At 43.8% G+C, this 72089-nt stretch overlaps 2 protein-coding genes and 2 pseudogenes across 3 annotated transcripts in view; 3 read left to right on the top strand and 1 right to left on the bottom strand.

The window, feature by feature from the left end:
• The window catches only part of Shisa2 (shisa family member 2), a 4715-nt gene extending 3994 nt beyond the window's left edge, over positions 1–721 (bottom strand). Inside the window, exon 1 of the mRNA XM_036199224.1 lies at positions 372–721. Coding sequence (XP_036055117.1) covers positions 372–705 — 334 coding nt within the window. The 5' untranslated portion in view covers positions 706–721. The remainder of the gene's footprint in view (positions 1–371) is intronic.
• Positions 722–4843: 4122 nt separating this feature from the next.
• LOC118590745 lies at positions 4844–6521 on the top strand (annotated as a pseudogene).
• Positions 6522–33672: 27151 nt separating this feature from the next.
• Cdadc1 (cytidine and dCMP deaminase domain containing 1) lies at positions 33673–65729 on the top strand. 2 transcript variants are annotated; one of them, XM_036199071.1, is made up of 10 exons: positions 33673–33888; positions 35254–35351; positions 38576–38650; positions 40867–41044; positions 44816–45385; positions 49933–49982; positions 54318–54487; positions 57257–57446; positions 61024–61084; positions 65059–65729. In XM_036199071.1, the coding sequence occupies exons 1-10, from the start codon at positions 33807–33809 to the stop codon at positions 65154–65156; spliced, it is 1572 nt and encodes a 523-aa protein (XP_036054964.1). In that variant the 5' UTR covers positions 33673–33806; the 3' UTR covers positions 65157–65729. The 2 variants fall into 2 exon arrangements, with proteins under 2 accessions (XP_036054964.1, XP_036054963.1); XM_036199070.1 differs by having other exon boundaries at positions 54318–54526.
• On the top strand, positions 58784–61017 carry LOC118591051 (annotated as a pseudogene).
• Positions 65730–72089: the final 6360 nt, after the last annotated feature.

Below are 72089 nucleotides of genomic sequence, written 5' to 3'. Positions count from 1 at the left end.
GAAGCTGCCCCCCCTGCGCACCCCCAGTACCGAGAGCTGCCTTCCTTCTGTGGATCCTTGAAGGAGAGCCCTTGGAGCAGGTCAGGCCTTCTCCAGAGGGGGCGCGCCCTTGCCATTTCTTTGGGTATTCCCAAGAAATTAAGCCCCATGGAAACTGGTAACACAGGGAAGGGAAGGGAGGGACCCTGAACAGAAGCATGGAGTTTGGTCTCGAGTTTTGTGCCCCACTTCATACAAAGTTAATGAGTAGAAAAAATTCTTGGACTCTCCTGCTCTCAGGCTCTTTCCTAAAATCTCCAAGCATCCAGGTTCCTGTTGCCCAGGCAAAGCAACCGCCCTCCCCATTTTGCACCTGGGTGCTGACGCCCTACCTGCCGAGCTGTCTGGGCCTTCTCTGTCTGTCCGGCCTGGCTCCCCCACACCCTGCTGGCGGTCGTTGTCACAGCCTCCTTGGTCCAGGCGCGCCTCGGCGCTGGAGCAGCAGTAGCGCAGCGCACAGCTGCCGCAGCAGATGGTGGCGTCGCCGCCGTCGAAGCGCTCCGGGCACTGGAAGCCGATGCGCCAGACGCCCTGCGCGTCCAGCCAGCCGTGGCAGTACTCGCCGCTGGCCCGCGCCCCCGCCGCCAGCAGCGCGGCCAGCAGCAGCTGCAGCAGCGACGCGCGGTGCCCAGAAGAAGTGGTGGGTGAGCCGCGTCCGCCCCACATGGCACTGCCCTGGGCGGAGATGATGTCTCTAGAGGACGTAGATCTCCCCAAGAAGTTGTGGCTCGGCGACGCCAGGGACCTTCCGGTCGGGCCACTCCCCTCTGTCGCGACGCCCAGGCTGCAGAGCCAGGGTCTAAGTCATCCCTCCTTGTTAGAGAGCGGGTCCCCGCTACTCTCGGCCTTCACAGCGGCATCACCGGAGGAACGTTCCGGGAGGCTTGGCGTGCGATCCCACCTTCCCCGTGCATCCCCGAGGGGACGCTCCGCTGCCGACCAGGAGCCAGGCAGCCGCTGGAGCGTACCGGTGTCCGAGTCCCGCGCGAGTGGGGTGCGTCTCCCCTCTATTCACCTCTGGAGCGAGAAGCAGCAAAAGAAGCGGGCAGTGCGCGCAGAGCTCCCGGCGGCAAGTGCAGCGGCCGGCCGCGCTCTAGCTCCTCGGCCCCGGGCTCGATCCTCCTCATGGCTCCGGCCACCGCTCGGGACGCTGCGAGTGTCCTCACCTCCCTTGCAGTCCCGGAGCCCGCCCGGCTGGCGGCGGCCGCGGCTGCTGCTGGGCGCGGGGCCAGCGGGCTGCCCGCTCCGGCTCCGGCTGCAGCTCCCGTCCCGTCTCCTTCTCCCTGTCCCTGGTGCGTCCCGGACAGTGCGCTCCGGTGGGAGCCGCCCACGGAAGTTTCAGTCCCTCGGGCTACGGGAGCGGAGGAGCGCGCGGCCGCCCCACGTTCGCCTTGCACGGCTGCAAGCCAGCTCCGACTGCCGGGCTGCGCGGTGCGCTCCCCTCTTAAGAGGGGCCGGCGGCTCCCCTGCGCGCATGCGTGCTGCGAGGGCTTCCCTCCGCCTTGGGACGCCAGGGGACTCCCGAAGCCCTTCACTTTCCTACACCGAAGGTGTGGCGGTGTCCAGGCAGCGTCCAGGCAGCGGTGCGAGGGAACTGAACAGACCTGTGGGAAAACGCATTTTAAGTGAGCCACGTCTTGGAAGCACGATTACAGCAAGGATAACAGATGCAAAAGTTGAGTGCGAATCTTCGATCTCCGACATTCAGAGTTACTCTGACAACCCTCCAAAGGATAATTACTAATTACTTTCCATGTTACAGACGACGCAGTCGTCACTCAGACTTGGCTTGCCCAGCTTCCAGCCTCCAGGCTCAGGAAGGACACAAATAGGATCTGAGCTGTGTGCGTGGCCCCCTGGTGCCACTGCACCACTGAATGAAGGGGTCAGCAGGGCCATCAATGATGTGGTCACTGTCTAAATGAGCTATGCCACTTTATTTGGCCTCCCCTCCCCCCATAGCTGGGTGTGGTGATTGGTGAAGTCCAGCAGAAAGGTGCCCCCGCGAAACATTTGACCTCGTCGGTGGCTTAGACAGACAGCTGCAGCCAGGAAGAAGGCAAGGATCCAGACGCCAGAGATTCTGAGAAGGAAGGAATAGCTCCACTCTTGCAGAAGCTGAACAGGTGCTCGTGCTATTGAAGTAGCGAGGAGTATTTTTAAAGAAACTACTGCGCCTTTCTCAGTCAGAGTCAGTCCATAAATTCTAGACCCAGCCCCTCAAGTAGGGGCCCTCACATGTTGCTGGGCTCTGTTTCTTCGCTCAGTTAACCAGCTGTGGCTAACATCAATGTCCCATTCAGGTCTACAGCTATCGAATACAAAGCAATTTTATCCATCGCAAAGACATTTTGGGTTAAACCACGATAGGGGTCTTCATGCAAGCTCTCACATCAGACACTGAGAATTAGCCTTTCTGTAGCCGCCCTGAAAATGTTCACAGAGAAAATTGTACAGCTCGTGCCTGTACCCACAAAACATATTATTCTTGTCGTTTAAGATAAATGCATGGACCCCAGGGCTCGTGCCTGGGAAGCAAGCGCTCTACCACTGAGCTCCACCCCAGTCCTGAAATCCCATATTTTAAATGAACCAAACGCCAACCTTCTATAATCTAAGAAATGAGCAAAACTTCAACATGGAGGGGCCATTCATTTCCTAAATACATTCTGTGCGGCATCCTGGAGATTTACCTTGAAGCCAGACACCTTGGCCATTTCCCTCGAGCAGGGTGGTCTCCCACCCACATACTAACCGGGTCCAACCCTGCTTAGCAGGAGAGATCAGATGACACTGGTTACAATCAGGATGATTCGACCATAAACTCAGCAGACCCTAAAGTTAAGAGAGAAGTTGGACTGAAATATAATCAAACAAGTAAAAATAATACAAGTATGATGGTATCTACAAGCAGCAATATACTGGACCAATTTGTGTGTGAGAGATGGGTATGTACATGTATGTCCTCATATATGGGCATGGGTATGGTGGCCAGGGGTTGATGTCAGGCCTCTTTCTCAATTACTCTCCATTTTGAGACATGGTATCTTACTGAACCTGGAGCTCACCAATTGAGCTAGACTGCTTTTGGCTTATAAACAGCAGAGATTTGGCTGTCTGTGCTCCACCCCCAACCCAACCCACCCCCACACTCTGTAATGGGATCACAGGCCAATGCCACCACACTTAGCTTGTTTTGTAAGTGTTGGGGATTCGAACTCAGGTCCTCATGCTTATATAGAACCCACTTTACTGACTGATCTGTCTCCCTGCCCCTTTACAGGGCCAGTTGAAACACACAATCTGACACTGGGTTGAGAGGAAAGGCCCCACAAAACATCAGAGGACTGCTATTTAAATTTAGGCCTGGAGAAGCCAAGGTTTGTTAGAGGGAGTTAGTCTCTTCGTCAATATTGTTGGCTACCATCTACTGGGAACTTGCTATATTCTAAGCACCATGTCAAGAGTTTCACATCTGCAGCTTCATTTAATCCTCACAACCACCCTATAAGGAAGATATTACTTTGCTCATTTTATTGGTGAGGATAAATTTCCCAGCCCACATGGACAGAAAACGTCAATTTTTCTGGACTCACTCATTTCTTGCTTGACTCCAAAGCCCATTTACCAACCTGCTGTCACCACAGCGTGGAACATGAATTGCTAAATGGTCTTTTAATAAAAACCTAGAGCCTGATATTGAGGTGAGTGCTGAAAGATCAGAGAGACAAAGGAACAAGCCACCTAGTACCTCTAGGACTCCTCAGCCCAAACAGCTTTCCTCAGCAGAAAGACTTTCTTTCCTGTCTCCTCACGCCTTATATACCTTTCTCTGCCCACCCATATCATTTCCTGTCTCAACTTTCCTAGTGCTGGCATTAAAGGCGTGTGACTCCCAAGTACTGGGATTAAAGGTGTGTGCCACCACTGCCTGGCTCTGTTTCTCCCCTAGACTGAATCAATCTCATGTAGTCCAGGGTGGCTTTGAACTCACTGAGATCAAGACGGATCTCTGCCTCCTAGGTGCTAGGATTAAAGGTATGGCCACTACTGCCTGGCCTCTTTGTTTAATCTAGTGATTTGTATTGTTCTCTGATCTTCAGCCAAATCTACTAGGGTACATAGTATATTACCACAACAGTGTCCATTTCTCATGTCATGTATACATTGATTCACCTGGTATTCTGAGAGTTAAATACTTTTCTAAAATTTATTTTGTTTTTTAATTGTGTGTATAAGGGTTTGTCTATGAGTGGGTATGTACACATGTGAGTTCAGGAACCAGAAGAGGGAATTGGATCCACTGAAGATGAAATTACAGGCCATCATGAGCTGGCCCTTGTGAGTGCTGGAAAACTAACTCCAACCCTCTATAAATGGGTTAACACTTTAGGTATTTTCCTTAATTGCTGTTTGATATAAGATATTTGTACTTAGTTCAGAGAGAACTTGTTCCATACTTCCCCTTTCTCTCCCATTTAAGTGAGTCTCTAAAACCCATAGTTTGTCCAGAATTCATGGAGAAATTGCTGGACATTTCACATTAAATTGGTCAGATAGTTTGGTGGTATCATGGTTTAAGTACAATGTTGCTGGGGTTTTTTTTCCAAATAGCCAACAGTCTATAATTGGTAAATTTGGAAGTATGGGTGTTGTGGGATGTCTTTCTGTATGCTGTGAATATGTGTTGCTATGATTGGTTAATAAGAAGCTGCTCTGGCCTATGGTGAGTCAGGATATAGCCAGGCAAGAAATCCAAGAGAGAGACAGGAAAAAGAAAGGCAGAGGCAGAGGAGACACCATAATGCCGTCCAGGGAGGAGCATGTAATGGCACACAGGTAAAGCCACAGAACACATAGCAACATATAGATTAACAGAAATGGGCTGAGTTAAGTTGTAAGAACTAGCAAGCAAGAAGCCTGCCTTAGGCCATACAATTGGTGATTAATATAAACCTCTGTATGTTTATTTGGGTCTGAGTGGCTGTAGGGCCAGGAGAGACACAGGAAAACTTCCAGCTGCATATGGAACTTTGAGGAGATTCATTCTCTTTTTTAAATTATCATGCAACTCTTTGTTTCTCTTTATTTTTAACCCAGTGCTGGGGGTTGGACCCAAAGCCTTGTCCATTCTAAGCAGATGCTCTGCTATTGAGCTACATCCTCTTAAAATTAAAGGGAGACTCGTTTCATTGTGACTTGATGTGATGATTGTCTTCAGTGTTCAAAGGTCCCACTCAGTCTATCTCATCCTGTGGTTTGTTTTTATTTTTACTGTGTACCTAACATGCTGTATGGAAACTTTAAAACTAACTTATCAATTGCTTTTCTATTGTGGGGGCTATAAAAGAACTTAAAATGATCTTGCTCTTTCCAGAGGAAACACAAAGAAATTCCGTCACTCTCCTTAACAGGCTGCAAACTTACTCTCTATTATTCTCTTCTGAGACACCAAAACTATCTATTATTGCATCTAACTAATAGCAATAATACTTTATTATAATCAAAACCAAAATTCAGACAGTCTGACCAAGACATATTTAAAACATGCAAAAGTGTGATCTCTTGCTTTAAAAACCAGAGTTCTATAGAATACTCTCAGGTTATGTTTCCTTTCTGTGTGTGCATATACATATGAATTTATATGAATAAAATAGTTGATTTTTTTTAAAAGAAACCTCCAGTCTTTGTCACAGGTGTAAGGTCATAGGCACAGCCACCCTAGAGAAGTCAATACACCGGTTGTCCAAAGCTGGATTTGTCGCAAAACCTATGTGACCCCACAGAGTCCCTTGGAGAAACCGCTTCTCAACCAGAAACTGATGCTGATGGGAGACTATGGGCTATGGGCTCCAGAACAAATGTGAGGAGTGGAAGATCAAACTGACCCTGGCCAAGCAGCCTATGAGTTACTGGTGCTGGACTAAAAGGAACCATGACATCTTTTTTTTTTTAGGCAATGCTCTGTTAAGACGACTTATTTGCATTGGGGTGCTAGATGATAGCAAGATGAAGCTGGATTACATCCTGGACCTGAAGATAGAGGAATTTCATCAAAAGGTTGCTGCAGACCCAGGTTAGATTTGGACCTGGCCAAATCTATTCACCATGCCCATGTGTTCATCTGCCAGCATCATATCAGGGTCTGCAAGCAGGTTGGTGAATATCCTGTCCTTCTTTGTCCATCTGGACTCCCAGAAACACATTGACTTCTCCAGCTCCATTCTCCTTATGGTGGCCACTCAGGCGGTGGGAAGAGGAAGACCACCAAGAAAGGCCAGGGTAGTACTAGAGCAAGTGATGATGAGGAAGAGAATTAAATGAACACCTTCCTGGACTGGAGGATTGTCTAGTTTTCCAGCTGACTAATAAAACAGAGTCAACACTTGAAAAGAGAAAGAAAAGAAACTTCTGACATTTCACTAGGACCTGTTGAAGATCATATATCTAAAGAAATGACTGGGGATGGGCTGTAGCTTAGTGAGAGAGTACTTGCCTAGCAAGTACAAGCCCTGGGTTTGAGCACCAGCCCTCCAAAGCTAATTAATTCATTATGACTAGTCCTAACTTTGTTACCTGGAGTTGATATGAATCCTACGGAGGTAATTGTGTTTCTGTTGGCTGTAGTCGTAAAGGCTGCAAGCTCCACCGTGCTTTTCTGTGAGTTTTAGCAAGACCAGAAGTCTCTCACCTTCTGCACACACAGCAGCAGTCTCTTAAAGGAGAACAATTTCATGTTCATTCCTTCCCTTTTCTTAATAATGAACAGGAGCAATGTTGCAAATTTCACATTTGTTTCATTAAATGTTCCTTTAAGCTCAACTATTGGTGTTACCCAATGCAAACTGAAATCTAAACAATTATGTTAATTTACATTTTATTTTTTTGGTTACTTTAAATCTATATCTTGCTCCATAATTTTATCTAACCCCTATTGGGATGTTTACTGTTTTATATTTTTTTCTTTGGAAATAAGGAGTTAGAAGTCATCCAGGACTTTTGTATACACGAAGGCAAAATCACCTAGTATATAAAAAATGATTGCAGTGGGGCTGCTCAGTGGGCAAAGCAGTTGTTACGGAAACATGAAGACCAGAGTTTCTCTTTAAAGTCTACTGCTGCTGTAGACTATAACCCCAGCAGGTCTGTCTATTGGCTACCCACAATGTAGCAGGCTTTTTTGGACCATCAGCCCCCAAAGCATGACACAGAGACTTATTATTAATTATGAAAGCTCAGCCTTAGCTTAGGCTTGTTTCTAACTAGCTCTTATAACTTAAATTAACCCATTTCTTTTCATCTATGTGCTGTCACGTGGCTTGTGGCTTTTACCTCTCCTCCTGCATGTCCTGCTTCCTGTGTCCAGCTGATGACCCCCCTTTTCTTCTTCCCTGAGACCTCTCTGTCCCCAGAAGTCCCACCTAACCTCTTCCTGACTAGCTATTGGCCATTCGGCTCTTTATTAAACCATTCACAGTGACATGTCTTCACACAGTGTGAAGGAATGTTCCACAACACCACAATCCTAGAATTTAGAAAACAGACTGGACAGAATTTGCAGCCTATGGGTTCAAGGAGAAACCCTATCTCCACATATAAAGTAGAAAGTGATCAAGGAAGACATCCAGCATCAACTTCAGGCCTACACACACACACACACACACACACACACACACACACACACACACAACTTCCAACAAAGATTTGCAAATCAATATAATGAGTCCAATGTCCATAACATAAACAGTCCACAACTCAAGAATGAAAAAGAAAACAACCCAATTTACAAAAGGTTTGAACAGCTCTCTCATCAAGAAAGGGCCAATCACATGAAAGAATATTCATTCTTTGTCAGTAGTCACTGGTTGCCATAATCAAAACGTCAAGATATTACATTACTCCTAGAATGGAAATAATATTGATGACAAGAAGAAATATAGTACTTGTGAGCATATGGTAAAACTGATATCTGTAAACATTGCTAGTGGAATGAAATATGGCTTAGCCATTGTACAAAGCAGTTTGACAGATCCTAAAAAAAATTAAGTTCAGAATGACCATGTGGCCCTACCATTCCATTGATTCATACATATATGCAATATACACACACACACACACACACACACACACACACACACACACATATTTTTTTTCAAAGAGTTGAAAGCATATGTCCATACATAAACTTCCACGTTAATATTCAAACACCACTGTTCACAATAGCCTACAGGTGGAAATAACTGGCTGCTAACTGGAGAATGGATAGAAAAATGTACTAAATCCATACAATTACATTAAGATTTTACCTACAAAAGAAATGAAGCCTAGGTGTATGCCTCAACATGGATGGACCTTGAAAACATTGTGTGGAGAAAAAGACAGATGCAAAGAACATGCATTATATGAGTCTATTTACAGCAGAGATTCTCAACCTGTGGGTTCAAACAACCCTTTCACAAAGGTTGCCTAAGGCCATTGGGACACAGATATTTACATTACGATTCATAACTAGCAAAATTACAGTTATGAAGTAGCAATGAAATGATTTTATGCTTGGGGGATCACCACATGAGGAACTGTACTAAAGGATCATAGTATTAAGAAGGTTGTGAACTTTGACTTACAAGAAATGTCTAGAAAAGGCAAATCCAAAGAGACAGAAAACAGGCTAGTGGTTATCGGATGCCGGGGGACAGAAGAGTGGCTGCATGATGGCCATGGAGTTGTAGGTTGAAATGTCCTGGAACAGAGGGTGGTAATGGGTACACACATTGGGAACGCACTGAATGTCATTGCTGGCACGCTTTATATTTACATATTTTGCTACTCTGAGGCCATGTGGGATAAAGTCTCCCCTGTACTCTCACAACAGAAAATAGTCCTGTGCCCTCAGATATGTGGGAGGTTTTTCTTCCAATACCAAGCAAGCAGCCCACCAACAACTGACCTGTCAAGTATCCCACCTCTGAGTCTCCCAGATTCCACAGGTGAGAGCTCAGAGCCCACACAGATATCTATGTTGGTTTAATTAATAAATTAGGTTCAACAAGAGATATACAATAACTAATGATAAGATGAGTGTCGTATATTGAAGCTGACAGCATCACTACTCTTGGGCTTTAGGGCCATTACTAAATACAAGAACAATTTACTTGAATGCAGCATAGAGATACCATAACAATCAGGCTGGTATCTGAGGTAGGCATGAAATGGCTGATGGCACATGCCAGAGTGTACTTTATGAAGCTAACGACAGGAAATGATTCCAGTTCTGGGCTGGGCAGAGTGGGACAGCCTAAGATTGTATTGTTCTACTCAGAAGAGCATGTAACTTAAAATATGAGTTGTTTCTGGACTTCTCCACTTAATAGTTTTAGACTGTAGTTGACCCCCAGTTAACTGAACTGCTATATACAGTTGAACAGAGAGGCAGGATTATTTCATACAGCTAAACAAGGAGGCGGGGTTATTAGATACAGTTGAACAAGGAGGCGGGGTTATTAGATACAGATAAACAAGGAGGCAGGGTTTATGGTGTACACCTGGACCAAGGAGACAGGTTTAGCTAATCTCTATCGAGAGCAATCTCTGTAGGGAGCAGTCTTCAGACCATAGATATCCAGGGGACACATTACTGTATATACTGTCAACACTCACATTTCAACCAGAGGAAGGCTTTACCATCCCACTGGGCCTTACTAAATCCCTCTATGGGATGGGGAGGTGGGGGGAGTCTTTGGCATTTTCCCATGGTTCTGAGGTTATGGCGTCCTCATGGCCTGCTCATTTCAACAGAATGCATCCCTTTAGGACTTCACTCACGGCTTCCTCTGCTCTCCACAGAAACTGTTCCCTTCGTGTGACCCAATAAAAGAGAAGAGCCAGCTCTGTAGATAGTTGTCGGCAGTTCTATGGGAAAGGTGACCCCTGTGCTCTACCTTTGGCTCCCTAGACACTGATACGGGTGCTCTCATGGTTAGCGCTGGCTGTAAGCACAAGCCCTGCTCTGGAGGAGGCATTCCTGAAACCTAGTGTCACAGCCAGGAACCCCCATTCACTTGGTGGTCACCAGATATTAGAGAAACACTTGCCCGTACTGTGATAGGACTTCAGCAGAGAGCAATTTCTGAGTGAGCTGGGCCTAGTCCCAGCAGCAAGAAGTGAAGAAATGTCTAATGTCGTGGTGTGGTAAGAGACTGTGGTCTCACATCCAGGATGAGAAACTGGATTGAACAAAGATAACTTCATTGCCGTTCACTGAAATAATACAGAAGGCGGTTTTGGACCATTAGTCTCCTTGGGATTTCTAATTAGCGAGATCATTTTCTCTGACCATGTCAAAGAAGAGGAAGAGGAGGAAAGGGGGAGAGGGGAAGAAGAAGAAAAGTCCCTCTTATTGTAGGTATTTAGATTTGATATAAATAATAATTCCTTTATCAAGCTGCCTCTCGAGATAAAAGAGCCATTGTGCAGCCTGTGGTGGCAGGAAGTCATGGAGGGATTTGCCTTGCCTGGGAGCAGGAGTAATTATCTTCATCCAAGTTCCCTAACATCTCTTCCCCACCCCTGAGTCTCAACCTGAGTTTTGTACCTTTTGGATTAATCTGTGATTTTCTTTGGCTTTTGCAAGAAGTCAGTCTCTCAGGAAACAATTGAATTAAACTTTGTTTGTTTAAAGAGCTCTTATGTAGTAATCCGTATCTGTCCCTGGGATAGGCTGTAGTCATTGGTAGAGCACTGACCCAGGATGCACAAGGCCCTGGATTCTGTGCCCAGGACAGAAAGAAAAAAAAAAAATGGGGGAAAGCAGGGAGCCTGTGCTGGAAAAGCAGGAGAGACTTTCCTGTGTGGTGCAGCATTCTATGGAGCAGGAATTGTTTACTGAAATCCACCTCCGCTAAACACGCGCAACCCAATGGCATCTGAAGGAAGACTCCTTGGGGATTTCAGACCTTTTGCAGCTTTATAGTGTCCAAGACGTGTCTTGCTTTGTAGTGTGAATTCTTCCGTTATATAACAGTTACCTGGAGACTCTCCAGCTTGCTAGCTTTCAGTACCTAATTAGAAAGAAGGGTTTAAAAACGTTCTTATGTTAGAAAATACACTTGAACAGATACGCGGCTCAGCTAATAGCCCTGATTAGGCATCTGGCATATCTTGGGCACCATGCTGGAGTCTTTGACATCATCAGAGTGACTCCTGTAATAAGGAAGCTTTGAGAGGTTTTGAATTCATCCCCCTTCCTAGAATTTCCTAATAAGTTACAAAGAAATTTCCAGTTCCTACAAAATGTTACACAAGTAATTGTGACATCATAAGCATTGTAGGATTCCTTCACCCCTGTTCATTTGCAATGGGCATGAGCATCTTCTACTACCGCCCAGATGAGATGACACCATAGGTGATAAATAAGTCATTGGCACTCTTACTGTCCATCACTCGTTGGTACACACAGTTTGATCTTAAGGTACACACACACACAAACATATATATATTTGTTGTAAAGATATACACACAAATGTGTGTGTGTGTGTGTCTTTGTTGTAAAGATACACACACATATATCTTTAGTTATTTTATGCCTGGAAGTGGATCAATTTATACTGGAAACATGAGGTCACAAAGCAAACACTGAGGGTAATTGTAAATCAGGAAAAGGCAGACTGAGAGATTTATTATTGTGTACAAAGAAAATCATGGAATGTGATATGAAGGAGTGGTCTGGAGGTACAGCTCAGTGGGTAGAGAGCTTGTCTAACATGCAAGATTTGATCCCCAGCCTGCAAAGCAAAACCAAACTAAACAAGCCTTACCTTGCAGGTGCTAAGTGATCTTAAGGTGTAATTATTGCAGTTGATAGGACCAGACTAGTTCCATACTCACTGGTATCCCCTGGGTCACACCAAAAAATATATAGCAAGAATGTCTAGGTAAAATAGTAAACATGACACAGTTATGCTTACAACACTAAGCAAGCTTGCAAACTTTCTCAAACAAACAAACATTTTTTAAAAGATTTATTTATTTGTTATGTATACAGCATGTATGACTGCAGGCCAGAAGAGGGCGCCAGATCTCATTACAGATGGTTGGGAGCCACCATGTGGTTGCCGGGAATTGAACTCAAGACATTTGGAAGAGCAGCCAGTGCTCTTAACCTCTGAGCCATCTCTCCAGCCCCCACAAACAAACATTTTTATATATGACAAACTGTGACCTCTATCATATACATCCTAATGGCGTTTTAGTGAAAGTTTTGGCAACACATGCATATTTACTGTTTTATTACTATTTTTGGTTCACACTAGGAATGAAAAAACAAAACAAAACAGAACCTGAGAATCCAAGCAAGGGTCCTATCACTGAGCATCATCACAGCCCTGCCACTAGTGCTTCTGAGACACGGCAGAAAGGGAGAAGGAAAGGGAAGCCTTCTGCCAGGGCCACAAGAGACCTGGTGCATTCTGTCAGGGTGTTAGTTCACCTGTAGAAATCACAGAATTCTGACACACAGTCAAAAGTCGTCCAGAATCACTTTCCGACATAGACAATTTACATTTATAGACTGGGTCAAGCAAATTGGACAGTTTAAGTGAGCATTGAGTGAGCAGAACATAAACATGTTGGGGCCAATAAATGGTCATATTTATGGACTGTAGTAAAACCTCTGTCTTTCTCCACTTGGAGAAATCTTGCCGGCTGGATTGAACACAGCAGTCAGGGCAAAACTGAAATAGAACTTCCAGACTCCTTGTTACAGTCCAGATACATTTGAGCATTCGATACTGAGTGGGAGAGAGTGGATGAAGGTGCTAAGAACAAAACCATAAACAACTTAAAGAAAACAACCCAGAGAGCAAACCACTGCCCATTTATGCATTTCCAAAATACAAGTTCAATTGAATTTTTTAGAAAATACTATTCGCTGGGCAATGGTGACAAAACACCTTTAATCCCAGTGCTTGGGAGGCAGAGGCCAGCCTGGTCTACAAAGCAAGTTTCAGGACAGTACACAGAAATGCTGTCTTGAAAATCCAGAGAGAGGTGGGGGAATGTTATCCATGTGCGGCATGATAGGAAGAAAAAAAAATCAGACTCTGAAATAATAATCTTTTAAAAAGTGAAAACCAGCTCTACCGCGCAGAACTCACTTCCATTGAGTCATCACGACAGGTCCTGGCTGTAGACCTGGCGGTGAAGCAGAAGATCTGGCCTTGATTTACTTTAAAACCCAACCTACGTTGGGTGTGGTGGTGTGCACCTGTAGTCCCAAGAAGCTCAGTGGGACAGGAAGACTGCCTGAGCTCAAGAGTGAGAGGCCAGCCTGGGCACCATGGTGAGACTCTATCTCAAATGCAAAAAGGCCAATCAGAGCATCTGCTCAGATTCTGCCTCTCCCATCACGACATGACCCTGCACTTGTGGAGCTCCAGTCCAAGAGGCAGAGTGCAAGGACACAGGCTGACATCACAGGGAAGTCACAAGAACAGCAGCAAGGCCTCTAAGGTGGGAGGTTCTTTCTGAAAGATTCTCTTCAGCTTTCCACAGTTGTGAGTGAGCATCACCTCTCTGTGAAAACAGATTTGTCATTGATTTTCATGTCTTCAAATCAGGGGAGACTCGGAGACTTGAATTCGGATAATCCATGCACACCTACCTGTATACTTCCTTCATCCATGGTAATTGTATGTTCTGCTTTTCGCTCAGCTTCAGATCCCAGCCAAGTTCTTCTCACTACTGTCCCCTGCCCTGAAGAAGTGGGTCCAGGAGCTCTGACTTTACCAAACAGTAAAATCGTGCTGGGTCTGAGTGACCAAAGCAAAGGGGGATTTTTTTTTCTTTCTTCCTTACACAGAATTTCAGACCCAAGAAAAAGCTGCAAGAATAAGAATGAGCACAAAAGACTCCTGACCGCCTCTCTTCCAGTTCACCAACTAACCGTTCGTGGTAGTCTGGCTCCTGTTCACACTGTGACATAGAAATGGTTTAACCCTGCCCCTTCGATTCGGCACTCCAGCATTACTGGTTGCACATGTTTGACAGGCTGGAACCAAAGCCCATTCTTCAGTATCAGTGGCTGATTTATGATTTTTCTCTGTTTTCAACAAATTATTAAATCTAAATCATGTGCTGTTAAAACACGGCTTTGGTAGCCCATTCCAAGTGCTAAACTGAAGAATAAAATTCCAGGTCTTTCAGAACAGAGAAAAATATATGAAGGCTATAAAAATTCTCCAGATTTCCCTGTCTGGGCTCTTGCGCGCCCTCTTCTGGCTGAAAGACAACACCCCAGACAGTTAAGTTAGGCAGCAACTGTGTAGGTCTCCAGGGCAGCTCATTTAAACAAATTAGGGCCTGAGATGGACCGAGAGCAGAGGAGGGGCTGAAGCTGCAGCATTCTCCTCTTCTTGTGGGATTCATCGCCTCCACCGGACTTTAGGATGCCAGACTCAGAAACTGCGACCATGTGGCCACGTATTGGGGTGAAAAAAAGTGAAAGTTAGGTTCGAGGCAATGAAAACAATCATCTGATTATCATGATTTTACTTTAAATCCTAAGTAAACCTTCTCCAAACAGGATCTATGCTCTTTGAAGGCAAAAACCTAGTCCACTATATCTCATAAAGGTAATATCAATGTATCATCTATAGACTGCATATTTTCTTGTTGAGTGAATTCAGAATGATCAAATAGTTTATACAGGATTTGTGTGAACTGAGTAGATTTTAGCTGTTCTTGCAGACAGATATTTAAAATGAGTAATTATGGGAGATAAATATACTTTTTTTCACTTTAGAAAACTCTTAACTGAATAGATACATCCCATAACATCATGTTTTATACATTAAATACACATAATACTTTTTTTTCAAGACAGGGTTTCTCCGTATAGTTTTGGTGCCTGTCCTGGAACTCGCTCTGTAGACCAGGCTGGCCTCGAACTCACAGATCTGCCTGGCTCTGCTTTCCGAGTGCTGGGATTAAAGTCATGCGCCACCACCACCTTTAATACTTCTTAAAGAAGCAGCCAAGAAAAAGAATAAAAGAGTAATCAGTGAATGTGTCTGTCTTTCTTGAGCATGCAGAACTTGGCTGGTTGTCTTTAATCCAAAACATAAATGCTAAGGTAATAATGGGAGACAAAGACAAGGGAATCCTGTGGCTGTTTGAATCCTATGAGATGCTGCCATAGTCCCAGGCATTTGAACACTTGGTCCCCAATCGATGGCGCTGTTTGGGAGGAAGTGCGTCCTGTGGGGTGGCTTTGAGAATTTACAGACTCTCCTCACTTCAAGTTTGTTCTCCACTGCATGCTGGCTGTTCAAGACATGAGCCCTCCGCTTCTGGTTCCTACCACCATGCCTTTGCCCCTCTGTCATGGACGCTAATCCTCAAGACTATACGCCCCAATAAAGCCTTGCCTCTGAGTAGCCTTTCTCTCGGGGCTTTATCACAGAGATAAAAAGTAACTAATGCAGATCCAAAATTTGAGGGTAGCCTGAGCTACATTGTCAGAAAGAAAGAGAAATAAATGAAGGAAGGAAAGAAGGGAGGGAGAGAGAAAGGAAAAGGAGAGGTGAAAACATGACTCTCTCTCTCTCTCTCTCTCTCTCTCTCTCTCTCTCTCTCTCTCTCTCTTAGGACTAAGATTTTTAATACCCAAACTTAATCACATAACTCTAAATCTTCACCTTTCACTTTGCTACTATAATCTACTTTGCAGAAATATGGTGTTTGTTTGAAAATCTAATATTCCAGATCCAGCATGACCTATAATAATTATCTACTTTATTTTGTTTGTTTGGTTTTTAATCATCATCCTAAGTAATTCTCTAAATCCCAGCAGCGGAGTCCAAGCCCTTTGGGAATCTGTTCTGGGAGAGTAGCATTGCAGCGCACCTGTGCAAGAGACGAGGCGCACTTGCTGCTTCTGGTGCTCTGGCCCTGAAAGTTGGCACAGTGAAAGATGGAGGTCCTGGACAGCTGAAGCCACAGGCCTGATGGAGCTCTTTAAAGCACACTCGGCTCAAATCCCCAGACACCAGGATCCTTTGATTTTTGCAGTTGTCTCCTGCTTTGACCCAAGAAGCCTTGCTGATGAGTTCGGGGGGGGGGGGGGGGGGGGGGGGGGGCGACGACAATGTACTGTTATAATTAGCTCTGACCAAAGGCAAAAAATGGCAAAAAAAAAAAAAAAAGAATATCAGTCATTTATCAAAGTCCTGCTGTATACCACACATTTTCTACATCCATTGTCTCTTTTATTCCACTAAATGCCACAGTGGCACTTAGAGACACTGGGACTCAGCCCCGGTTGAGTATAACGTTGAAACCTTACCATCCACATTTGGTTTCAGATTTGGAAGTGGTTGGAGCGATATTTCTGGCATTTCTGAACTTGTGTATGATTGGTGGTCATCTGCTTGTATGAGTTTCCATTGTCGCTGGTTCTATAACTTCAGGAATAAAAACATTTGGATTTGTTAATATTGAAATGCAGTATTCATTTTCAAACAAAGACAGGCATTCCACATGAAGTTCAGAGGAAAAATTCTCCTTTACATGTATAGCAGTCAGTCGGGGTCAGTTGAAACCTAAGTTCATTTTTATCATCATGAGACTCTGATTAGTGGGAAGGTCATTAATTTTGCATGAAAGCAGGGATGTTCACTTTAGGGTACATACCCTTGTTATATTTATTTTACTTCTAATTGTGTGTGTCTGCCTGTGAGTATGTGCACATGTGTGCAGTTACCTGAGGAGCCCGGAGCTGTTGGATTCCCTCAGGGGGAGTTACAAGTGGTTGTGAATCACCTCCTATGAGTGCTGAGAACCAAGCTTGTGTCCTCTGGAAGAGCAAGAGGCCCTCTTAACCACTGAGCCATCATTCAGCTCCCACAAATCCTTTTATTAAGCCAGCAAACGCTCATGAAAATTTAAATACTAACAACACAAAGAAGGATGGAAAAGGGTAACAGACTGGGTCCTGCTCTTACACTTGATGGGTTGGTTGTTCTGCACACTAGCATTCTTACCATTACAGTAACACTTTAGAACTGTGTTTATCTTTCATTTATAAGTTCTGTTTAAGTCATCAGTTCCTCACAGGAAAATACTGCGTGGAAGTATTTTATGAGGGCTTTACAGTCATCTTGCTGATCTTGTCACTTAGGCTTTCACAAAGAAGAAATTCTCCCACGTGTTTCTACGGCAAAGCCCATGATAAATCATCCCTAATCCAGACGTAACAAAGACTCAGGGAGGAACGTGGAGCATCTACTTTAAATCAACTCCATTTTGCTTCTATAGCAAAGTCAAAAATGAGCCCTGTTTATGAGTATATTGGCAGCCATCACCCAAGAGAAGCGTAGTGGCGGATAATGGAAAAAGCATTGTTCCCTTTGTACACATCAAGTTTATAACTCCTAACTAGTAAAGGATTTGGGGAGTTTGTTATTGTTGGGTGGGGAAAATCAGATGTAGGGTCTCATGCATGCTAAGCACACACTCTGTCTCTGAGCTACACCCTCACAAATCTTAATGATAAAAAATGTATGGTAATATAAGTTGTGTACAAAATATCACTGATTCTTTACTCATCTGTGTATTCAGAAGCTTTCCGAGATGACCTCGGAGTCTCCTGATCCAGGCCGTCAGATCCATTAGAATCTGTGTGACTTTAGCTAACAGAGTGCAACACCAATAACATGATATGTGAGTCCCCAGCCCAGTGATGAAGAGGACAGTTCCTTCCTCTGTCTTTACACTTGTATTAGTTACATCTCTGTGGCTGAGATGAAACACCCAGACCGAGACAACTTACTTGGGCTTACAGTTCCAGAGGCATAGGAGTCTACCAGCATAGAGAAAGCCTGTTGGGAGCAGAAAGCTCAGAGATTGCATCTTCCAATTCAAGCTGAAACAGAATGAGTAAACTGAAGAAGGGCAAAGCTGTAAGCTCTCAAGGCCTGGGCCTGGTGATGTCCTTCAGCAAGGCCACACCTCCTATGTTGCTGGATCCTAAGGCCCCCCCAGGGGCGGGGAGTTGTAAGAAGGTGTGGCGTCAAGACACAGACACCAGGAGTTAGTCAAAGGCAAACAGCAAACTCGTTTATTCAATAACAAAGAAGGCCTTATATACCCTCCTCTCAGCACCCAAGCTGTGTCTCAATCTGATGGCATTCTGTGGTCATCCCTTATTTGCTGAGCATGATCAGGAACTCTGACAGCACCTGTTGCTAGGCCCTCAGGCAGACTCCAGGTTGGCTCATAAGAAAGTGCATGCCTTGGCAACTGGTTTGAGCCAATTTCTTCTACCCTACGGGCCTGTCCTACTACATTCCTAAACCTTCCCAACAGCAACACTAACTATTCAAATACTGGAGCCTACAGGGGACATTTCTCATGTAAACCACCATTATACCCTCCCATGCCACAGAGCAAGCTAAGTTCTCTGCTAGAGGATGGGTGATCACAGAGAGATGACAGCAGGGTCTCCATGCTATAGGGCAGAGCAGCCTATACCAGCTAGTCCCAGACAGCCATCAAGTGACTATAGCCACAGAACTAGAGCAGCCCAGGAGAGGAACCATGGAATCTGGCCCAGCTCAGCAGAAGCAGAAACACCCAGCCAACCTGTAGGATGGCACAATTTCACAAGTTTATTATCAAACACACCAAGAGGTCTTGTTGCTGGTGACACGTCTTGGGGACAGTGGGTAATGGATAGAGTCAATGATTACATCTTGTAACCATATCAACTTCATTCTTTTCTTTTTAAATCCGTGTTGGGGGTTGGTGAGTGTTGGCTTTGAATTTAATACTTGGCTGTTTAGAATTTGGAGAAACTGTGAATATGTTACATTTCCATTAGGTAAGTATTATTTCCGGTTTGTGATTTTACACACACACACACACACACACACACACACACAAATACATGAGTGCACACATCTGAGGCATGTGCCAGTTCCGTTCAGAGCTCCCTCAGCTTCAGGTCTCTCTTATCCTATAAGTTCCTTTATTATTATTATTATTTTTAATGGTGGTCGGGACAAACTCAGGCCTTGCACATACTGGGCAAGCGATCTACTGCTGAGCTGCCTCAAGGGTCCTAGGACGGTGTCCTGAATCATCCACATCCGTTTTCTTACTCCATCTCTGAAACGAGCTCCAGGGAGAATGGGTAAGTCCCCCATGGCACATGCTTCCTTTCAGGTAGGAAATGAAGATGCTGCCTCTCCTTGAAAACTCCCGTCTTTGTCTTAACTAACTTGCTTCTCGGGAGAAAGGGATTGAAGAGCAGGAAACGCCACGTTCTCGCCACACAGTGGCACACAGATAAAAGCATACTGAAGGAGTGAAGCACTTATCAGGGAAATATATTATGAGGCTCAAGGGAAGGAAATCCCTTAAAACGATCTCCTTTCAGTTGTCCTCCCAAAGCAGGAGAGCACAAGAGTAATAATTCAACTTGTGGATCTTCATTCACCCCCCGACCCCACCCCCCAGGTCCCACCAAACTGACCTCTGCAGAGGCGAGTCAAGTGTAAAAGCAGTGTTTCTCCCACACAGACAAAGGGAAGGCGCTGTGGCTCAGCCGTGCAGCTCTCGCATACATAGTTTTGCTAGGTCTGGGTTTCATCCCCAGAACCGCAAAAAGCTTTCCCCTCACACAGCACCGTAATAAAGCAAACACTTCGGTGAAAGAGAGCAGCATTCTTGCGGGAGTTTCAGGACCACCGGCAACAAGAGCAGAGGCCAGGTCTCACGCGAAACACGTTGCGTCAGAGCTCTGCAATCAGGACTCCGTTGGCTGTCTACTGCAGGTGGGGGTCGTCGTTTGGGGACAAAGCGTCAAAAGGCAGGACCTCTGCATGCAAAGCACACATTTCTTCTTTTTCTTTTTCTTTTTTTTTTTCTTTTTTTCTTTTGGTTTTTTCGAGACAGGGTTTCTCTGTGTAGCTTTGCGCCTTTCCTGGAACTCGCTTTGGAGACCAGGCTGGCCTCGAACTCACAGAGATCTGCCTGCCTCTGCCTCCCGAGTGCTGGGATTAAAGGCGTGTGCCACCAACACCCGGCCCAAAACTCACATTTCATACCCGCTTCATTGAATACAACGGCCCCTGACAATGTCTGTCTGTGTCTGTCTGTCTGTCTGTCTATCTGTCTCTCTCTCTCTCTCTCTCTCTCTCTCTCTCTCTCTCTCTGTGTGTGTGTGTGTGTGTGTGTGTGTGTGTGTGTGTGTGTGTGTGTTAGCTTAGACAGAATCTTCTCTGTAGCCTAACCTGGTCTAAAACTCATTATGTTGCTCAGGCTACCCTCAAACTCGAGGCCATCCTCTTGCCTCAGCTTCTTAAGCCTTGGGTTTACAGTGTGCGCCACCAGACGCAGCAGAGGTGTGTTTTAACGCACCCTTTCTGGATTACGGTGTTTCACAGGCTCTGGGGGTAGGAGAAAGTTTTCCTGCTTTCTCCGAGGTCAAATTAGGTCTTGGTCTCCGACCAAAAAGGCTCCTGCAGAAGCCCTTGAAGTTGGGTTCCCTTGTCTGTGGCTCAGTTTGTGGAAATGGGGTGCAGAGAAGAGACAAAGCCCCCAAGAATGCAGCCAGCCTCCCAGCCCTGGCTGCCCAAAGCCATCTTGTCATCACCACAGGCTCTGAGGCATGGTTGCCCTGACGAGGTCAGAGCACATGTCCTGTGCAAAACATTTCCCTGCAAAGTGCTTTGGCTCCAGCTGTGAAATTGATTAGTGACTTTAAAATCCTTGAAGAGTGTCTACCAGCAGCTGTGCTTGCTATTTTAAAACTGGACGTGTGTGTGTGTGTGTGTGTGTGTGTGTGTGTGTGTGTGTGTGTTGTGTGAAGTTCAACTCTTTACCCCCAATGCTAAGGAGTGGCACACACAGGGAAAGAAATACTCAAAGACCTGTGATGTCATCTGCCTATGTTAGCTTTTTGTGTTGTTCAAATAGGCCGAGCTTTATAAAGTTTATTGTTACAAACTTCCTGTGTCAGTATCGAGACACTAAGCTGCCATGTGTTCACATGAGATGGGAGAAGCTGAAGATGAAATCGGCCGTGCAGCTTCTGGGGATGTGAGCTCTTGGCTGGCTGCTTGGCCTGGGTGAGCATCTGCTCATATTCTGGAACACTGTCAGATACTAGATGAACTAGAAAGTGCCTTGCGGACTAGATATGACTGTTTTATCCTCTAAGTTTAACTCATCCTAAGACTGAATTTTAAAGGCTCATGTAAAACCTGTCAATCATCATTGTCCAAGGACACCAAGCCATCAGAAAAAAAAGTGCAATTCAGGCCCACGCTCTTAGTGTGCCCATAAATTTATCCAGTGGTCACTTGTTGAGCTAGATGTTGATCACCGGGGATAAAAGGAATGTCCTGTAGACGCTGGTCTACAGGAAGAAGCAAAGGGAGATTTAAATGTGATGTGGTGAACATGTAGGAGGCAAAGCCCTTTCCTCCATCTCGGGGTCACAGCCAAGAAGCCCATAAGGAAAGACAGGCTAAAAAAAGAAAAACAACAAATAAACATCAGCAAAGTTTACATGACACGGGGACCTTTAGAAACAAGAGCACAGACCCAGAGACACGTCCATTTTAATGCCTCGATTACATGAAGAGCAGACAGCCCCGCGGAGGTGTGACTGGACAGGGGATAGAAGGTGATGGGAACCGGCTGAGCGGGGCCCCGGCCTGGCTGCTGAGTCTTCTTCACCTCTGTGTGGCTTTCCTTCCTCTTGGATCCTTTGAGGAAAACGTTAGTATCGCAAGACCCTTTGGGATGAGAGTCCTCAGAGGACAAGCGAGAGGTCCGGTATCTACACGACAGCCATCCGAGGGAATCTTGGTTTACACGGACAGGCTTTGCAGGAGAAAGAAGAGAGCCCTCTCTTCTGGGGCATCCCAGTCTCCGGTTGTCCAAACAGGTGAACTGGGACATTTTGCTGAAAGACCCAACAAGGCTGCCATTTGTGGTTTAGTTCCAGCCGGAAGGAGGCCAGAGAAGGGAGCTCCCCTGGAGAGGCCACTTCTCTGCTGGGGGAGAGACAGGAAGGCGTTTCCGGCAGGGAGGAGTCAGCCCAGAAGACAGTCTGACATCAAGCAGAGTGGGGCACCTGGGTAGTCAGTCTCCAGGGTCAACTGGATGACAACTCCACTGAGATCTTCTCACTAGAGATGACCAGAGAAACAGTTCACAGCTCTCCTATTTATTATTTGCACAACAAGCCCTAACTCTCCCCAAACCGCAGCTGAGACTTTTCCAATCGAAGTAGACAAATGCTTCAGAATCCCGCCACCATAAAATTCACTGTTATTAGATCACTGCTTAGAAAATGAATCTAGCCAAACAACTTGCTTTGAAACTTCCAGTATCATTTAGAGAAACACACATATCACACACACACACACACACACACACACACACACTCCAGAAAGAGAATCAGTGGTTTTCGTTATTAGGCATACAAGTTAATAAGTATCACATGTCTCTGATTCTACAGCCCCTTTGAACACATGCTAAGATTCTGAAGAACAAGGATGTTGTCTGTCCAAGAGAGTGCACCGCGGGGAGCAAGTCACATGACAGACAAAAACTTCCCAGTTGACTCAGAAGTTTTATTTCCAGCCAATGCAGAGACAATTGGATATTTACATAATGCAAGAGGACTAGCAAGATCCACCACAGAAGAACTGTATGAACCCTAAGGAAACATACAGGTGTTTAAACTGGAAAAGCTGTAAACACAGCGTTGGAAACAAGTCCACAGACCTCACTCCAGCATCAGTAAACCCTGCTAGACATCAAGCCTCTGCTGCCCCCTGGTGTGTGCAGCTTGACCTGCGTGTTTCAAAGTCTGAATGATTTGAGAAAAAAATTACTGTAATTTTCTTTAACCCAAAGCACTCGCCATCACTGTTAATGCATTTTAATCACCATCATTAGCTGTGAAAGGCTCTGTCAGTCATGTAATTCAGATATCTAAGCATGGGAGCCAAGTAAGGCTGGCATTTGCTGGTGGCTTCGTCACAAAATTGATGCTAGCTGTAAAATGAGCCCAGTTGAAGAGGTAAGAAGAGCTGGAGATCATGACCCTCGAGCAGTTACAGCGAATGGATGTGTGATCTCCCGACATTCTTGAGAAGGGATGGGGATAAGCACTGAATATCCATAAAGAGCAGTAGACCTCAGAAAACCCACAGAAGAGCTAAGCAGAGACCTCAGCTTAGAAGGGAAATACTCAAGGCCAGAGAGGGCACTTTGTGGGAAGCCAAAATGCAGAGTTGAACACAAAAGGAAGAGCAACTCAAGAGAAGGGCATTGGGGGTTCTCCCCGTTAGTTCAGATCTAAGACACACAGTAGAACTTACATGCCTCAGAATATTCCAAAAAGAAAAATCCTGTTCCAGAGAGGTGATTTCTATACCTCTGCACCTACCAGTTGGATTAGAAGCTTCCAGAATTTCAGAGTTAAAAAAAAAATAGCTAGGTTCCAAAGAACATAAGAAGGTTTAAAAGACGAACAGCAGAATTGGGGGAAAATAAGTTCTTGGGTGAATGTGAGTTTGGGTGGGAGGAGGAAACAGAACACAAGGTCCAACAAGTTTGTTGGCTCACTCTGCACTGAAAGCCAAATTATTGCATCCTTAAGTCTGGAGCCAAGCCCTGCTGTGGTGACTGGGGCATCACATCTCAGTAAACGCTTGTTTTTGTATTCACTACTCAATAATTCACTTACCAGCAGGAGGGTCTCTGGGAGGCCAGCTGCTCATGGCTGAGGAGTTCTTTTATGGAGTTCTGTAAGATTTCTTTGCCCTCCAAATCACCTACTGTCCCCTCTCACAACAAAAGGCATTTCCAGCCTTTCCCAGGCTTCGCTTTTCTACAAAGAATCATTATCAAAGTTTGCCCGGCTCTGTTTCAGAGAGTAACCTAGTCATCTGCTCAACAAATTTGCAAGGTTTAACTGCTAATATCTTACTGGTTGAGTTATCATAAGGTAATCCAATGATATTCAAAGGAAAAAGACAATTTCTCCTTACTGAACAATGCCCTTTTTTACCCTACATGGATCCAAAGTTTGGGAATAATAGAAGTTTCAATCCCACAGCTTCCTGGGAGAGAATATTTTATCTTCTGGAGATGCTGGGGATGGAGCCAATAGCCTTGAGAATGCTAAGCAAGTGTTCTGTTTCTGAGACACATTCCCAGCCCAGAGAGTATTTTCAAAATGCCTCTGCTCTCTTGTCACGGGGTAATGAAAACAACAGCCAGGCTTATATTCCCTAAGGATCAAAAGAATGTGAACTCTACCTCGATCTTAAGCTATACACAGGGGCTAAATCAAAACACTCATTACAGCCACAGCACCCATAGAGGGCAGCATGCCCTGTACCTGCGTAGTCCACAAATTTCACTTCTGTGATCCCAATATCCTATTCAGTCTGAAAGTGTTCAGGGTCAAGTGTTCACATGAGCAGGTGGGAATTGCAAACACGTGATGTCCCCAAATCAAGCACTGACTTCTCATAAAGGATCACTCTGGACAGAATATATATGTATATATGTATATATTTCTCTTTAGCGGCATTTTTATAAGTTAAGTTTCTGGGAAACAAGCTTCCATAACATAGTTATCTAAACATGAAGTTGAGCTGTCAAAATTTAAATCACACAAATTTTCTGAACTTCCTTTAGAAGACAGGAAACTGTGATGAAGAAACACATATGTGGACTGAAAGGCCCTAAAAATGCCACACCCATGATGAAGATTCTGCAGCCTGACCAAACTAGAACTCAGTGGTCTTGGAAGGCTGAAAGTTGTAGACTTGGAGCTTAGGCTATCTCCGACTATCACTGACCCCTCCATAGACATTTATTAACCCCCTCTGAGCCAGACTAAACAGCCTTTGACTATTGGGTAAAAATATTGGAATGTATTATGTTGACACTACCCTTCACTAGCCCCAAAGCTAAGAATGCTATCATCCCACAGCACCTGAAGCCTATAGCAGAGATTTCCTGTGTTGCTGTAACCTGCCTCCCTGATGTCCCCACCCACAAATCCAGCAAATGCATTGGTGTATGCCTTTCTTTTAATCTGGCATTATGTAATGCAAATTCATGTAACCACTTCTGAGATGGAACATGTCCTGTGGAGGAGCCTGAGTCCCAATCTGCATTGCTGAGAGATAGTCACTCATATCTATCACAGAAAAAACCTTCATTCCCTTTGGAAACACCTGTTTTACCTATAAGTGAGCAGGACCAGTTTACCCACTCTTGGTTCTGTGTTAAAAATGCCTGTGCATGCATGCTTAAAAAACTAAAATTCACAGTGGAAGTGGCTGTATGCACTGAGATATCTCTCTCTCTCTCTCTCTCTCTCTCTCTCTCTCTCTCTCTCTCACACACACACACACACACACACACACACACACACACACACACACACAATCTGGCTAGTACATGTCAGAATTACCTGCCATACTGCTTAATAGATTTGGGAGTTGAAGGTAGTGAGTCCAAGGGCATTGTGTCCCAGCCACATGCTCAGGTCAGGCCTTTCAAGTTCAAGTCCCACCTTACTTGGCAGCCTTGCCACTTCCTGCATGGTGTGAGGGGCTGGAGCCTTGAATTCTCTCCCCTGCCCCATCCCCTGTGTGTGAGAAGATCCACAGCAAGGGAACCACCCCTGGATGTGTGAGTCCACTCACTCCTGTCCTCCACAGGCCAGTGTATGTTTTAACCTTAATATAGTGAAGCTATGTACAACAAAAGCAGTTATTAAGTAAGAATTGTAGTAAGAATATCCAATCCATTTGCATTTGACAAAATTAGAGACAATACTTAATTATCTATCTTATCTTGGTGAGTTTTTTTTTATCTAATTTACTCCCTACTACAGCTAAGAAAAACTATAATTATAACTTTTTAGTCTTCACCTAATGATAGAGACATCAGACTGCCTGGAGAGTCACCCAAAGTTCCTCTGCAATGTTGGGGCATCCACCTTTGGCCCATAGGCCTAGCGTATCTGACAGACTTGTTTTGGCAACGTTCTGCAGTCACTTTCTTTTGTGTCCTGCTTGTCCAATTTGGAAGCCATTTATCAAGGAATATTTGGTGTTATTTAGCTTATTAATATATATCAGCTGTCTTTGGCTATGAAATTCTTGTGTTCCCATATACTATGAGGCCATTTGGCAAATAGTTTAGCTTCTTAGACCTACTGCTGATCTACTAGGTAACCCCCTGCTAGGCCTAGGAGATAGTCGGGCTGTAGGTGCATAGCTTTGTTTCTTGAGCAAATGAAGCTCAAACCTCCCTTCCCCAGACAGGGAAAATGGCATTCTAGAGCAAATGACTCAGAACAAATGAGATTTTCGCATATCCAGGTGGAGTGAAGGATGAGGCACAATTCCTAGGTAGAGCAGAGTTGTATGGCCAGGAGAGAAAGAACAAGGCAGTTTCTGTAGATGGTAGGCAGAGCCACGTGGCCAGAGAGAAGAGAACAAGAGGAATTTCTCTAGATAGTAGGCAGAACTGCTGCATCATGGGCAAACCTTGAAGACACTTCACCAAATATTCACTGTAGGTACTGTCTAATAATGGGGTAAGTGACAATGTAGACATCCACAGTTCCTTGTGACTGTATGACTGAATTTGTTCACTCTTGACTAAGACTTTAGGTCTGAGAGAGTCTTCCACTTCCTAGGGGTTGTTCATTCTTCTTGGCCACACAGGCTTCCTTCTGTTGTACCTGTTTTGGGAAAACCCCAGAGACCAAGGAGCTGGTTTCCAATGCAAGCACATAAGGGTCCTTTTATTCAGGTTCAGCCCAGGTGTAGAGAGCTTTTATAGGGAAAAACCACAAGCTGGGAATTGGCAACTTGGGATTGGGTAGAAGGTGTATGGGGCAAGGTGATTTTTTTTGAAACTATTGGTCTAGAGTCGAGGCACAAAACCACATTTGAAACCATTGGGTTAGGCTTTTGGCAGGGAATCACAACCCACTGAACAGGATTATCTGGACTGCTCAGCAGGATTATCTAGATATCTTCAAGGCCATAAGCCACAGACAGGATGTCTGCAGGAAGATATTGCTCTGTATCCATTCAAGTAGTCAGGGCACATTCCTGAGCCTGTAAAGTTAAGACTAGCCTTCACACTTCAATTCATGTGGTTGATCACTTCATCTGACTGTGAGGGTCTCTCAGTGCCTGAGGAGTATGTGGCACTGGGAAGATTCATCATCACTTGCTGGACATTCTGTCTCACACTGCATGGCCCAAGTCCAGTCAAGAGAAAATGTTGGGGAATATTATTTTAAAGTGTGTTTCATTTTTTCCTACTGCTTTTATTAACAATTCAAAAATGTGTTTGATTAAATAAAATTAACCTGTGAACAGGAGACTGAATCAGCGAGTAGCTGACAGGAAGTGGTAAGGAATAATCATGTGTAGCAAGGGTTTTTTAAGTGGGGGCTGAGGAAGGATGCTGGGTTTTTTGGAAGATGCCAGCAAAGGGAGAAGGTTAGATACTTGCTATTCAGCTTTTCTGGGAGAGCAGAATTCCACCTCAAACTATGAATTGTGAGTTCTTAAGATTTAGGTAAAGTTTCCCTTAATAGCTTTGAAAGAGTCTGTGCCTGAGGGGATTCTGTTCTCATCAAAGATGGCACAGATGAAACTTTTGTTATGGGACTGGAAAGATGACTCACTTGCTGCTCTTGCAGAAAACAGAGTTCAGTTCCCAGAACCCACAGCAGGCAGTTTGCAACCACCTGAAATTCCAGATCCAGAGGATCTGAAGCCCTCTTCTGGTCCTTATTAGGACCTGCACACATGTACATATATTGTCCACCCACACATAATTAAACCAAAAAAAAACGAGGAGAGAAGACAAATGTTAACATTTAAGATTTAGCATTGTAGCAAGGCAGGGTGAGACACTGTGTGGTGCACAGCTTTAATCCCAGCATACAGAAGGCAGAGGCAGGCAGGTCTCTGTGAGTTCAAGACCAGCCTAGTCTACAGAGTAGACTACACAAAAACCCTATCTTGAAAAACCAAAAGAGAAAAAGAAAGGAAAAGAATCAGCATTGTTGGGTAGAGTAGCATGTGCATTCAGTCCCAGCACTAGGAAGGCAGAGGCAGGAGGATCTCTGAGAGTTCCACATTAGCCTGACACACAGAGTGAGTTCCAGGCTAGTCAGGGCTACATAGTGAGACCCTATCTCTAAAAAAGCAAAGTGAAAAGACAGGGAAAAGAACAAGAAATATTATGCAAAAAAAAATAAATAAACTTTTTCCATTCTTAAAATTTTTTATAAGTCCAAAATGAAGCATCTATAAAAGCACAATAAAATCTGATATTAATAAATTGTATCCCACTGAATAAAACCAATAAAACCAAACATAAATACAATTAAATTTGGAAACTGAAGGTTGAATGAGAAAGAGAGAAATATTCTCAACCACTCCACAGACTAAATGTCACAAGTGTAAAAACATTGACAGAGGAGACACTGGTCAGATATGACCTTCAGTGAACAGTAAAGAAAATGTCACATTAGAGTCACATGACAGGATGCAAGGAGGAAAAAATTTACTTAATCACTCTGTGCTAACACCTGCCAAATGACATACAGTCTGAGTCTAGTCAGAGTGATACATCAGAAAATTCCAACTTGGTGTGGACCACTGTTAATCCCACTGGTCAAGAATAACAAGTGCTGTGGATATCGCTCTGTGTAAATAAAGTTCTGATTGGCCAGTGGCCAGGCAGGAAGTATAGGTGGGACAAGAGAGAAGAGAATGCTGGGAGGTGAAAGGCTGGGGAGAGACACTGCCAGCTGCCGCCATGACAAGATGTAAGGTACTGGTAAGCCACGAGCCACGTGGCAAAGTATAGATAAATAGAAATGGGTTAATTTAAGATAGAAAAAGTAGATAACAAGCAGCCTGCCATGGCCATAGAGTTTATAAGCAATATAAGTTTCTGTGTGTTTTCTTGGTTGGGTCTGAGCAACTGTGGGACTAGCGGGTAAGAGAGATCTACACCACTACCACAATTTAAAGCCAAATTTGAAGCAAGCTTTAATTAAATACTGGCCAAGTGGATGGGCTCTGGCCAGGTCTATGTCTGGGTTTCCAGAAAATGGCCCTGGGCCACATTTTGCAGCGACTTAAAGGCACAATCCATAATTCACCGTATTTCCTGTGAGGTAGGCAAGCATACATTCTGACATACTTCCTGTCTATATACCTCTGGCCTACATCCAATCAGGGGCAAGCATATATCCTGATCTGTTTCCTGTCCCTGAACCTCCCGCCCACATGTGATCAAGTATATCTGGTGCAGATGAGTCAAACAAACTTGTTTGGGGGAGTGAAAACACGAAGCTTGTTATCTCCCATAAACAATAGCCTCCACCATTGCAGGAGCTGTCTGGCCTTAGGCAAGGGGCTTGCAGATCAGAGGCACTTTTGTTTCATGGATTTCTAAGGCACAGTTATTAAAACTTAAAATGTAACTCTGGCTCTCACACTGCATGGCAACCATTGCTGCTTGACAAAGTTCCAGCATTCTGACTCTGCAGATTACAATTCTCCAGCAGCCTTTTAATTTCATTTTTAATGATTCTCACTATGTGTTTCCTTATGCCTTTTCCTGTGGGAAATTTTGTGTGGGCTTTGAAGGGTGAAAATGTATAAAATGGCAGCCTCTTTAAACAAAATAATTCTTTGGAAAAAATCCTCACCACTGTGAGCCATATAGCATAATAACTCTGCCTACTCCCACAGAAGTTAACACCAAGCTGCTAGAAAATTTAGGTAAGTAACATATGCTTGATAAATAAGGTACATTTGATAATCAAGATTTATAAATTCCTAAGGTCTACTCAGGTTCACAGTAATATTTGTCTAGCTCTTCCTTTGCTCACTTTAAGCTTTAGCTATTTGGATAACTAAGCCATACCCTCCCCCCCCAAAAAAAAATGTAGTCTTCTATAATGAAGTGTCTGGTTCACTGAGAAAGTCCTTTTCCCAAGGTTGGGCATTTAGACAAAAGTCCCCCATTCCCTCAGAGGCTTGAAGAAAGTTCCTGTCTGCTACAGAGGCGCTTGTGGCTCTTCCATTAACATGACTGTGGTGCCTAATAACTTGTCACAGTCAATGCTAGCTCCCTCAATCCCTGCTCACAAGACCTCTTTCTAATCCTTTGTGAAATTATGAGTATAAAAGGTGCAGCCTATGGGCTGGCAAGATGGCTCAGCGGTTAAGAACACCAACTGCTCTTCCAGAGGTCCTGAGTTCAATTCCCAGCAACCACATGGTGGCTCACAACCATCTGTAATGAGATCCGGCTCCCTCTTCTGTATACATAGTAAATAAATCTTTTTAAAAAGGTGCAGTCTAGCCAGATGGTGGCCACGCCTTTAGTCCCAGCACTTGGGAGGCAGAGCCAAGTGGATCTCTGTGAGTTCGAGGCCAGCCCAGTCTACAGAGTGAGTTCCAGAAAAGGCACAAAGCTACACAGAGAAACCCTGTCTCAAAAAAAAAAAAAAAAAAAGTGAAAAAGATGCTGAAGTGTAGCTTTTCACAGATGAGGGCTTCTGGCTAGGGTATAGGTGGAGGGAAAGGACTCTATTTTTTAAGGTGTTGGCTGCAGGAGTTTGACCATGCTCCAGTGAATATATGGACAACATAAATTGCACTTGTGGGTTTTCTCTTTCCTTTTTTTTTTTTTGTGTGTGTGTGGGGGGACCTCCAGGGTGGGAGTGGACCTGGTGTGGGGGGGGACCTCCAGGGTGGGGTGGACCTGGTGTGGGGGGACCTCCAGGGTGGGGATGGCCCTGGTGTGGGGGGACCTCCAGGGTGGGGTGGACCTGGTGTGTGGGGGGACCTCCAGGGTGGGGGTGGACCTGGTGTGGGGCGACCTCCAGGGTGGGGGTGGACCTGGTGTGTGTGTGGGGGGGGACCTTCGGGGGGTGGACCTGGTGTGGCAGGGACCTCCAGGGTGGGAGTGGATCTGGTGTGTGTGTGAGGGGACCTCCAGGGGGGGTGGACCTGGTGTGTGGGGGGACCTCCAGGGTGGGGTTTGGACCTGGGAGCACTGGGAGTACTAGGAGGTGAGTGTGATCGTAGTTCAGGATGTGAAAGTCCCAAATAATCAATAAAAATATTACATTGGACAAAATAAACAAAACAAACTCTTCTCTCATACAATACACCCCAGCCACAGGTTCTTCTCCCTCTACCCCTTCCAGCCCACTCCCACCTCCCTTCTCCCCCTAGAAAATAAAACAACTGTTAAAACATTTTGCTTTTTGAGATTATAATTACATAATTTCCCCCTTCCCTTCCCTTCCTCCAAACCTTGTCATATACCCCTACTGGCTCTCTCAAATTTATGGTCTCTCTTTTTATTAATTGTTGTTACATATGTATGTGTACACACAGACAGACACATATTCTTAAATATGTAACTACAGCCTGCTCAGTGTGTATCCTACTTGTTTGTATATGTGCTCACGGCTGACCATCTTGTAGTGGATAACCAACTGGGGAGATTGCCCCCGCTCTCAGTGTTCCTTAGTTACTTGTAGTACTTTGTGCAGGGCTGAGGCCTCCTGAGCTCGCCAGCTACACTCTCCCATCCACAGTAGCCTGTCTACTGGTGCTGCTCTGGCTCGGTTCATGTTCAGGCAAGAAGTTTTATGAGACTCTATGACTGGAGCTTATGACATTTCTAGGTCACACATCTCACAGCAAAATCCCTGTTCCCCTGGCTCTTACAATCTTTCCATCTCTTCCACAAGAATCTCTGAGTCTGGGGCTTTAATTCAAAATAAAACACAGTCAAACAAACAAACAAACAAACAAACAAACAAACCAATAGGCATTTCAAAGAGAGGAAACATGTATGGCCAATCAACATAAGACAGTTAACCTAAGAAGACATTAGAGGAAATCAAGCCATAAGATACATTTATATCAATTAGATTGTCAAACATGATGTCAGACAATACCAAGAAAGGACAGGAATTCAGATCTACATAGACTAGTTCAAACTCACTAGAACACACATCAGCTTGTCTAGTAAACTGGACAGTGGCCTAAGAATTCTCTATGTGAACTACCATGTGGGTGCTGGGAATTGAACTCAGGACTTCTGGAAGAGGAACAGTGCTCTTAACCGCTGAGCCATCTCTCCAGCCCTAAAGAAACTCTTGCACATTCACATGAGACATATGTAAATATGTATAGAAGCATTTTTTTAAATTATTTTTGGTTTGCTGCATCAAGTAACTAGATATGTCCCAGATGTTCCTGTGCTCAAATGTGTGGTGGCATATATCTTTAATCAAATACTATATAGTAGTAAAAAACACTTAACTATGGCTACACCATCAATACTGACGATTCCTACTTGAGTTCTTTCTAAATGATGTACCCCTAAATGCTCAGTTTTTGCCTTCATAACCAGAAAGAAAATTCTGTTTTGCTACTTACATTTCATGTTGAGGTACCAAATACGTTGGTGATAGAAACAGGGCTTTGAGTCACTGGGGAAGGAACACCTAATTTCTTTTCTTAATATGTATGTGTGTGTTGTGTGTGAATGTATGCTACAAGCGGGCAGTGCTCCCAGAGGCCAGAAGAGGCATCAGATCCTTTGAAGCTGGAGTTAGTTACAGGTTGTAGTGAACCACTGGATGGGAACTGAACTCGGGTCCTCTGGAAGAGTAGGAAGTGCTCTTAACCACTGGATTATCTCTCTAGCCCTCCAAGGCTTCATTTTAAGTCACACCTGGGACATTTTAAAAAATTCAATGGAGTCTGGGAAGATGCTTCATTGTGTAAGTGCTTTAGGTAGAAACTTGAGGACCCAAGTTCCTTTTGGATTCCTCAAACCCATATAAAAAAGCAGGCCTGGGTGAAAGCACACAAGCTCTAATGACAACAGTGGGAAATCTGAGATAGGAAGATGGATCTCCGTGGCTTGCCGGCCATTCGAGCCAATCAGTGAGCTCCAGGTTCAGCGAAAGACCCTGTCTCAAACAAACAGATGGAAGGCTGGCCATAAAGGAAGGCACCGGCTTGTACACGTGACAGACAGACAGACAGACAGACAGACACACACACACACACACACACACACACACACACACACACACGTTACAAACCCACAAGAGCTAACAACTCAGATTTTTCAGGGTCCGCTGGCTACTCCGTCCGCCCCTCCCTCCTCAATGTTTGTACGTTCTTGGTAAGAAGCAGAACTAAATGCCCTGGGATCAGTCCATCTCTGATGGCCGGGTTCTGACAGCCCCGCTTGCTCCCTCGCCCACTCCGGTCTCACGTTCGCACGTCTCTGCCCAAGTCCTCCACCCTGGTCCCCGCGGCGGGCCGTAGCACCTAAGGTCTCGGACCAAGCAAACTTCAAGCGCCCTTCTTTCTGCAAAAAAAAAAAAAAAAAAAAAAAAAAAACCACTGAACACAGCCAGATACACAGAACTGCAGGAGACTGACAGCTCAGACAACCACCTCCACCTTGGTCCACCGGGCTCTGACGTCACGTCGGGCGCCAGAAGCGACGGGCATGCTGCGACGTCATCTTGCTGCGCGAAGCGAGCGGTTGTTGACAGGCCGTGGAGGCGGCCGGAGGGGAGTTGCGGTGTTTTCTATCATGCCTGACCGGGCGAGCTGTCCTGGGCCGAGGCCTCTGGGTTGGGGATGAAAGAAGCTGATCAGATGCAGAGTCTGGAGGGCTCGGGGGCCGGGCGGTCAGTCGGCACGCAGACTGGCAGCATGACGGGTGAGTGCTTGGCCCTGCTCCCGTCCGCCTTCTCCGGCCATGCCTGGCGCCCCGCCTGCCGCCGGTCTCCCTCCAGCCGTGTCCTGCCTACACTGTCCCCCGCCTGCCCTGTGTCGTCCTCCAGCTCTGTGTCCTGCCTACACTGTCCCCCGCCTGCCCTGTGTCGTCCTCCAGCTCTGTGTCCTGTCTACACTGTCCCCCGCCTGCCCTGTGTCGTCCTCCAGCTCTGTGTCCTGTCTACACTGTCCCCCGCCTGCCCTGTGTCGTCCTCCAGCTCTGTGTCCTGTCTACACTGTCCCCCACCTGCCCTGTGTCGTCCTCCAGCTCTGTGTCCTGTCTACACTGTCCCCCGCCTGCCCTGTGTCGTCCTCCAGCTCTGTGTCCTGTCTACACTGTCCCCCGCCTGCCCTGTGTCGTCCTCCAGCTCTGTGTCCTGTCTACACTGTCCCCCACCTGCCCTGTGTCGTCCTCCAGCTCTGTGTCCTGTCTACACTGTCCCCCGCCTGCCCTGTGTCGTCCTCCAGCTCTGTGTCCTGTCTACACTGTCCCCCGCCTGCCCTGTGTCGTCCTCCAGCTCTGTGTCCTGTCTACACTGTCCCCCGCCTGCCCTGTGTCGTCCTCCAGCTCTGTGTCCTGCCTACACTGTCCCCGCCCCGCCTGCCCGGTGTTGCCCTCCGGCTGGGCGCCCTGCCTGCGCTGTCTCCTTCCCGCCCTGCTAGCCCTGTGTTCCCCTCTTTCCCCGCGCCCCTCCTGCCCTGTGTCTCCGGCCAAGCACCCTGTCAGCCTCATCAGCTCCCGCCAGGCCAGGCTGTTTCCTCGCCTCCTTTCCAGAGGCACGTCCTGGGGCTGTGCTGTCCTGGCTTCACTGGTCTCTCACCCTGCCCTGCTCTCCTGATTGCAGGATCTAGACTCGTTATCCTGGGGTTGAAGAGCCTGAAATTGCGCTTTTGTTTTGGTTTCCAAAGCATCACCGCACCTGATGCTTCCTTCAAGTTTCTCCTTATGGTTGAAAATCAGGCGTGTTCTAACCATTTCCCTTTTAGCATTGCCTTGTTCCAGCGCAAACAAAACAAACAACAACAAAATAACAAAAACCTTGCTCTACGACGTTAGAGGCGAGGACTTGCCTCAGTTTATTTTCATTTCCAGAGCTTCTGTGCTGATTGTATTATTTTACCCATGGGGTGACCTGGAGGGAAAAAAAGGACCCAGCTTTGCACTGAAAGTTAGGTTGTGGCCGCTTTTGATAATGTAGCTATGATTCTCTTACCTGCTAATCTATTTGCATTTCACAAGAAGGTTTGAGCTCAGCTCCTTTGCCAGCACTAGTGAAATTCTGAAGTGCTTCCTCTCTCTCTTTTGTAGGTCAAATACCAAGGCTTTCTAAAGTCAACCTTTTCACTCTGCTCAGTCTCTGGATGGAGCTCTTCCCAGGAGTAGAAGCCCAAGGGCAAAAGTCTCAGGTATAACTTGTTTCTGTAGATAGTTTTTATCCTTGAAAAAGCAGTAGTCCGAGTTTGATTTCATTGCCCGCTTGTAGGTCTTCAGACTTGGGACTCACAGCATAATAGCTCATCTTTCCAGTATGAAAAGTTAGGCCTAGTGTATGCCTTGATGAATGGTTTTCTTGGGGAGACACTTCACACCTTAAAAATATACATTATAAAAAGTCAGGTTTGCTAGTAATTAAATGCCAAAATTGAAAATCTTTTTATCTTTATTAGCCACATTTGATCTCATCATAATTCTGTTTATACACATATAAATTGAGTCCTTTATTGATGCACAAGTTTTTTTTAATTAGTGAAGTGTAATGTGTAACTTTCTATTAGGAAACTTCCTCATTCTGATAGAGAAAACCGAGATAAGGCTATTAGCATTCCAATTAAAATGCCTCCAGGTAAGTTTCAGGGATGATCAAACTTCCTGCCCCCCCCCCCCCCGTTTAAAGGACAGTGCTGTTTACTTAGGTACCTCTTGCTCACCCTGAGGTGGTCTGCTTTTCTGGCATCCTTTCCTTCATCTAACAGATGCCATGAAAGTTTTTTGTTTGTTGAAGAGAAATAAGTTGGCTTTATTTTAAATACTTTATGTGAAATCTTGTTTAAGAATCTGACTCATTCCTATATCAATTTAAGTCTTAACTAGACATAGAAATAATTACAAGAGTCATCAAAATAAATCCTTCTTTTCTAAAAGCCAGCCAACTTGGAAAGAGGTTTGACCTAGAAAGTTTACTTCTTATATATCCTGATGTTTCCCTGCTACTGTTCACTGTGTTAATGTCTTCCCAGCTGGGCTTCATGCCCATATTTCCACAGCTGTCAAGCCACAGTGTCAGGTAGGCTTCACTTTTATTCCTTAGCCATAGCCTTGGGACCCACAGGCACTGGACTGAGGCACCTGTTAGTTTTATGAGTGCAATGTTATTCATTAAGTGAGAGAAAAGTCACAAGGTACAAGAGGTTTTTTGTTTGTTTGTTTTTATTGTTGTTTTTTGTTTGTTTGTTTTTCAAGACAGGGTCTCTCTGTGTAGTTTTGGTGCCTGTCCTGGATGACCAGGTGTCCTGTCCTCTGTAGACCAGGCTGGCCTCAAACTCACAGAGATCTGCCTGGCTCTGCCTCCCAAGTGCTGGGATTAAAGGTGTGTGCCACCACTGCCCGGCCAGCCCACTGTAAGATTTATCCGGAGAAGGAACAGAGGGGAATGTGCTTTAGGCCTATGGAAGATTCTGCATGGAGAGGAAGAAGGAGAAGAAGCGGGGAGGAGTCTGTGACTCGCTTTTTATGAAGTCCCCCCCACATTCACATATGGGCTTTTGGAGCTATGCCTCACATGGGCATAGATTGTGTGATTACGCTGAGCCGTGCAAATTACACAATCATGTAGTATAGGGATTACACGGGCCAGAAGGCCCCTTGCTTTGCTACTGAACAGCGCGTGTGCGGTCATGTAGCAACAGCACCCTCAAGATTACTCTAGCTTGAGAACTTGGTTATCATTTTTAACATTGTCTAAGTGGAAAATGTGTTTTAAATACCAGAAAAGCAAATTTACAAAATGCATAGATTATCGTTATCACTTCTTGGTGCATCTACTGTCAGGAAAGCAGGTATGTGTATTAGTTTCATCAGTTTGAGTGTCTTCGCTGCTGCAAAAAAGCAAAACCAGTGATAGGGTTGGGGAGGAACAAATGGAAGGGAGCACATGATCCTCCGTTTTTATCTTTTCTGTATAAACATTATTATTGAAACTGAGGGTACCAGTCAACCAGCAGCATTAAAAAATCATACTGCATATGCTTTCTGGAGGTTCTCTTTGTACTAGTTAATATACTTAAATAACTTTTAAGTTTTCCTAGCCCCCTTTCTTATGTGATCCAAGACCACATGCCTAGTGTTAGCACTGCCCACAGGGGGCTGAGCCCTCGCATATCAGCATTAATCGATAAACTACCCTAAAGGCATGCCCATGGGCCTATCTGATAGAGGCAGGCCTTAACGAAGTTCTCTTTTCCTAGATGTCTCTAGTTATGTCAGGATGACAAAAACTAATCACACAGAGTAAGTGACGGAAGCTCCAAGATTTGACATATAGCTGTATGAAATATTTTATGAGTTCTTTATTTATAAAATAAACAGAAGAAAAAACCCTCACTACTTTACCACCTAGAGACTGTTGACTTTTTCCTATTGTTTTATCCTTTTTTCTTTCAGTTGCTTGAGATATTTTATTCTAGATCTTTTTTTTCACCAGATGTAAAAACTACATATGCTGTGGCGTTATGTGCCTGGGAGCAGCAGCTTGATCTAGTATTTAAGAGCAGCCAGAGGTTCATAGCCAGCCTGCCTGGGCTCACATTCCAGGTCACACTATTGCTGGTTTGTGTAGCTTTGAGTAAGGTATCTTCTGTTTGTGCATCAGCTTCCTTTTTAGTACAGTGGAAAAAATCACTAGTACATATAATACACTTTATTTTGTTTTGAGGTCCTGGCAATTGAACTCATAGCCTTGTACATGCAAAGCAAGTGCTCCAAACCCTGAGCACACACTTCCAGCCCCTGTGGAGTTCTTGTGAGCAATGAATGAGTTGAACTTAAAACTCTCTTCATGCCTGTACTGTGATAGACTGTGTTTTGATTAAGGTTTTAATAAATTGTATAAGTCAATTATATTGATGGACATTTACATTGTCACTTTTGCCAAATTTAATATTTAATAGGTTTAATATATTTGTAAATATGACTGGTGTCTGAATTCTTCTATGCTATCAAATACTTAACATTGTCCAGCAATAAAAACAGAATTTTAAAGTGTCCAATCTATGATTGAAAAAGAAATTGTCTATTGAGACTTCTAAAAAGGCTGAGAGGCAGTTCATAAAAAGTTTTGAAGTAGAAGTTAGGTACTATGAAGGTGGCTGACATTTCAGAAGAATTTTCTTTCTTACCAGTTCATGCTTTCCTTGTAGTTTAAATTATGTGGCCTTACATGCTAGCTTGGGTAGAGTCTAAGACTGTACCTGAGCAAAGTGAGACATCAGTGCAGAGCTTCATAAAGGGGAAAATGATCCAGAGAAAACCAGCCCTTAAATACTGAGATGTATTTATCATATTGACTATACATTAGCCATATCAAATAATTCATCATATTAATCATTTCCCCTCTTCATCTGATTTTAATTAGAAAAACGAAGAGGAAAACCGTGGCCCCTTAGGAGATAATGAAGAGTTGGCCAGAGTGTCTTCTGACAAAAAACAGGTGATTTTAAAAGGATGTACACGCTCATAACAACAAAGCAAGAGGAATGGTAAAGTCCTGTCCAGACCTCCCATGCTCAGAGGAGTTTCTAGACGCCTCTTAAAGGCCTCTGTGTACAGGCACGCCTATGCGTCTTTCCTGTTTGAAAAGCTCAAGTGGGAGGACTCTGGCATGTCCCCTGCTTGTTTAATTCTCAAGTGTAACTTCTAATCCCGAGTTACACAGATGTGTTGAGCGATACCCCGGCAGGTTCCTCCACACGTGTGTGTGTGTGTGTGTGTGTGTGTCTCGGTTATTATAGCGAGAATGCAAAGCCTAATTGGTCTTTATCTTGGTCATTTCTAAAGCACTGAGGGTAGAAGTAGTGTCTCCCTCCGGAACAAACAACAGATTGGTTTACTGTTTGCCCTCAAACACCAGGACCCCAGCCTTAATGTTCTTCTCCTAAAAAGCATAGCCACTGTGGGTCCAAGATGCATCACTCCCTGGGGGGCTGGAGGGTGTGGACCACTACAAACGGCTTCTCACTCTTCAGAGTCATTTGTCCCTGACCCAGGAGTCCCATGTTTTCTGCTAGTATCTATGAAACATGGGCAGTCAGACCAAAAGACAACTTTGTCCTCCACCATTCTGCCTGATATTCCTCGTCACTCTACCTTTAGCTTCCAGAGATGTTTATTCATCATATGCAGAAAATAAGTACATGCATTTTGAAAAGACTTATTCTGATGTCTGTCTGTATAAGTTGCCTGATTAATTCTGGGAGTGAGTCTCTTCACTGCCTGGTGTGATTTAGAAATAATTTGCCTCAGAATGCTTAGAAAAACAAAGGGGGAGAAACAGTGTATCACTAAGTAAATATACTGACTGAGTCCTACGCAAAAGGTGGTCCTGTTCTATCATGTTTTAATGCAAACCTCTAAAGTTATAGAGAAACTTGACAAGATGTGTATGAAGTGAGACAAGCCAGGGCCCAGAAGAGCGGCTCACAGGTCAGTGTGCTGTGGCTATGGTAACTAGAAGTCCCAGGCTGGAACACAACTTGGGCTTCCCATTTGGGGTGAAAACTTCCATCTCATTGGTTGCAAACAAGCTTGCTGGAAGGAGAAAATAACATCCACTATTGTAGAGGAAATTCTAAACAGTCTTAGTAAATAAGAAACACAGAGCCAAATACAGAGGAAATAGCCAAAGAGATCAGAGCTTTAGCTTACCACTCCACAGTAGCTTCCCTGAGAGAGCATTTCTTCCTGCCTGACTTGTGTTTTTATTGCTTTTCTGTTCTGCCTTCTCATTGGCTATAAGCCTAGCCACATGACTTCCTCATCACTGCCTGTCTATACAGACCTCCAGGTCTTTATGGTTGGTACTGGGATTAAAGGCTCATGTCACCACGCTTGACTGTGTCCTTGACCATACAGAGACTCTGCCTGCCATGTGATCAGATTAAAGGCGTGTGCTACCACTGCCAGACTTCTGCTTAATGGCTATTTGACCTCTGATCTCCAGCAACTTTATTTATTAACATACAAATAAAATATCACATTTCATCACAAATAAAATATCACCACACACAGTATATTCAAGGAATGTACAGTTAGAAGATACTTGGAGATAAAGAGGGAAAGTTTACATGTTGCCAGTTTGGAGTCAAATGCATGACATTTTAGTTGTCCCCTTACCTTTAGTAGTTGAGCTATCTCTTAGCACAAGTTAAGGCCAGCCTGGGCTATATAATGCAATCCTGACTAAAAAAAGAAAAATCTTGTAATTTGAGAGTTGAGATGATGTCTGCTTTAGTTCTGCCTTTACCGTCTGTGGATCCTTTGGAAGCCTGTGTGAAACCCAGAAGATTCTTTACACCATCGTGAAGCTTGCAATTAAATAGTCTTAGCCTGGATGGTAGGAGAAACCAGTCAGCTGACTTGGGTTGTGGCCTTTATTATGTTAAAATGAGTTCATCTTTCACTGGACCAAAGTAATACTAGTCACACCTGTAATTGATTAATTAATAGAGCCCTAGTTTTGAAATTTTCTCATTTAAAGTCAATATGAAGTTCTCAGAAATTCTTGTGGTCCTAATTATAAATCTATTTTTATGCAGACTGTGTTTAGGTAAGAACTAAGCACAGCTTTCATCTCATTAGAAAAACAAATATTACCCATGAAAGGATAGTAAGAGTTATAATTAATTCATTATTCCGTGTCTTAATTAGGTGAAGAAAACTGGTCTTGTGGTGGTGAAAAACATGAAAATCATTGGTCTCCACTGCTCCAGTGAAGACTTACATACTGGGCAGATTGCTCTCATTAAACACGGGTCCAGGCTGAAAAACTGTGATCTTTATTTTTCAAGAAAACCATGTTCCGCTTGTTTGAAAATGATTGTGAATGGTGAGTACAGATAAGGCAGTGCTGGGAATTCAGCTCATTTATCTGAGAGCAGACATGAGGGAACACACTGCCTAAATAACAGATAATGGGGGAGTGGATATGCGTGTTTGAAGACCGTTTATACATTGTAAGAGTTCAAGAATGAAAACATGGATTCTGAGCTCAGCTCTGCCTACTGATCTGCCAAATGACCCTTGGTAAATTACAGGCTAGTTAGTTTACAAAGGAACCCCCAATTTCAGTGGCTTAAGACTGTCTCTCACCCTAGGGTTGTTAGACACAGGCACTGCTGAGCAGCAGGTGGTTTGGATCACATGGTTGGTGTGTGGGGTTAGGCATCATTCTCCTCCTCCTTTTGTCATCTGGAGCCTCCCTGGAGCCCTCTGCATCCACAGAGGGCGTATCTGCTTCTTCAAAACCCTGCTTGTGGCAGAGCAGCTGGGGATTGTAGCTCACTGGTGGAGGGCTTGCCCGGCACAGGTGAGGCCCTGGTTTTCCCATCACCACAGAACCAAACCACAAGTTCTTTGTTCACATCATTGTGGGAGCGGCAGGCTCTGGCAGGCAGCTGTCTTTCTCCTGGTTTCCCTTTTGTTGCCATGGTAACACCATGACCAAACAAACGTGGGAAGGAGAGGGCTTACTTGGCTCTCAAGGCCACATAAAGTTGATCATTAAAGAAGTCAGGCAGGAACACACTTCAGGAACTGCTTCTGACTTGCTCTCCATGGCTTTCCTGTATAACCCAGGCCCAGGAATGGTACCACCCACAGTGGACTGGGCCCTTACACACCAATCAGTTAGTCCCTAATTTCTCCAGACTCCCTTTTCCAAAATATGGCTAAGTTTGTGTAGAGTTGACAAAAATTAGCCAGCACACTCCCAAAAGTTACTATAAACCTTAGAAGGGTCACACAAAATTTTAATGTGTAGACACCTAACTGCTTCTGATTCTATTTTATAGGTAGGCAAATATGCAGATGATTGTATCCTTTTAAAGGATGTATCTTATATATGGGTACCTAGTAGCTCTAGAAGGAAGAAGACAACAAATATTAATGACTCCCAACCCTTTCCCTGAGGGGTACTTGGTATCAAATAAATGACACAGGCTATAAGTGATGCATGAGCTCAGAATCCTGGATGCTGTGTTGTGAAGGCTGGCACAAACTGGATCTTCATGGCTGTGTTAGTTACTGTTCTGTTTCTGTGATAAAGTACCATGACCAAAAGCAACTTATGGACAAGTTTTCTTGGGCTTGTGAATGGATTAGAGTCCATTCGTGGAAGGGGAGGCATAGCAGCAGGCAGGCATGGCAGCAGGAAGCAGAGAACAGGAAGTGCAGTAAGTCTCCAAACTGCCCACACCCACCCCAGTGAGTTAGCTCCTCCAGCAAGACTGTACCTCCTAGAGGTTCTATAGCCTCCCCCAGACAGTGCCAACAACCAGGCCAGGGGCGCACTTGCAGGCCCAAAGCAGACATTCTCTTTAAAACCGTCACAGTGGGGGGACGTAGAACAGGGTCTTCATGTTGCTAGCCGAGGCAGCAGCACGGACGGTAGTGAGGCATGCAGTAAGCTTCAGCATTTGAATTGGAAAGGTCCTCTTGTGGAGTAGTGGTGGGTGGATTGTGATGATCTGTCAGGGCTTCTGGGAGAGCTTTAGAAGACTGATAGCCTCTTGGCTTTGTGTTATGGAGCAGAACACATAAGAAATAAGAAAAGTCATCTGTTTCATTGGCCCTCAGCCAAGTACATCTCATATTAGTGTTCTGAGTGAATCAGAACTGAAGTAATTGCTACAAATACCAGAAGTATATAAAGGAATTGCTACAAATCACAGTATGAGGGTTACCTTAAGGACCATGTAAGTGGCTGAGTTCAGAGTGAACTGAACTGCCTTCTGCATGTGTCTTGGGTTTTCTATTGCTGTTCAGTGCTTATGAGTACTTCCTGTTTTTGTAGGAAACCCAAGTTCAGATCCCAGCAGCCAAGTTAGCCAGCACACAACTGCTGACTCCAGCCCCAGGAGGCCCAGCCCCCTCTTCTGTGGACACCAGCTCACATGTGCAAACACACAAAATAAAATCTTACCAGTGCACAAGCACGTGAATCAGTAATACAAAAACTTTTATCTTGTTGAGCTGAAATCATGCAAGATACTAGCAAAAAACGTTCTGTTGTAAACTATTCATAATTAACAAACATTTGGTACTTGCATAACAATTTCATTCAACTTTATTTTTTTCGTGTTTGTTATCTAGTTATGTTTCTTTTACAAGTTGCTTGTTTATATCTTTTGTTTCTCTTAAGGTCTTCTTTTTCTTATCAGTATGAACTTTTATTTAATGAGCTAATTGTGTTTTTGTGTAGTAAAAACTACTTACCTTCTGTCATTGAATGAAAAATGTTCCTCGGGTGTGTTGTTTTCTCTTTGATTTATAGGCTTTTTAAAGATTGGTGATGCCCTTCTCTTCACTCCATCTTCACCTGCAAATATTTTTCTGTTAAAAATTCTTTGTGGTCAACAAGAACAGAGTGTGTAAAAAACAGCATCATGAAACTCTTTGTATGCTAATTTAAACTGTTAACAAAACCAAGGTTAAAGAAAATGAAAGCAACACTTTTTAAAACCTAAACTTTTTCATGGGCATCTTGATAACTACAAGTGGTCCCATTATGTCTTCCCCTGTCTTGGTTAACTGGATGAGGAGTCACATTATTTAGTCCCCCATTTTGATTGTCTGTTTTTAGTTGAAAGAATGTTGCATTAAAGCATGACATTTTCCTCTCTCTTTAGAATATGGCTTTTCAGAAGAATTCTGAATCTGAGACAAGAACTTTTATAGTGCATAAATTATTATTTATAATGATTTATTAACAAAACTCTAGGCCTTACCAAGTATTGACTGTAACATTTCTAGAAACAACCATGGCAACATGGAAGAGTTTGGTGTTTAACGCTCATGATGAATTTTCTTAGCAAAGCTGGGAGATCTACAAATGCCACCCGAGGGGTTGGCAAACACTCTCCTGAAAAAGCCAGAGAGTAAATAGTGCAGGTTTTATAGGCAGTATTATTGGTGAAATTATTAAAGCCACTCCACGTAGTTAAAAGGGAGGTTTATTTTATGGGGTAACTTACAAATGAAGGGGTAGGTTGCAGGGTCTGGGAAAGGTATAGCGCAGTCCAGCCGGTGTTCTCTGGAGAACTCTGCTCAGTCTACCTCCAGCGTCCAGAGTCCCGAAACCAAGAGAAGCCTCCTCCCTCAGCCCCGCCTTGTGGGCATGACCATTACCGAAGCCTCAATGGGGGTTGGAACTTCCAGGCCAAGGCTAGGATGGCTATCCACTACACAGTATAGTTTCTACTGTGGTAGTCAACTCTGCCATTGAGGGTACTCAGTACATATGTAAATGAAGGGGTTTGTCTTTGAATAAATATGAACACTGAAATTTTAATTTCTCATAATCTCGTATAATATAGAATATTCTCTTATAGAGCCCATATTTAACCTATCAGCTGAAAAAAGACTAGCCATAGACCCATTTTGGCCTGTGGGCATTTCTTTGCCAACTCTCACATTATGTAAGTGACAGTTAAGATGTTTGTTTTGGGGCTGGAGAGATGGTTCAGCCATTAAAGGCTAGGCTCACAACCAAAAATATAAGATGTTTGTTTTGGTAATGGTGGGCTGGATTTAGATAGAAAGCCTCTATTCAGCTTATATCAAAACAATGACTTTTTTTTTTATATTTTTATATTTTTAGCTGGAGTTAACCGAATTTCTTACTGGCCTTCTGACCCAGAAATAAGTTTGCTCACCGAAGCTTCTAGTTCTGAAGATGCAAAGCTAGATGCCAAAGCAGCAGAAAGATTGAAGTCGAACAGCCGGGCCCATGTGTGTGTCCTGCTCCAGCCATTGGTGTGCTACATGGTGCAGTTTGTAGAGGAAACCTCTTATAAATGTGACTTTATTCAAAAAACTGCCAGAGCACTGCCTGGTGCTGACACTGATTTTTATTCTGAATGTAAACAAGAAAGAATAAAAGAATATGAAATGTTATTTTTGGTTTCAAATGAAGAAATGCATAAGCAGATACTAATGACGATAGGTCTGGAGAACTTGTGTGAAAACCCCTATTTTAGCAATCTAAGGCAAAACATGAAAGACCTGATCCTGCTTCTGGCCACAGTAGCTTCCAGTGTGCCCAACTTGAAACACTTCGGATTCTACTGTAGCAACCCAGAACAGATCAATGAAATTCACAATCAAAGTTTGCCACAGGAAGTTGCACGGCACTGCATGGTGCAGGCCAGGTTATTGGCATATCGAACTGGTGAGTTCAATGCTTAGTTCATAAATGGGGGCTGAATGGTTGGGTTACAATGACACTAAGTGAAGTGGCTTCATATTGTTTATGGTAGATTCCTTGACTCTTAGATTCTAAAGTACTGCTGTTCTAACAGTGTAAGCAAGTTACCCAGACCTTGTGTGTTCTGTGTTCTTAATTCCGCATTGCATTTACAAACCAGGACCAGGAGACCTATGTCCTGCTTGCTTCTTGCATGCATGATTCCACTAGTCACTAAGTCCCTCAGTAAAGATGGCACAAAAAGAAAACTAAAATCTCATTTTTATTTACTCCCCAATTTTTGTTCATACGTGGTTTTTTAGAAGATAGTTTAATGTACATTAGTGTTCTGTCTGCATTTATGTCTGTGCAGCACACTGTGCCTGGGGCCTCACAGCCCAGAAGAGGCTGTTGGATCCTGTGGAACTGGAGGCATGGACGGTTGGTTGTGAGCCACCATGTGGGTGCTGGAAAGTTACAGTTCTGAGGATTTAAAGCACAAATTTAGAAGGAAAAAAAAATCAAGATAAAAGAACGCTATTATTGGGTTTTCTGGTTGCATGTGTCTGTTAGCAAGTTAAGCAGTTGTATTCTGTTGTACATGTGAAATATTACTTCGTGATGGTCTTTATTTTGATAAAAATGGAGCATCTGAACATTATTTTCATAGCTTACCTAATGCTTTATAGTGTAGAATTACCACTTTTTAAAATTCAACTTTGGAGTAAGTAGGGGAGTCCAGATGAGAGAAATGGTGAAGTAAGACTTATTTGGGACACATGCTGTAGCAGGACTTATTTATTTATTCATTCATTCATGTATTTATTTATTAGATAGGGTCCTATGCAGTCCAAGCTCCCTATGTAGCTGAGGATGACCTTGAACTTCTGGCCCTCCTACCTCCACTTCTCAAGTGTTGGAATTACAAGCATGCACTTCCTGGACCTGATCTGTGCTGTGCTGAAGATGAAGGAAACCTAGGGCCTCATGCACACTAGGCAAGCGCTCCACCAACTGAGCTACATCCCTTGCCCAGACACTTAATTATCCCAAGAAAGGAGGAGAAGAGAAGGAAAATCAGAAAGGCCTGTACAGATGGCACTGGTCTTTAAAAGACCTCAGGTCGAGTAAACGGAATGGAGGATCTCAACCAACCATGTACAGACTCTCCATGGAAACCTTAAAAGGTACAGATGTTCAAATCACCCAGACCCACTCACCTGGGTACAGCCTAGGGCTTGAAAAGTTCTGCAAGGTGTTCTGATGTTCCTCAGGGTTGACAAAGTCCGATTTGTAGTGTGGAGTTTATATACTCTACCATAAATTACATTTTGTATTATACATGTGTCCACTTACTATTCCGTTTTATATATAAATCCATGCTGGTACATTTGATTTCAAAGGTTTTTCAAGGAACAGTTTTTGACAGTGGATTTGTTTGCAGGGGAAGGTTCTGGACCTCAACTCCTAGTTAAGATGCAGCTTGACTATCACTTGCCCATGTGAGCTCTTCCAGGGGACAACCACTGGCATAATCACCATTTTCCCTGAGAACTAAAGAGTGTTTGTTTGTTAAACGGGGGAATCCTTTCGGATTCACATAAGTGGCTCACGGGCTGGGCGGGTAGCTCAGCAGGTGAAGTACTTGCTCTGCAAGCGTGAAGACCTGAGTCTGGGTCCCCAGCACCTACCCAAAAGTCAGGCTATGGCTACAAGTGTTTATAACCCCAGGGCTGCAGCTGAATCAAGATTGTGTGGGCTCATTGGCCAGACAGTCCAGCAGATAAGTTCCAGTGAGAGACCCTATCCCCTAAGTAAGATGAAAAGTGTTGTTCAACACCCAACATCAGCATCTGACCTCCACAGGCACACACCACATGTACACACACAGTTCATACTCATCAAAGCCCTTAGGGGAAGTGTAAAGGAATCTAGAGTTCAGGGATGTTAAGAAAATAAGATGGTGCTATGCTGTTCTGGCAGCCACTCCCCATTCTGCCTGGGACAGTGCTCTGTAGACATGGTATTGAAGATAAGCTAGGCAGGAGTAACCCAAAAGAGCTGTTCTAACTTGCTCCATGAGCCAGATGTTAGTGTGGCAAAGCATCAGAAAGCAGCTGTGGACAGTGCAGGGCCCTGGCCCTGGCTGCTTGCTTCCCGATCAGGGTCTTCACCAGAGCCAGGAGTCAGCCTTTTTATCAGGCACCCAGCACTTTTGATCAAGTGTTCTGTGAAGCACACTTAGATCAAGACCAGTGTTAACATAGAACTGTAACAAAAACTGACATGCGCAGGGGCCAGCAACTGCTCGGAGAGTCAAGGGCCTTTGCCAAGCCTGAAAGCCTGAGTTGCAGCCCAAGCCCCACATGCTGTGGAAGAAGAGAACGCCTACAAGTTGTCCTCTGACTCCTACAAGTGCACTGTGACACACACATAATATGTGCACACGCACAAGTAGGATTTTAAAAATGGAAAGAAGAAATAGATGTGCCTGTAGGCATGAACAATAGACTAAAGAATTCTCTGACTTCAGACATCAACAAGCCTCAGGAATCTGTTCAGTGGTCATAAATTAGTCTTTCCTTCAAGCTGTGAAAAAAAAAAAAAAAGAATAATCAGATTATAAGGGACAATTTTGTAAGAACTGCAGATATGGTATATGCCTTTAATCTCAGCACTCAGGGAAGCTGAAGCAGGAAGACTGCAAGTTCAAGGCCAGCCTGGGTTATCCAGCAAGATCCCCTCTCAAAACAAAGTCAAGGATCATCCCTGCTCAGAAAAAGGTAGTGGACACTCTCTTACAATCAGCCCTTGTCAAAGCAGAAGTGCTGCTGATGGAGAAAGCTGTTTCCTTCAGTGACAGCCCAGTCTGTCCCCCGTGACAGGGACGCAGCTCCCAAGACCAGATCCTAATACAGGAAAGGGGCAGGAGATGCGGCTTTTTGTATGGAGAACTTCTGTTTTGCTTGCTTTTTATTTGTGCGTGTATGAAGTACAGCTTTCCTTAGGTTTTGATGTTGAAGGTAGCTATAATATTGTGGGTATAGTTTCCACCAGTTCCTTAGAAGTGAGCGTAAAGCATTAATTTATATTATTCCCTGCATTAAACAGTAAAGCTCTAGGAAGGAAGGGAACTTGGGTACCAGATCTCTCCCCGACACTGTGGAAGCCATCGCCATATGTACCTCCTCCTAGCACAGCTTCCTCATCCCTGCCGTGCCCCCATTCAGCTGGGAGCTGTTGAGGTCTGTTATTCCCGTCACTCAGCAGTCAGCCTCCCACCATCCTTTTACACACATGACACTCAGCAGGTGAAAATCATTTTTAGGGAATTCCTTTTTTTTTTTAAATGGGGGGAGGTTGTTCTTTTGTTTTTTTGGTTTTTCCCAAGACAGGGTTTCTCTGTGTAGTTTTGGTGCCTGTCCTGGATCTCACTCTGCTGGCCTCGAACTCACAGAGATCCACCTGCCTCTGCCTCCCAAGTGCTGGGATTAAAGGCATGCCCACCGCCACCCAGCCATTTTTAGGGAATTCTTAACATCAGAAAGAGATGGAGAAAAGGCAACTAGGTTAGGTTAAGAGAACTAAATTTTAGTTAATTCCATATCTAGAAATGGAAAATTTAACTATTGGTAGGTAAAAATGAGATCATGTATAAAAAAATGCTTACCAAGAAATACATATTTTGTACTACAATTTTGAAAATGTGAGTGTGTTTGAATTAGAAATCAGAACTTTTATTGTCTAACGACACTTTTTTAAAGTTAACTTGAAGGCATCCTGGTCTTCAATGTTGTAATGGCAGGACTTCTCTCTGTGCTGTTCGTAGTGGAAAACTAGATGTGTAAATGCACTTTAATGGGAGAGCCGAGCTTAAAGGAAGTTGTAGGGGAAGACAGTTGTACAGTCTTCAGCAGCATAAATGCCCTGGTAGAGGTACAGAAAATTCTGATTTTTTTGTGAAGGTACCTGCTTTGTCACTTGCTGTGATAAGTGCTATGATTTTATAATTCATGCAAATTTGTTTTAGAAATTTGAAATTCATCCTAATATAGAGGGAAAAATAAGACCTTAAATAGAATTTCCATATGACTTTTTTTTTGCAAAAACATTTCCATAAAGTCAGTTTTCCGTGATTAGAGTGTAAAGAAAAAAGACAAGCCTCAGTCTAGAGCATGATTGTCCCACTAAATCCATTCTTTCAGGAACTTCGTATTCGCTCAGCTTCACCGTCTGTTAGAAGTGGTCATTTAGAGCCTGGCCTGTCAGGGGAGAGTCAGGGAGGCTGGAGAGGTTGTCACGGGACACCGTGGGTGAGCGTGGACAGGGCCCCCCCCCCCGTGTCTGGTTATTTGGTACCTCATTCCCATATTCCACACCTGAAAGGATTTCTCTCGAGAACTTTGGGTAGTGGGACGAGGGGTTGCTGCTGCTCCTCCATTCATGATATAAATGTGTCTCTATGATTGGAAAGAATGGATACATGGAACTGACAGCATTGATGTTTACTGAGATAAACATCTGTCTTTCAGAGGATCATAAAACAGGAGTTGGAGCTGTCATTTGGGCAGAAGGGAGATCTGTAAGTATGACAAGAATTATTTAAATATCTAACTTGGATTGTGTTTAGTCAGTCTTATAGATGCTGCATGTTGATGTTTGAGACAGGGCCTCATTGTGTTGCCCAGACTGACTCAATCTATCTGAGTAGTAACCACTGCAGCTCATGCTGTTTATCCTGCTGAGGTGTTGGATTGTATTGACTGATTGATATTAATGTTTTACTATTAATGCACTTTATTAAGTTGTATAAACATCTGCTCTTCTCTCAACAATTTTCAAGGTTCATTCATTTAGCAAAGATTTATTGAACACCTTCTGTGAGTTAGTTGGATACTGCCACAGTGAGCCCTAGACAATTTATTTTAATTGCTTTTTTCTTTTTTTTTTTTTTAAGAGAGGAAGTGGTTTATTCAGCTTCACTTCCAGGTCACATTCCATCATTGAGAGCAGTCAGGGCAAGAACTCCAGGTGGAACTGCCGTAGACCCGCAGGGGAGTGGCGTTTGCTCCTAGCTTCCTGTCCCCTGCTCATCTAGCTTTCTTACATAGCCCAGCATCATCTGCCTAAGGATGCACTGTGCACAGCGGGCTGTAGCCTGCTCCATCAATCAGCAGTCAAGACAATGTCCCACAGACATGTCTTAGACCAGTGTGATAGAGGCAGTTCTTCAGGTGAGGTTCTCATTCCAGGTGACTCTAGCTTTGCCAATGAGTATAAAACCTAACCAGTGCACCAGGCTTCTCCTGAGTATCACTGAACTCTTTACCAACCACTGTTGCCTTGTCATCTCCTAAACTGTAAACCTTCTCACTTTTCCCAAGCATCGTGTTCTTATCCTTTGCTCTTTCTCACTGGATGAGAGCAGCGAGCATTAACCATACACAGCTTGAATGCCATCCTGTCTCGAAATAGCCTCCACCAAACCCATTATGTGTCATGTCTTTACATTCAGCATCAGTCAAGTTCTCAGGATATGGGAAGAAAGCAGCCGGACATGCCAGCACATGGCCCAGCTCCTGATAGAGTCCATGATCCATAGGAAGCCTATGAGCCAGGCCTTCACTCCTTGTTTATTTGTTTGTTTGTTTTGGGGGTTTTTAGCACTTCTGTTTTTCAGAGCACTTCTGTCTTCCAAGGTCCCACCCGAATACCCTATCATGCTCTATTTACAGTAGTCAAGGAGTTTTCTAGCCTATAAACTTTCCCACTTCCTCCAACAGACCAACTTTAAAGGCCTAAGAACCACATAGTTGGGTTTGTTACAGCAATGGACCCAGTCCTCAGTTCCAGTCTTCTAAATACACTTTTCTCTAGGAGGGGCATGTATGTCACAGCACACACGTGGATAGAATGAACTTTCGATAGTCATTTCTCTCCTTCCACCACGTGGGGCTCGGGGATGACAGCAGGAGCTTTGCTGACTGAGCATCTCACCAGCCCAACATTGAGGACTTAAATACCCCATCCTCTGCTTGCACGGCATCCTGGGGAGTGAGGGAGACAAAGAAGTCGAAAAGACCCCTAGTGTGGAAGTGTAATGACTGATATTGCTAGCTCACGGAGGAGGGCCTGTACTCTGCCTCAAGAAATGTGGGAGATACTCCTGCAGTTTCGGAGTGCTGTTAGTCTTGAAGAATGAGTGAGAGGTCACCAGAGGAAGTCAGGCAGATCAGGAGGAAAATGTGTAGAGGCAGGCAGAGAGAGATGATGGCAAAATAGATGTGACTTGGTGTACTAGGTGCCAAGATCCTGTGTAAAGTGAGCGTAGCATTATTCTGGACCATGGGGACCACTGTAGACCTGTGAAGAGTGTGGGCTTTATCCTTCGGGAATGTGCATGCTCCCATAACACGAACCAGTAGAAATTAAAGCCATCCATAAGTAACTTGAAACTTTCTAGGAGCTGTGTTTAAAAAGTGAAATAGGTAAATAAAGATAAACGATGAAGGAAAGAATTGGAATCAACCTAAGTGTCCATCTGCCAATTAACAGATAAACAAATGTACACATGCACAATGGGGTACTGTTGATGTATGGAAAGAATGAATCCTGTCATCTGCAACAATGTGGACGGACCTAGAGATTGTTAGATTAAGTGAAATAAGGCAGGCACAGAAAAGAAGCTTGATCTCTCTCTCTCTCTCTCTCTCTCTCTCTCTCTCTCTCTCTCTCTGTGTGTGTGTGTGTGTGTGTGTGTGTGTGTGTGTGTGTGTGTGTGTGTGATGTAAATGGCTAGCAGAAGTTGAGGGTCCAGTGGTGGTTATCAGAGACTGGGAAGAGAAGTCAGCAGGAGGTGGGGCACGTGAGGTAGATTGTGAGAACTAAATTTCTGTCAGAGAGGAGTGAGCAGTGCCACGTTCTGGTGTGCCGTTACAGGGTGACTAGATGATAATCATGTAGTGTATATTCCAAGGAAAAAGGAGTTTGAGTATTGTCATCATAAACAGTAGGTAATTGATAGATCGGTTTAATCTGACTTAAGCATCACATGTACCACATAGATAGTTGTGATATTTTCATGGATCAGTTAAAATAAGCAAAACATAATATATGTATTTAGTCAAAAATATCAAAACATTTCAACATGTAAACAACATAAAATGAATAATGAAATAGTCTATATTTTAATATTAGTTCTCAAACTTTTGTGTACATTTTGTATTTGCAAAATCCAGTTTAGACTAGCCATGTGTGCCTAGTGGCTATTGTATGGGACAGTACAGTCCAAGAATATTCTAAATGAGAAAAAAAAACAATGATTTGCATTGTGAAAAGAAGTTGAACAAGAGATTAGGTCCATAAAAAGGGATGATGAGAACTCAGAGTTATGTGGGTTAGGAGGAACCAGAATTAAGAAGCATTTAACAACTACCACCCTGCACTCTGCTTAAAGTTCTCATAGCATTTGGCATGATTCCTACATGACACATATCCCCAATTAAAGTTGTGGCCAGTCCTCAACCTGTTCCAGGCAAGACTCATGCAGGCAGCTATTTGGGTTGCAACTGTGTTATGAGCACCACACACCTGGCCTGTGGCTGGAACTCTGGTTGATGTCTAAGAGGCTGCTCAGCAAGCACCTGGATCTGCACTGCCTTGTGGAGAATGATATCCCTTTACCTGGAGTATAGATCATGTGTGAGGTTCGCTTCAGCTAACTCTGTGACCTTGAGCAGTTCATCTTTCTTGACCTCAGGTGTCGGAGTGAACTAGGGAGAGTAGCATCACTCTCCAGGTAGTTTTAAGGTTAAGTGATGGAGGTAGTGCTGAGAATATTGTTCAGTTGTAGAACGCTGGCTCTGCATTTTTGAGGCCCCAAGTTTGATCTCCAGTGAGTACCTGCATGCACATACACAAGTTAAAAAGAATGAGATCTGCATGATGATTGACACTGGTAAATAGTCAAGACACACTTACTGGTGAAATACTTTCGTATTGAGCTTTTGTTGCCTCAGGTTCTTACTAAACTTTACAGTCAGTGATAGGTCTGTTGTTGCTACTACTACTACTCACTAAGTAGTGAGACCTATAGCGTATTCTACATCATTATAGACACTGTTGGTGAGAAATTGTCATCCCAGGAGTTGACACAGCATTGATATTAACACTAATATACCCTTGCTCAAGCGAAATAAGAAAGAGGCACCCAGGTGAGTTCAGTGATTGTATGTACATATGACAGATGCTCAGAAACATGGAAGATTAAAGGAAAGTATATTTTTTATTTTCCAACTCAATCACAATAGCACATTTTTAGCCCAACAATAGAAATGGTTCAAAATATTTTTATGTTTTCTGACTTATAGTGCAATATAGTAGGTAAAAAATTCTCAGTTACTTAACAATACCTCTGTGTGCACAGCAATCTAATGTGTGTCAAGGGGGTGGGGGATTGGAAACAAGGTATGAAACTTGGCTTTTGATCCCAAGAATTTATGATTTGTTTGGAGAGAACTGTCTAGATCAAGTAAAATGATTTATAAGTTAAAGACAGTGGTGTTAACTGCTAACATCAAAGACAACCTTGAGGTCACCTCTCAAGAAGGCAGCTGTAAGATGAACTGATGCTATATTTCTATTTCAGTTTTTAAATTTTATTTGTGGTAGGGGATGTATGTGTGTCAAGATGCACAGCCATTGTCTCCTTTCACCATTGATTCCAGGGGTCAAACTCAGCTCACCAGGTTGGGGGCACATGCCTTTACCAGGTCAGCCCTTTCTCCAGCTCAGATCTTATAGTTCCCGATGGCTCCATTTGTCATAGAAATGGAGTGAAGCTCTTTTCATGAAGTATGAGGACAAAGCGCCTCTCCGAACTCTCAAACTCACACGGTGCTTCTGCTGACCCTTGCAGAGAAGCTGCGATGGAACTGGAGCTATGTACTTCGTAGGATGTGGTTACAATGCCTTTCCCGTCGGCTCTGAGTACGCTGACTTCCCCCACATGGATGACAAGCACAAGGACAGAGAGATCCGCAAGTTCAGATACATCATACATGCCGAGCAGAATGCTCTGACGTTTAGGTATGCGAAGTCTTCAGCTTCCTTTAAGATACAGCAGAGGTTGGTTGGAACTAGTTTCCTTTTGTTGTCATCTGTTTTTCTCTTAGACTCTTGGCAATATTGTCAGAAATAGTATCGTGATAAAGCTTGGTCCTGCTCCTGGATGGAGTCTATGGTCACAGACTTCCTAGCTCTCTCCGTTCTTCAGAAATTCTTTCTTCTTCCTCTCTCTAGTAGGAAACTATTGGAAGTTTGTCTCTGGGGACTTACCCAGCTATTTCTTTTTATGAAATACTGTCTTGGTTAGGGTTACTATTGCTGTAATGAAATATCATGACCAAAATCAAGTTGGGGAAGAAAGGGTTTATTTGGCTTACACTTCTACATCACAATCTATCACTGAAGGAAGTCAGGACAGGAACTCAAACAGGACAGGATCCTAGAGGCAGGAGCTGATGCAGAGGCCATGGAGGAGTGCTGCTTACTGTTTGTTTTCCATGGCTTGCTCAGTCTGTTTTCTTATAGAACCCAGATCCATCAGCCCAGGGGTAGCCCCACCCACAGTAGGTGGGGCCCTTCTTCATTAATTATTAATTTAAAAAATGCCTTACAGGTTTTCCTACAGCCTAAACTTACAAAGACATTTTCTCAACTGCTGCTCCCTCCTCTCCGGTGACTCTAGCTTATGTCAAATTGACATAAACTAGCTGCACTCATACAGACTTTATCATGAACTAAGTGTTTTAAAGAGCCTCTGTTTGAGAGGACCAGGGCAGGATGTCTGCTTGAGACAGTGCCTTCTGTATATGACAGGGAAGCTGCACCCAGGAAATCCCAATAACATTGTCGCCTAAATGAGACTTGAACAATTATATCACCAGCTGACATGTCACTGTGGAAATTCTCACGTGGCTTTATCCCTTAGAAGAGCAACAGGCAAGTGATAGCTGTGGAAAGGAGAATGAGTCTTCTCCAGGGTGAGCCCTCTGATGGGCTAGCCAACACACACACACACACACACACACACACACACACACACACACACACACTTAAATAATAAGAGACCATGAATCTGAGGAGTGGGAGGGGTTGGGGGGAGAGAATGAGGTAACTACAGAACTCGTATTTGAAATTCTAGAAGAAGCTTTGAAAGTGTTCTCTCAAAGGTTACAGCTGGAGCTCCCTCCTCCTGAGGCTAGCTCATGTTTGCTATCTCGCCCCTCCCCCCTTAACAGGGCGGGGCTAGAGGACTAAAGGCTGAGCTAGAGGACTAAAGGCTGAGCTAGAGGACTAAAGGCTGAGCTAGAGGACTAAAGGCTGAGCTAGAGGACTAACAGCTGAGCTAGAGGACTAACGGCTGAGCTAGACTCCTGGCCTAGTAAGGCTCCTGTCCTGGGGATGCTCCAGTGCAGACATGTGGTATTAGTTCTTTTTCTTGTTGTCTGACAAGAGCATCCTTATAGAAAGGGTCGATTGTGGTCCCCAGCTCGAGGGCACAGCAACCAGAGCATGAGGAGGCTGCTCATTGTGTCTGTAGTCGGGAAGCAGGGTGGACAGAAAGCAGTGGAGCTTGGCAGGAAACCTCGAGGCCCGGCGCCAGTGACAGGCCTTCTCAATGAGGATCCACCTCCCAGAAGTTCCCCGCTTTCTGAAGACATGAGCTCAAACCACATATGCAGATAGATTCTATCCTCCTAATGTGCAGGACTCTGTGAGGCAGGCAGTGTTGTGGGCATCCAGCTGTCATGGACAAGAGGGGAGTTACCTGGAAAAGCTGGCATCTGAGCTAAGCTGGAGAGGATGGCTGGGGTGATGGCTTTGAAGGGAAAACCACCCTAGCAGAGGAATTCTCGTGTGCTCAGAAACATTCGTATTCCAGTTAGACTAGAGTGTAGAGGGAGACAAGTGTGATGGCAGGGTGGCTTGGGATGGGGTAGTGGTGAACCTGGAGTTTAGACTGCTTGGGAAGCAGTTGTGGGGGTGCGGGCATGGTGTTCATAGAGCAACGCTGCACAGACTCCTTAGGTAGCAGATGGGGTGTCTGCACACAGGACAGTCGCTGTCCTCGGGGAGCAGGAACAAAACTCAGCAAGGAGATCTAGAAGGTGCATATGAAGACAGCTGGCTGAGCAGAGTTAGCGCCAGACTTGCAGCCCACGAGAGCCTCTCTAGTCTAGGCTACCGAAGCATGCTGAGACTATGCTCTGCTTGCCTTCCGTCCTCTTCTCTGCAGCTTTCCTTGTTTATTCTCTACAAAGGTTTGATACATCATAGCCAAGACATTTTAAAAGTTATGCTTGGAGAAGGCTGAGAGAACTGTAGCTCGAAACACGGCATTAGTCCTTACTCATTAAGGGAGCGTCTATCAGTGTACATCCAGTAGAGTTCAGTCTTCCAGCTGCTGTGGTAGCTTAAGGGCTAGTCAGACAGTTACTCAGCTCTTGGGGAACGGAACCCCGTTCTCCAGTACCATGATGAAGTGCATATGCAGAAAGGACCTCCCATGTATGCACACCCATTTCTCACTCCTCCATGCTCTGCTCTCACTTCCTTGTAATATGATGTCAAACATACCGGTGTCTTACCTTGCAGTCAAAGAGTTTCAGTTCTAAGGATTGTTATATTTTTGCATATTTTGAACATTTGCCAATTTAGCAAGAATATGACTTGATCATTATTTGTAGTACTACAATTTTTTTGCAAAACCTCAAATTTAAAGTTTAAGGATATCCCTAAAGACTTACCTGCTCTTTCATAACAGCTTTTGTAATGTTTTATAATTTTTTATAGGTGTCAAGATATAAAGCCAGAAGAACGCAGTATGATTTTTGTGACAAAATGCCCTTGTGATGAATGTGTACCTTTAATTAAAGGTGCAGGCATAAAGCAGATCTATGCTGGGGATGTAGATGTTGGAAAAAAGAAAGCAGACATCTCCTATATGAAGTTTGGGGAGCTTGAGGGTGTTCGCAAATTTACAGTAAGTACATGCGCTTTTCCCAAAGTGTACTTCCCATTTGGTAACCTGCTGAATATTGTGAATTAGTGATTCTCACCTTTTGGGGACTGTGAGTGAGTGCTCATCACTGAGTTTATTTTTATGTGTACAAGTTTACCAAACTACAAATGTTCAGCCAAGGATCTCTGCCCTGCACATGTGTTTACAACTTTGCAGAGTTGTACATTGGCCTTCCAAGTCTCGATGCCCTCTGGTGGCTCACCATCTGTCTGGGCTTGGATAGAGGTACAACTAATTTAAGTAATCACACCACACAAACATACCGTATGCACATTCTCATGTGCACATGTCATACTTAATAGTTTTTAAAGGGGATAGAGATGGTTCATGGAAAACTCAGAATTTTTAACATACTTCTTTATACTTAGGCTTTAAAAATGTGTTTTACTTTGGAATACTATCAAGCATACAGAAAAGTTGTAAGAATTCTGAAAAAAACAATTTCCCAGAGATTGTTGACATGATATCAAATCACCCTGTTTCCATAATGCGATGAGCATGATAGAGCCACAGAATCAAGAAAGTGAGACCTTGCTGCTGAATCCAAGGATCCAACCAAAGTTCCCGTTATCCAAGTGATGCTCTTGTAGAACCATCTTGTCCAGGTCACAGAGTCCCCTTTGTGTCCCCAGGGGCTAATCCAGGCATCTAGCGCCCCTTTAATAATCTAGAATTTACAGTGAGTAGCAAAGTTTATAAAGAACTATTTTACAATTTCAGCCTTATGTTCCTATATATACAGTTTGAGCATGGGGAGCCAGAGCATACATGTACTGTATACACATGTGTATGTTATTAAAGCAATATGTGCTCACTATAGAAGACTAGGAACACTTCAAAATTTATATTATTCTATAACTTATAAATACCACTGTCAACATGTTAATGTATTTTCTGTGTTGTTAAAAGTTCCTAAAACAATTACATTTAATAATCTAATATATGCCAACCTGAATACCTAGCTTATATAATTATTTCCTCTGTTGGATAACTACATTATCTCCATTTTTATAGTTACAAAAAGGCTTTATATAAATATTTTGAAATGAAAGTTTAGAGTTACTGATTTATACTATTTTGCTCAAATTAATAGATTTGGGTGGTTTGATGTATTTCAAAACATGCCTTTAAAAAAATTCCTTATGTACTTCCCACACAACTTTTAAAAATCCTCCGTGTGTGTGTGTGTGTGTGTGTGTGTGTGTGTTATACACATGCATATATGTGTAAGCTCACCGATGAAAGCCCATATTGAGGTCAGAGGTCAATGTCATCTTTCTCTATTACTCTCCATCTTGATTTTTGAGACAAGGATCTCTTACTGAATCTGGAGCTCACTATTTCAGCTAGACAGGCTAGCTAGTGAACCCCCAGGATCCATACATCTCTTCATCCCCAGTCCAGGGTTCCAGTCACCCACCACTGTGCCTGGCATTTCTGTGGGTACTGGGGGTCTGCACTCAGTTCCTCATGCTTAGTAGCCAGCACTTTACCCATTGAGCCTTCTTCTCCTCATCCTCTTGTCTCTAGGGCTAACCCAAGCCATCCTGTTTTAGCAGTGACTGAAGTCCGAGTCACACTTTTATTCTTTAGTGCTCAGGCCTTCTTTAGCTAGTATAAAATTCAGTAGGAGGGCTGGAAAGATGGCTCAGTGGGAAAGAGTGCTTGCTCTGCAAACATGAGGACCTGAGTTTGGATCTCTGGAATTAATATAAAAAACAGGCATAACCACATGTGCCTATAACCACAGAGCTGGGTGAAGGAAGACACACAGACAGGAGATTTGCTAAGGATTGCTGGCTACCAGCCTGGCTGAAAAACAGCTTCAGGTTCAGTGAGACACTCTCTCAAGGGAATGAGGTGAAGAGCAATAGAAGAGGAGGATGTTTGACATCTCTGCTGACCAGTACGTGGGCAATCACACATACATATCTGAATAGCACATACACACACACCAACAACAACAAAAAAAAAATTCAGATATCTACTCTCTCAGGAAAATTCCTGCAGCAACCATGGCATCTTCATGGAGCTCAGTACCAAAGCCAAGATGGCCATTGTGGATCTGTGCACCTAGAAGTCTCCCCCAGACCAAGTCAAGAAAGCCAAGAAGGTGGCCATTAGTGCAGGATATTGCCACATTGACTGAATATGCTTATTATAACAAGGATGAAGCGTGACATGCCATCCAAGATAAGATCAGAGAGAAGATTGGGAGTGAGGGTACTTCTTCATCAGCAGCAAGTTGTGGTCTACCTGCTTTGAGAGAACACTGCTGAACAGAGCCTTTCAGACAACATTCTGGGACTGACTATCTGGACCTCTGTCTTATTCACTGGCCACAGGGACTTCAGCCCAGAAATGATAAAGTCAATGTTCTCACCAGTAAAATAACCTTTTTGGATGCGTGGGAGGTCAGGGAAGAACTGGTGAATGCAGAGTTAGTAAAAGCCCTGGGTGTCTCCAACTTCAAATACTTCTAGATTAAAAGGCTCCTGAATAAGCCTGGACTTAAGCATAAGCCAGTGACCAACCAGGCTGCCTGCTATCCATACCTCTACCTGGACAGGCGGACCTAGTACTCCACTCCAGGGGCATCAGCATCATAGCCTGTGTACAGCCCCTGGGCTCTCTAGACGGGTCTTGGGCCAAGTCAGAGGACCATTAAGTACTAGATGACCCCAAGAATAAAGAGACTACAAAGCACAAGAAAAAGCTCAGCCCAGCTTCTGATTTGGTTCCATATCCAAAGGAATGTGGTAGTGATCCCCAAGTCTGTGTCAGCAGCACACATCCATGAGAACTTTGACTTCCAGGTGAGTGAGGAGGAGATGGCCACCATCTTCAGCTTCAACAGGAACTGCAGGGCCTGCCTGCTGCCTGAGAAGACAGTGCAAATAAAAGAAGAGCCATAAACCCAGAGTATTGACGCCAAATCACCTGATGAGACTGCCTGGTGGATTCCCTGTTTGCTAACATGCACTTCACTCCTCTCAAGTCCTTTTAGCCAAGCTTGGCTGACATCATGCTGTGGCAGCCTTAATGGAGAACAGAGATCTAAGTAATGCTGCATTCAAATTCTCATGCTGAACCGTGGGAAGACTGTTGCAGGGAAATGATATGATCTAACCACATGTTTGTCAAATACCAGGAACTCTGATAACACTGGTGGTATAAAGATAAAATAATAAAACTAACAGTAGTAACAAACATTAAAAACAAAAGAAACACCACAGAAGGTCCTGGAGATAGGCTGTGTTGCTCATCATGGGCATGCAGATTCTAATTCTGTCCCTGTGACCTTGGACAATTAGTACACTTCTCTAGTCTTTTGTTTATCACCTACAGAAGGAGTGTAAGGGATTGTTAGAGTCCAGGGTCATTCAAGGTCAATGCCTCATTAGGCACGTAGACATAGACACGCTAACTCCATTTCTTGTACTTTTAAAAGCTAGTATAGTAATGGAAAGCAAGGTATTGATATGCCATTTATTAACTCATTTTAAACATATAAATAAAATATTTGTACCTCCCACAGTGGCAGTTGAACCCATCTGAAGCTTACAGTCTTGATCCAAATGAGCCTGAAAGGAGAGAAAGTAAGTATTTCTAAGTGTTCTCTTGAGGCTGTGGTGCTGAGGAGAGTGAGTGAGTTTCTAGGATCAGGTGATGGAGCCGTGTGTGGGTAGATTCAGGATGTTCTCTTCTACAGATTAGGTGCCTTCATTCAGTTTGTTCATAAACATGTGATCTGTGTGTGAGGAGCTTGCTGCTTGCTGACTACTGCAATAAACATAGGACTAGAAAACTGAAGGACTAGAAAAAATTCAAACAAACTGCCTTTGTTTGAAACAGTGAGCAACAACACTCTTCTACACCCGTGCAAAAGCTTCTTGGGAGTGAGAGGGAGTACAGATGTGTGAAGGCTAGTGATGAGGGGTGTCTGTGTTCTTCTAGACTAAAACCACAGTGGCCCAGGATGCTCAGAGAATAGAAGGATTCTGCTTATTTCAATAACTTGATTAAGCAAAAATTACCACAAGTGAGTCACTAGTCTTTACATTTAATATTTACATATTAAGAACAACCATATTGAATGTAATATATCTTGAGAATTTTATTTTGAACATGATGCTTTGCAGTTTTATTTTAAAATAGTAGCTCAGTTATGACTGTCTGGGTTCTAAGAAAATGGAGACTACTGTAAATTTTCTTAAGAGCAGTAATGATTTGATTATCTTGAAAAATTCAGAAATACAAAGGTCTCTAGGAAAACATGACTGTCTTTTTTATTATTTACAATCTGGAAAAATAGATAAGTACTGCATGTCCTTTTAAAGATTTTATTAAGAAATCAAATCAAAGATGTGACACTAACAAAGGTGTTTGAGGCCAGTGAAGTGCTGCTGTGCTTAGGGAGGGAATGTAGAGAGCCAGCGGCAGAAAGACACCCTCCTTTGTCTGGCCAAATTAAGAGCATCTGTCCATCAAAAGATCCCACTAAGAGGGTGCAGAGGCAAGCCATGGAACAGAAGACATGTGCCACTTAAAATCAGCTAAGGCCCGTGTCCAGGATTTCCCACAGCTGCATCTCAGGAGGAGGAAGACATGCCTGCCGGTGACGTCGCGTGAGGACAAGGAAGGTTGCTGGTTGTCAGGCAGTGTTCTTAACCACCCAGGCAACTGTTTGCTTCTTGTGACAGTGCATAAAGCTCAGCTTATGTTTTGTTGCATTTTTAAACAAGAATTTTATACCAATAAATAACATTCTTATCTCCTTTTCAATTATGGAACAGCTTCATAGTGTATAATTTACTTACCATGAATTCACCCCTTTAAAGAACAGAACTGCATGGCCTTTGTATGTTCAGAGCTGTGTACCCCATCCCCACAGTGTAACCTCAGAGTGTTTCATTACTGTACAAAGAAACATGATACTCATTATAGTCCCCCTGTCCTTCCCACCCCAGCCCAGTCAATGCTAGCAGCTTTGTGGATTTGTCTGCTGGCCGGTTCATACACATGGACTCATACAGTATGTGGTCCCCTTTTCAACTTCAAATCTGTTAAGAAACAGACAGGAGAATCAGAAATAATAGCCAGACTTCAGCTCTGTTGCCACATGGAAGCTTGACTCCAGGTTATATCCTTTTGGCTAGCTGTCGCTTCATGCAATCTCAGTGACTGGCAGGAGCACACACAGAAGGGAGGTGGGACTGTGAAGGCCCGTCCCACCTATCCTAGGCTGTAGAAACAGAGCGAAGTAAAGTACCATTTAAAAAGAGATACTAGACTTTGAAGACAGTAAAGGAAATGTTCAGGGACCCATATTCCCCTCAAGAACTAGAGGTCAGAGGAACATGTTGTTAGAATCTGAGTAGCAAAGTAAGCAAACAGTAAAGTCAGAGGTGATCCAGCACAGCCATAGAAGCTACCATGCAAGTCAGTGGGGATCTGCTCAGAGTGGGAACTGAGTCTGAGGCTGCTCTCAGGTGCTCCTGGGGGTACCCCAACAGAAGCAAATGCAGTCTTTAAGAGGAAACAGCATCAGCTAGACACACAGAGGATGAGAGGTGACATAACTGTCAGGCCAGCAGGCATGAAGGAGAGTGGATCCATGCATGGGGTGGATGGTAGCAGTCAGCTCACAGTTAGACCTGGGGACTTGTGCTGGAACCATCAGACAGGGTAAAATATAGGTGAACGAGCCCATTGAAAAGTGACGCTACATGTGCTGATGTGCATCTAATCCCTGCTCCGGGGAAACTGAGGCAGGAAGATTGTGATTTGGGGGGCAGCATGGGTGAAATGTGAACAAAGTATTATAAAAAAGGGTAAGGCAATCTTGAAAATGATTTCATTTGGAAAAATGAAAAATAGTTGTTAGCCAGTAGGTGAGGTAAGCTGCTGCTGTATAATGGGCACACCATTGGTATTTGAGGGATACATCTTAACAATAGACTACCTAATGCATACTGCTGGCAAGTGGGTTGTTTGTGTAGAACATGATGACGAGCTCTTACCTCACTAATATTCAAGACTAAATCCCAAGAATTAAAGGGTAGAGGAAAAGATAATTTTAAAAGGTGGGTTTTTGGTGAAAAATACTTAATGTTTTTATGACCTAGAGTTTTATATATATCACATATAAATTCTGTTTAGGACACAGATGAATGCTGATTATAAAAGAAAATAATTGAGAAATTAGGGTACATTCCTAGCAAGGACTTCACAGCAGCAGAAACAAATGTCTGGTAACCTGTGAGCAGACTCAGGCATTTTCTGAGAATACTACCAAGGGCGCCAAGGGCCGAGGGAGCAAGAAATGGGAGTTCAGAGTTCCCGAGTGTGGTGGGCAGGACTGGAACTTTAAGCCACATTGTCTAGATTAGAGATTATCTGTAACAATTCACGTGGCACGTCCCATGGCCCAGCAAGTCAGCTTGCAAGTATAAGCCCTGGAGGAACTTGTGTAGATGAGAGACAGTTCAATATAATTCTGATCTTCAGAACAGATGCTAGAAATGACATGAAAGTTTCTCTTAAAAGATTAGATTTTTAAAGGAATATGTAGTGTATTTATTCACACAGTAGGGACCTACTAGGAACTGAAATAAATGGTCCATGGCTACATTCTTCCATATGGACGAATCAGAAATATAGTGTTGGATGGAGACAGTAAACGCCGAGAACAACCTGTAGAGTATCCAAGAGGAAGCCAAGAGTGCATTGTTTCACATATGTGATAAAAGTATCTAAGAACCAGTGAACTAATAAACAAGTTCCTCTGAGTGGGCCAAAGTGGGGGGATGGGATGGGGCAGCAAATGGGATAGAGTTGTTTTGGACAGCATGTTCTACTGTCCCCATACAAAGTTGCTGCTGATTTGAGCAAGACTATTCTTTGGGGGATAGTTGATTCTTAAATGTTTGTTTTATTATCTAGCTAAATCGTAAATATATTTGGAGTGTTTCAAATATAGCACAAGAAGTCAGGGGCAGGGCTTCCAGCTCCCCTTGGGAAGACAGTTATGGCAGTTTTTATCAAGAAGCTGGAAGTGGGGTGGGGGGACTTGCAGGTGGTGAGTATATTCACTGGTGGATTCATGGGTGTGTAATTATGCCAAATAAATTGGGTTTTACACTCTCAATATCTTTTAAGCACATGTACATTATGGTGCCAGTAAAGCTGTTGAGACCAAAAGCCAGGAAGAGCTTGAAGCCAGTCCTTCTCCTGGCATGCCCCTTCCAAAGGCCAGCTTCCCATGCTGGGGGCCTGGGAATGTGAGTCTATGTCTCTTCCAGATGAATAATGACTCCTGTGTACTCCCCACCCCAAGAAAGCTATGTGAGTTATCTGCTCTCCATTGCTGAGTGAATCCAGTTTTTCAAGGGTTATCAGATACTGTATTATCTGAGTTGTCTGGAATTAGTATAGGCTGAATGCATTTTGGAGTATGTGATATTGAGATGGGTAAGAAGTTGAAGGTCATGCCTTCCCAGCCTCAGGGCAGGAACAAGTCCCCGTGGGTTCTATGTGTACTTCCTGACATGAAGTTATTCTTGCATGCTAGACGGTGTGCTGAGGCGCAGGTCCACAAAGGAAGAACAGCGCAGCAGCAAGAGACCACGTCTGGAAACCCGCTCTGCAGGCCGGGCTACTCTGCAGTGACCTGTGTGCTTTCTTACCGCGCCTCTCAAATTCAGCCTGTGGGTTTGTGGATGACTGAGAAGCTTTTACAGGGCTGAATTCTAGTTAGCCTATGGGCGATCTTACCAAGGGCCTTTTTATTTTAGATGTGTTTCTTAGCACGCAGTGTGTTCTTTCATTACATGAAATGGTGTAGCAATAGTTTGAGACCAGAATAAGACCAACAGGACTGATTGCTGTTTATCCAGACTCTGTGCAGCTGGTTTCACAGGAGGGGGTCTTCTTTTGACAAATAGTAATTCCTTTGGATCACAAGGATAATAATCAGTAAACTGCTCCAGGGAATAAAATGACATGGTCATCTTTTAAGATTCCATGTATAGCTGACCAAGAGGCTGCATTGTACTAAGTCCTACTAGCCAGAGCTTGCTGAAATCAGATTGCCTCGAAGTTGCTGTGCTCATTCTCCATTTGAAGTGTGTTTTAAAGTGGCCTGGACATTTAGATCAACGGAGCAGTGCCGTGGGAGCATGTGCCAGGTCCTGAGTTTCCTCCTGAGCATCCCAAACAAATAAAATGTCAACCTCACCTAAATGTGTTGTTGTTGTTGATGATGATGATGATGAAGTTGTTGTAGGGTCTTGCTCTGTAGCCCAATCTCACCTCAGAAATCACCATGTAGTCCAGACTGGTCTCGAGCTCACGGCTGGTCTTCCTGCCGTATTCAGTCCCCTGCATGCTGGGTTCGGAGGCATGTGCCGCCATGTCCATCCTTTCCTAATATCTTGGCTGTGCAGGTTCACAGAAGCTTGTTGGACCACAGTGCAGTTATGTCACTGATTTGGGTAGCAACCGAAAGAGAATACAACTCTTGGGCAGTTCTGCTGGTTGATGTCACTGACTCCTGAGGTCACTAATGGTGAGCCTCAAATTAGATTGTGCTTTAGGACTGGGAAGATAGCTTAGTCAGTAAAGTGCTTGCCCTTCAAGCATGAGGACCTGAGTTCAATCCCCTGCAGAACAAAACAAACAGCCTAGGCACAGCAGTAAACACCTGTAATCCCAGCATTATAGAGGCATCTCAGGCTTGCTGACTGGCCAACCTAGCCTACTTGGTGAGTTCTCCACCAATGCATTCTGTCTCAGAAAATTGGGTCGATAGCCCCGGAGAAACAACAGCTCAAGTTTCTCCATGTGAGCACTCACACATACCCCTGCACATACACACAGACTTCGATCATGATGTGAATGGGGAAGAACTGTTTGCATGTGGAACATTGAGACTATTTAGAATTCTTCCTCTGTATACCACCTCCTACATAACTCTCCATCCATGTAACTAACAACAGTGTTGTATGGCTTTGACTTTGGAAGAGAAGGCCTTTTAACATTTGCAAACCTCAGAAATACCCAGTCTTAAAAATAAACATAGCCAGGGGCTGAGGAGATGGCTCAGAGCATTTGTTTCTTTTAAAAAGGTCCCAGGTTCAGTTCCCAGCACCCACATGGTGGTTCTAGGAGACTCAATGCCCTCTTCTGACCGCCTCACGTACACACATGCAGGCAAAACACATGAATAAATCTAATCAAGATTTTAAAAGATAAACAGATCTATCCTTAATTTTGCCTTGTAAGTTCTCTCTTTTTATTTTCTGAGAAACTTTCAGAAAATGAGTTCACAGATGAAAATACCTTGGGTGGGGAGGTAGGTGGGCGCTGGCCCTTGGATGAGAGGGTGCCTCATGTCTGTGTAGGAGAGATTGGTTTTGCCTTTTCTTCTGCCCCTTCACAGCACCACAGGTTATCGTGGATCCTCCCACTAGCCTTTCGGAGGTAAACAGGACAAACCTGACCCCTGGTCATGGAGCAGCAGCCTGCACAGGTATAGGACATGACAAGGGAGAGTGAACGGCATGAGAGGTAAGGAATGCTGCTCTAAAGACCACCAGTTAAGTCTTTACTGTTATCAGGATAAAACTCTGAGACGGCCCACTGTCAGGTTTCTTGGTTGTTGTAGCCATGCATGCCTTAAGTTCTTGGATTATTTTTTTTTTTTTTTTTTTTACTAATATTGCATCTATGCCAAATAGGTTCTGAATCAAGCAGCAAATATTTACTTCGTCTGCCTTTCCTCTCTGACTGCATCCCAAATGGATCACAAAGATCTCTCCAACCTTCCTTCCCTCAACTCATTCCATTGCCCCAGCCTCCAATACCAGCAGACATTTCCTGGGGACACACCAGCGAGCAGGCCAGGGCAAGTTTCCCAGAATCCGGTCCAGGGAAATTTTCCTGCCAACCAATACAACAGCTATCACACTCCCCAAAATCCAGAGAGGAAAAGAAACTGAGAAACAAACAGCCACCCGACAAAGACAAAGCCAAATATCGGCACCTAGAACTATGTCATCCCAACCCAGATGCCTGGTTGTTCTGTAAAATCATCAACAGCCAGGACAGGATGTCTCCATTAGAGCCTAGAAACACTACCACAGCAGGTGCCAAGTATTCCACCATAGCTGAATCACATGAAAAAGATGGACAAACAGCCTGTGTGGGAATGATAAAGTTCCTTAAAGAGGAACTGAGTAAACCCCTTAAAGCAATCCAGGAAAATATAGTGTAAGAAAATGAATAAAACTTTCGAGACCTGAAAAACAGAAATAGAATCAATAAAGAAAACCCAAATTGAGGGAAATCTGGGAATGAAAATTTTAGGAATTTGAACAGGAACTACAGATGCAAATATCACCAACAGAATACAAGCGATGGGAGAGAGACTCTCAGGTGTTGAAGATATAGAAGAAATGGATTACTGGTCAAAGAAAATGTTAAATCTGGAAAACTCCCAACATATAACATCCAGGAAATCCGAGACACTATGGAGAAAAAAAAAAAAAAAAAAAAAAAAAAACAGGTCAGGCGTTGGTGGTGCACGCCTTTAATCCCAGCACTCAGGAGACAGAGCCAGGCAGATCTTTGTGAGTTCAAGGCCAGCCTGATCCACAGAGTGAGATCCAGGAAAGGCACAAAGCTGCACAAGAGAAACCCTGTCTTGAAACCCCCCCCCCAAAAAAAAAGATCCAAGAATAATAGGAATAGAGGAAGGAGAAGAAAGCCAGTTCAAAGACCTAGAAAATATTGTCAAAAATCAGAAAAGAAAATTTTCCTAGGTGCCTATAAGGTACAAGAAGCCTATAGAACACCAAATAGATTGGACCAGAAAGAAAGTCCCCTTGGCACATAATAATGAAAACACTAAACACATAGAACAAAGAAAATATTAAAAGATGCAAAGGGAAAAAAATCAAGTATCATATAAAGATAGATCTATTAGAATTAACCTGACTTCTCAATGGAGAAGGGCCTGGACAGATATACTGCAGTCTCTAAGAGACTATAGATGCCAGCCCAAACTTATACCCAGCAAAACTTTCAATCACCATAGATGATATTTCACAATAAAGTCAAACTTAAGCAATATTTATCTACAAATCCAGCCCTACAGAAGATGCTAGAAGGAAAACTACAATCTAAGGAGGTTAAGTACAACCATGAAAACACAAGGGTAAATAATCTAAGACCTGAAAAATGAAAAGAAAGGAAACACATGATCTCTTTCCCCCAGCACACAGCACTACCACCATCATCAACAACAATAATAACAAAATAAGAGGACTCAACAATCATTGGTCATTGATCTCTCACTATCAATGATCTCAATTCCCCAATAAAAAGACACAGATTAAGAGAATGGGTAGGAAAACAGAATCCATTCTTCTGCTGCATCCAAGAAACACTTCAAAATCAAGGCTAGACATTACCTCAGGGTAAAGGATTGGAAAAGATATTCCAAGTAAATGGACCTAAGAAGCAAGCTAGTGTAGCCATTTAATAGCTAACAAAATAGACTTCAAACCAAAACTAATCAGAAGAGATAGGGAAGGACATGAAATACTCACTAAAGGAAAAATCCACCAGAAAGACATTTCAATTCTTAACACCTATGCCTCCAAACACCAGGACACCCAAGTTTGTAAAAGAAACACTACTATTGCTTAAATCAAATATTGACCTGAACATACTGATAGTGGGAGACTTCAGTAGCCCACTCTCACCAATGGACTGGTCATCCAGACAAAACTAAACAGACATACTGGAGCTAAAAGACTTTATAAACCAAACATATTTACAGAACATTTCACCCAAACACACACAAAAATATACCTTCTGCCCTGCACTTCATGGAGCTTTCTCAAAATTGACCATATAATCACACAAATCAAGTCTCAACAGATACAAGAAAACTGAAACAATGCCCTACATCCTATCAGATCACCAGGGATTAAAGCTAGATATCAGCAACAAGAAACAACAGAAAGCTTACAAATTTGGTGGTAAATGAACAACTCTCTACTAAACGAAGAATGGGTCAAGATAGAAATTGAGAAAGACTTTTTATGATTGAAAGTAAAAAGACAACACACCCAAACTTATGGTACACAATGAAAGGGGTTCTGAGAGGCAAGTTCATAGCACTAAGTGCCTACATTTAAAAAACTGGAGAAATTTCATACTAGCAACTTAACATCACACCCGAAGGCTCTAGAACAAAAAGAAAAAATCATATCCCAAAAGAGTAGGTGACAAGAAATACTCAAACTCAGGGCTGAAATCACTAAGAATAGAAACAAAGAGAACAATACAAAGAATCAAGGAAACAAAGAGTTGTATTTTTTTTTTGAGAAAATAAGATTGACAAATGCTTATCCAAATTAATTAAAGACAAAGAGAGAATATCCAAATTATCAAGATCAGAAATGAAGAGGGGACACAACACACACTGAGGAAATTCAGAGAATCCTAAGGACACACTTTAAAAAACCTGAACTCCATCAAATTGGAAAATCTGTAAGAAATGGATAATTTTCTCAATAAGTACCAGTTACCAAAGTTAAATCAAGATCAGATAAGCAATTTAAACAGACCTTTAACCCCTAGTATGTGGTGATATATTGTGCCCTCCAATATATTGTGCACCCTAATAAAGCTTATTTGAGGATCAGAGGAAAAAGCTAGCCACTATATTAAACATAGAAGTCAGGCAATGGTAGCACATGCCTTTAATGCTAACATTGGGGAGGCAGAGATCCATCAGATCTCTATAAGTTCAAGGCCACACTGAGGAACAGAGCCAGGCATGGTGACACACACCTTTAATTCCAACACTAACCATAGAGGTCTGTACAGACAGACAGGAAGTGATGTAGCTGGGCAGAGAGAGGAAGTGAGATGCAGAATAGAAAGGCATATAGGTGTGGGTCTACAGGAAGTAGCTCTCTTTGGCTGAGGATTTCTAAGTGGTAAGAACATGGCTGGCTTTTTTCTGCTTTTCTGATCTCTCAGTTTTTACCCCAATATCTGGCTCCAAGTTTTTATCAATAAGACCTTTTAGCAATGTGTCTTACACTAGTGAAACTGAAGCAGTCATTAAAAATCTCACAACCAAAAAAAAGCCCAGGGCCAGATGGTGTTGGCACAGAATTTTACCAGATTTTCAAGGAAGAGTTAACCCCAATACTCCTCAAATTATTTCATTAAATGGAAACAGAAGGAACATTGTCCAAATCATTTTATGAGGTCACAGTTACCCTGATGCCCAAACCACACAACGATCCAACAAAGAAAGAATTATGAATCAATTTCCCTTAGGAACATAGATGCAAAAATACTTACTAAAATACACAAAAACTGAATCAAAGAACATATCAAAAAGATCATCCTCTGGGCAGTGGAGGCACACACCTTTAATCTGAGCATCTGGGAGGCAGAGGCAGAGGCAGGCAGATCTCAGTGAATTTGAAGCCACCCTAGTCTACAACATGAGTTTCAGGACAGCCAGAACTGTTACACAGAGAAACTCTGTCTCAAAAAAACAAACAAACAAACAAACAAAAAAATCACCCAACATGAACATGTAAACTTCATCCCAGAGATTTAGAGATGCTTTTATATATATATATATTACAAATGTAATCCACCTTATAAACAGACTGAAAGATGAAAAGCACATGATCATTTCATTAATTGCAAAAAAATACCTATGACAAAATCCAACACCACTTCATGATAAAAGTCCTGGAGAGATTAGGGATATAAGAGACATACCTCAAGGTAAAACTAGATACACTGAACCTGACAGAAGAGAAAGTGGGGAATAACCTGGAACTCATTGGCACAGAAGAAGAGTTTCTGAACAAACACCATTAACTCAGGCACCTCACAGCCTGCCTCCACAGTGATACACTTCCTCCAACAAGCCATATCCACTCCAACAAAGCCACACCTCCTAAGAGTGCCTCTCCAAATGAGCTTATGGAAGCCAATTACATTCTAACAGCGAGTCGCAGGGATCCTTCTGTCTCTCCCTCCCCAGTGCTGGGATCACAAGCATGCACCATTATGCCTGGCATTTTTACATGGGTTCAGAGGATCAAACTTGGGTCTTTAGATTTGCAGGGCAAGTGCTTTACCAACTGAGCTGTTCCCCCAGCTCCGCTCTCAGTTTTCTCTCTCAGTTCAATGAAGTTATCTTTCAGAGCCTTGCTGAGAAAGGATGCGTGGCGATTAGATGTCCCCAAGCTCACCACTTCTCATGAGGGCATCAGACCTTCACGCTGCAATAGCCGTGACTGTCAGGTCCACAGCTGCAGTCTCACTTGGGAAATCTCAGAAATCCTGGGGAAATGTGAAGTGTGTGTGTGTATGCTACTGAAAGGGGATGTTCCGGTGCGGGAGGAGAAGCCCCACCTTAGCCAACTAGCAAGACTCCACTTACCCTTGCTGACAGGCGGAAAGCCACATTTCAGATAACTATCGGCCAGGGGATGTAGCACGGATCTTAAAGGGTCTTATTAATAAAAACAAGCCCAGGTCAGGTATTCGGGTGACGGC

The sequence above is a fragment of the Onychomys torridus genome, chromosome 9 (genome assembly GCF_903995425.1).
Source record: "Onychomys torridus chromosome 9, mOncTor1.1, whole genome shotgun sequence".
Taxonomy (NCBI): domain Eukaryota; kingdom Metazoa; phylum Chordata; class Mammalia; order Rodentia; family Cricetidae; genus Onychomys; species Onychomys torridus.
Note: the sequence above shows the minus strand (reverse complement) of the source record. Positions and strands in the feature narration are given on the sequence as shown.

What these genes read in the sequence shown, in the direction of transcription:
- Cdadc1 (XM_036199070.1), top strand. Translation starts at nt 33,807, where the DNA reads ATGAAAGAAGCTGATCAGATGCAGAGTCTGGAGGGCTCGGGGGCCGGG. An exon ending in GCAGACTGGCAGCATGACGG is followed by an intron (nt 33,889 to 35,253) that starts GTGAGTGCTTGG and finishes TCTCTTTTGTAG; the next exon opens with GTCAAATACCAAGGCTTTCT. An exon ending in TTTGGGCAGAAGGGAGATCT is followed by an intron (nt 49,983 to 54,317) that starts GTAAGTATGACA and finishes TGACCCTTGCAG; the next exon opens with AGAAGCTGCGATGGAACTGG.